The 72,089-nt window shown below is 38.0% G+C and overlaps 1 protein-coding gene across 1 annotated transcript; it reads left to right on the top strand.

Annotated features, from left to right (window-relative positions):
• Positions 1–22,494: 22,494 nt before the first annotated feature.
• Positions 22,495–59,072, top strand: TWN2 (valyl-tRNA synthetase / valine-tRNA ligase (VALRS)). The gene is made up of 21 exons (XM_088957020.1): positions 22,495–22,725; positions 22,848–22,898; positions 23,982–24,044; positions 24,235–24,404; positions 24,498–24,570; positions 35,774–35,839; positions 35,930–36,013; positions 38,786–38,863; positions 38,954–39,037; positions 39,175–39,254; positions 47,881–47,938; positions 48,009–48,311; positions 48,450–48,620; positions 49,258–49,457; positions 50,593–50,995; positions 52,046–52,297; positions 52,374–52,874; positions 53,647–53,753; positions 53,876–53,975; positions 56,702–56,847; positions 58,680–59,072. The coding sequence occupies exons 1-21, from the start codon at positions 22,723–22,725 to the stop codon at positions 58,861–58,863; spliced, it is 3,177 nt and encodes a 1,058-aa protein (XP_088813146.1). The 5' UTR covers positions 22,495–22,722; the 3' UTR covers positions 58,864–59,072.
• The last annotated feature ends 13,017 nt before the right edge of the window (positions 59,073–72,089 follow it).

Here is a 72,089-nt window from a genome sequence, read left to right as displayed (position 1 = left end):
ATTCCGTGGCGAGCTGTAATGTAGCAAGTTGTCTTGCGAGGATCTTAATGAGCTTCTTACTCAGTCGCAGTCAGGCTGCCATGTTGAGTTGTTGCTTATGTTGAATCACGTCCTAGTGTCACCTTCTTAGGAGGTCGGGTCAAATCACCCTCCATCAATTGCCCCCCCGCTCCTCGAGCTAAGGATTCTACTCTAGTGCGAGGAGTTCATGGAGTGTGACGGGTGGATTTGATCCAAAATTCAAACTTGATTGACTGATCGCATTAAATACACACACGGATGTCAGGCGATTTCTGGACTTTTCGAATGCCAAAAAATGTGCCAAAATGGCTCTCAGTTCCGGAAGACATGCAGCCTACATTACCTTAATCATGGAAGACGTGCAGCCAGTCACATTTCAGTTTCAGAAGACATCGATCAACTTGACTGCGAACCATCAGATTTACCTTAATCTGAGTCATCGATTTGTGAGCACAGTGGCTATAAATAGGAGGGCCCCAGGCCTCATTTCCTTTACGCCAACTTGCCTTGCTTCCGGATTCTGAGGTCGCGCTTTCATCTAGCTGCTCTAGCTCTTCTCCTGTTCACTCCATCTTTTCAGTTCAACTTTTCCCTGGTGAGTCTCATCACTTTGTCAGCATGTCTGGGTATCCGTACAACGTCTTTCCCTGAGGCGGTAACCAAGATGATGCTCCTTTGAGCTCAAAGTAAGCTTGGGGGCAGGCTCCGAAGGCTTGGGAAGCCTCCGGCGAGACAGCTTCCACCTCCCGGGGTAGGGAGCTGGACAGCTTTGGTCCTTCCTCCATGTCGATGGAGAGACTCAGGGCCTTGGTTCTTCAACTTAACCTCTCAAGAAATCTCATCTACAGTCTCCCATCAGGTGACTATCCTTGGGAACACAGTCCTGACGAGATCATGATCTTACAGGAACAGCTCATCACTGGCCTTCGTCTTCCTCTGCACCCTTTGATAGTGGAGGTTTTAAACCACTTTAACATTACTATAGAGCAGCTTCACCCCAACTCGATCCGAAATGTAGTTGGGACTATTTCTTTGTTTTATGAATATTGTCTTCCTCTTAACCTCGACATTTTCTCCACCATTCTTTCTATAAAAAATGCTTCCCCCGGAACAGCTCATCACTGGCCTTCGTCTTCCTCTGCACCCTTTGATAGTGGAGGTTTTAAACCACTTTAACGTTACTATAGACCAGCTTCACCCCAACTCGATCTGAAATGTAGTTGGGACTATTTCTTTGTTTTATGAATATTGTCTTCCTCTTAACCTCGACATTTTCTCCACCATTCTTTCTATAAAAAATGCTTCCCCCGGAGCGCCTCTGAAAAAGCGTTCCTACTACTTTTCTCCCTGTCCTGGCTTCAAGCTCTTACATGAGCTATCGAACCGGATCCCGGCTTGGAAGCGGGATTATTTTGTAGTTCGCAACCCCGAAGGGTGGCCCTTCCCAACCCATTGGAGGGCCGCCATCAAGGATTCGGGGGCTGACTTGGATCCAAAAGTTTAGGAAACGCTGCAATCCTGGGCAGCGGTTGGCTTCCATTGGTTGGAGTACTTGACCGAGGACAAGCTCGCACAGGCCGGCCTGAACCCCGGTAGGTTGCCTTTTAGGTCGCGCTATGCCTTGTGATTTGATTTTTTTTTAGCTAGACTAATGCGTTGTGATTTTGGCAGCCCTGGTCGAGGTTCCACTTCCAAGAGTGCTGAGTTCGAGGCTGCTGATCCAGCCTTCATTCCACCACCGCCTGAGGTCCCACCGGTCCCATTCGAGGGAGTAGTCACAGAAGGTGGTGCAAAAGAACGTGAGGTCCCGGCGCAAGGGTAGTACCTTCCGTCCGAGTAGTCCCACCCTTTCGCCTTCCCGCAGTTCCCTACCAGAGGGTGGGAAAGCGTCACCGACTTCACCGTGGCTTCGCGAAGGAGTAGGAAGGTGGTCACCCACGAGGAGGTCGCCAGCTGGGGAAGGGTGGACCCTAAACAGTTCGCCAGGCTGGCTTCTCCCACTACATGGTGGTAAGTGGTTGCTTTCTTCTTTTCCCTTCTTTTCCTTCTTTTTTCTTGTTTTGACCTCGGCCTTCTGTTGGCAGGTGAACTCCACCATCCACGCCATGGCCCTCTAGACCAACATTCACTCCGATGACGCTCTCGCTCAGAGGTCAACCGTGTAGAAGATCCAAGGCAAGCTCGACCGGGCCCGAGGTGATGTCCTTTAGGCTCGAAAGGGGAGCAAGGCCCAAGAACTGCTTGTCCAGGACCAGGAGGCACAGATCACCTGGCTGTCTGAGGAGAGCGCTTGCTAGCGGGAGGAGTCGTCAAGGGTGGTAGCGGAGAGGGAGCTTCTCTGCCAGCAGGTCCAAGACTTGGAGCCCACGCTTCAAGATCGAACTCAGAACTTCGACGCCATGGTGTAAGCTGAGCGAGCTAAGGCGGTGTGAGACTTCAAGGACTCCCAGGAGTACCACGACCTTTAGGTGGAGTACTGCTCGAGCTCCTACCGTTTTGGATTCAAACTCTACCACTGGCTGGTCCTGAAGAAGTTCTTCGGGCTCAACCTTGAGGGCATAACGATGAAGGACCTGGATCTAGAGACGACGGACTTGGTGGAGGAGGAGGAGCCTAACTCTCCAGAGGATGACGAAGACGTGGAGGCGGCGGATCCTTGAGGCCAGTTGCTACTCTTCTTTTTCTTTCTTCTGAATGAATTTTGGTTGTTCCCGAGTGTTTGAACCCAGTTTTAAATATTTCTCTCTTGTTTTTTGATGAACTTTCTCGGGCGGTTGGGCCCGGTTTTTTTCTTTTTTGAACTAGTAATGAAATGTTTTTTTCATTTCTGCTAAGTGTTATGTGCTCTTTACTTTCTACTGAAGCAATTTTATCACTCGAGCTGTTAGAGCTACGTACCCGAAGTAGGGCCTTTCGGTAGTTGTTACCCTGAACTGTTCCCTGGTACTTGGGGTAGTTTTATAGTATACCCCGAAGTGTTTATCATATATGCTCGAATTGTTCCTCCCTTATTGACCCTTAGGCTGAGGGAGTGACTTATAGTCTACTCTTAGAGTTCGCCCATGCCATGGAGGCGACTGGATCTTATTGCGCCGAGGTCTACATTAGCTTGACATTTTGGCCCTTAGGCTCTAGGAGTGACTCGTGGTCTACTCAGTTATTTATAGGTAATATTGCCTTAAGTTGACAATATTCCATGCCCGAGGTCCTTCCCAATTTGATCCAAGCTTACCAACACCGGGCTCAAGCACCATAACCTTACGAAGAACCAGGTCGCCGACGCAGAGATTCCGCTTCTTGACCCTAGCATTATAGTACCGAGCTACTCTTTGCTGGTAGGTCACGGTCCTAATATATGTGAGGTCTCATACTTCGTCAAGTAGGTCGAGGTTGGTACGCAGCTCATCTTCATTTGGCTTGTCATCATACGCTTCTAGTTGTAGTGAGGGAACCTTGATCTAGGTTGGGATGACTGCTTCAATGCCGTAGGTGAGGTGAAGGGGATCTCGCCTGTAGCAGTCTTCACTGTGGTCCGATAAGACCATAGAACACTGGGTAGCTCATCTGCCCATAGTCCTTTAGCTCGGTCTAGGTGTGCCTTCAGTCCACAGAGGATAGCTCTGTTCATGACTTCCGCTTGACCATTTGCTTGAGGGTGTGCTACTGATGTAAAGTTATGTCGAATTCCCATGGCTTGGCACCAATTCTGGAATTTAATGTCCTCGAACTGCTTATCATTGTCGGAGATTAGTACCTGAGGTAACCCGAAGTGCCATCTATACTTTTCCAAAAGAAGTTCTGCACGTTCCGAGCTGTGATTGTTACGAGAGGTTCAACTTCTACCCACTTAGTGAAATAATCAACTGCTACCACTAAGAACCTCCTCTGGCCTGTTGTTGGTGGAAACGGTCTGAGTATATCGATCCCCTAATGTGCAAAAGGCCACGGGCTGGTGAGATACTTCAGGTCAGCGGTAGGTTGATGGTGGATATTGGCATGCTTCTAACACTTGTCACACTTTCTGACGAGATCGATCGCATCTGCTTTCATTATTGGCTAGTAGTACCCCTGTCGTAGCGCTTTTTGGGCGAGGTCCCTGCCCCCCAAGTGTCCACCGCACAGGCCCTTATGAGTATTGTGGAGCACGAGCTCGGCTTCGGAAAGCCACAAGTAGCACAAGTAGGGGAGTGTGTAAGATCTTCGGTATAGTCGTTCATCTATCATGACGTATTTGGTTGCCTGACGCTCTACCCTTCTGGCGGCATTGTGGTCTGCAGGGAGGGTCCCGTGTAGCAGGATGCTCGCGAGCGGATCAATCTAGCTTGGCTCAGCTTGAACAACAGGAGCGACCTCCTCTGGCCCCCCAAGAATGCTAGGCCGAGGCAGGTTCTCTATGTACACGGTTCTCATGGTGTTTTCGCTGGTACTGGCTAACCGGGACAGGGCGTCGGCCTCAGCATTCTCTGACCTCAGGATTTGCTTGATGAAGTGTGACTGGAAGTTGAGTAAAGCCTCTCTTACTTTGGCTAAGTAGGCAATCATAGTTGGCTCGCGAGCTTCGTATTCACTTGTGACTTGGTTGACCACGAGCTGGGAATCACTACAGATGGCGATATGCTTGGCTTTTACTTCTTTGGCAAGAGCTAGCCCGGCTATTAATGCCTCGTACTCCGCTTCATTGTTGGATGCCGTGAATTTGAAGCATAGTGCGTACTTCAGTTTTGTGCTGCTTCAGCCATATAAAATGATTCCGGCTCCGCTGCCCGACTGGTTTGACGAGCCATCTACGTGAAAGATTCAGGGCTCCTTGTACCAGTTCACGCTTGGCCTAAGTAGGAGAGATGCTGCACTGGTTGCTACCTCACGATGCTCGATCTCAACTGGCTTGGGAGCTTCGGGCTCACCCGAGCTAGGGGCCTCGTGCTCGAATGGCCTGGGGACTTCGGAGCCGAATGTGCTTTCCTTGACGAAGTCTGCTAAGGCTTGGGCCTTGATAGTAGTTCGCGGCTTGTATTGGAGGTCATACTCGCTAAGCTCAACGGCCCACTTCGTCAGTCTATCGAAGACATCGGGCTTGAGCAGAACTTGCCTCAGAGGTTTGTTGGTGATGACGATGATAGTGTGAGCTTGGAAGTACAGACGAAGCTTTCGGGCTGCAATAACTAGTGCATAGGCCAACTTTTCTATCTTTGGATATCTCGTCTCTACTCCCTGCAACACTTTACTAGCATAGTAGATAGGTTGTTGGACCCGATCTACCTCTTTTATCAGTACCGAGCTGACCACCTCGTCACTTTCCGAGAGGTAAAGCTCTAAAACATCACCCTCCTTGGGCCGGGTTAAGACCGGTATACTAGCGAGGTACTTCTTGAGCTCGTCAAATGCGAGATGGCACTCTTTGGCCCATTCAAAACCTTTGCTTTTAATTGCTTTAACGAAAGGTAGCCAGCAGTCTGCCGACTTGGACATGAAGCGGCTGAGAGCAGCTATTCGGCCATCCAGCCTCTAAACCTCCTTTAGTTTTCAAGGTGGTTTCATGTCTAGGGTGGCCTTTATTTTATCTGGGTTGGCCACAATGTTGCGTCGGTTAATGATGTACCCCAGGAATTTACCTGAGGTGACACCAGAGGCACACTTATTCGAGTTCAATTTCATGTTAAATCTACACAAAATTTCAAAAACTGAATGCAGGTCTTGTATTAAATCATACAAAAATTGGGTTTTGACGACCATGTTGTCTACATAACATTCTATTTTTCTGTCAATCAGTGGCTCAAACAATTAATTTACAAGTCTTTGAAAGGTTTCCCCAGCATTCTTTAGCCCAAAGAGCATAACCTTGTAACAGTATAGGCCAAGCTCGGTTATGAATGTAGTCTTTTTCTTCATCAATTGGGTCCATCCTGATCTGGTTGTAACCCGAATAGGCATCTAAAAAACTCAGCAACTCGTGCCCTGAGGTAGCGTCCACTAGACGATCGATCCTAGGGAGTGGGAAGCAGTCCTTTGGGCAAGCTCGGTTCAGGTCGGTGTAGTCGATGCACATGCGCCATTTACCGTGGGAAACTTCATTGCCAAATAGTAAGTGGAGACCACAGCTTGTAGGGCATGGGTGATCGGCCGACCTACTATGGCATTGTACGGGGAGGGGGTTGCAACCACTAAAAAGTCGTGGTTGAGCCTCACTATGCTAGGCCAGGTGCCGACTTCCATAGGTACTATAATCCTTCCTAGGGGCCTGACTTCCTCTCCACTGAAGCCTACCAGGGAATATTCGCGGGCTTTAGGTCACTTTCTTGGAGCTGGAGCTGGTTGAGTGCCGCTTTGAAAAGGATATCCACCGAGATGCCCAAGTCGACGAGGGCATGCCTGACTTCAAAGTCATTAATCTTTATCTTTATGACGAGCGCATCATCATGGGGGTAGTGGACCCCGCGTGCATCGTCCTTTGTGAAGAAGATCAGGTCTTTCATCCTTGGCCGCTTCGAGGGATTCTGTTCTTCCCTGGTGGCCTCGCGAGTTGATGTTTGAGCTGCAGCTGAGGTGCAGCCTACCATAACCGAACCTTCGACAATCACGTGGATGGTCCCCCGAACTGGTCTCTCTTCAGGGGGTTGCCTCTATGGTTGTTCAGCCTACCTGCTGGATACGGGAACATCTCTACCCTGCTCCCCCTACCGACCTGCTTTATTATTATTATTATTATTTTGTACAAAATTTCTTAGGTATCCGTGACGGATGAGCTCCTCTATCTCGTCGCGGAGGTTTTTACAATTTTCGGTGCTATGACCGTGATCTTTATGGAAACTACAATACAAATTTTTATTTCTTACATTAGGATCTGCCTTTATCCGAGGTGGCCACTTCACATACAAGGCGTCCTTGATCGCCATGAGGATCTCAGCCCGCTTCGCGTTCAGGGGCGTGTAGTCCATTCTTTCGGTTGTTGGAGCTCAGAAAGGCTGATTCGGCCTTGCCCCCTGAGCTTGGTCCTTCTTCTTCTTCTTGCTATCACCCTAAGTTGAGGGCTCTATTTCCCTTTTTCTTTTCTCGAGGGCCTGTTCACCTTTCTGGTTGATCTCCTCCTTCGTCCCTATAAAATGATCCGCGAGCTTGAGGAACTCGGTCATAGTCTTGGGCTGATTGACAACCACGTGCCACTTGAATTATTTGTGGGTAATGCCTCGCTTGGCCGCGGTGAGACGAACAATGGGGTCCAGATCGGGTATTTGTAAACAAGCGTCATTGAACCGCTTGATGTAACTCCGAATGGACTCCCCTTCCTTCTGAACTATGCCAAGGAGGTTTTCCTGAGTTCTTGGGCATTTCTTGCTAGTGACAAAATGGGAAGTGAAGACTTGCACAAACTGCGCCCAGCTTCTTATCGACCCGGGCGTGAGATTCTGGTACCATGTGCGGGCCACTCCTTTGAAGGTGGTGGAGAAAGCCACACATATACAGGATTCACTGGCCCTTGCCAGGTGCATCTGGGACTGGAAGGCATCCACATGGTCATTTGGATCGAAGGATCCGTCATACTTATCCAGAGGAGGGAGTTTGAAGTCTTTTGTCATAGGAACAGCAAGAAGTTCTAGCGATAGAGGAGAAGGAACTAAAAGGAGAGGAGTAGCTTTTACTTCACCTGAGCTTACTTCCTCCTCACCCCTAAGCTTGGGAAGGATGTGGGTAGCAGTTCGGTGAGCTCATCGGCGCCTCCGCTTTTGCCTCATCAGCTCGTCGTTGGTGTTGCTTGCTTCAGTATTACCGAGCTCAATGGGCTCGGACTATTGATGATAGCTGTGAACCGAAGGGCCCTTCCTGTAGTCTACGACTAGGACCTCAAACTGGTTTTCTACGAGTGGGAGCTCGAACTGAGAGTGTTGGGGTGATGCGGGCTTGACCGGCTGGGATGCCCCTGACCTGCCTGCAAGTTGCAAGGCGGGGGTGGCCGGCCTCTCCTTCCTGCCGTGGGACAAGGCTTGGCTCTTAGAAGGATTCTGGGCTTGAGAGGCCTCTCCCCGATGAGGATGTTCGCTCTGACGAGAGGGCTTGGCCTGCTTCGTGGTTGGGTGTCAAGGAGGAAGCGGTTGCTGGGCCTGAGGCAGTGAAGGGAACTGCTATTGGTACTGGTACTGAGAAACTTGATGCAGCACTAGCTGCTGGTAGAGTTGAGACTACTGGAACTGTTGCATTTGAGCTTGCATAGCTCGCATGCATTGCACTAGGTCTTCCAACTGGTTTTGGTTGGCCACTGGGGAACAACGGAAGGCTCAATGAAGGTTGCTCCAACCGTGGAAGGGAGTGAAGCGTTCACAGGTGCCACTGTGTGAGGCATGTTCAAGCTGAGAACTCCATCCACAGAGAAGGGGACGGTGAACTGTCCAATGCAGACAGTGGGGAGCTAAGGTTGTTCCCCATAAGCATTTTGGTCGGCACCACATCTGGCATTGCTAGAGGAAGCCATGAATGTTGAGTTCTTAGAGAAACTTGTAGAGATTAGAGGAAGGCTTTTTGAAGCATTCCCACAGACGACGCCAAATGATGCAGCGTAATCTAGGCACTCCTAGTTGGCAGACATCTGGCTCCTAGTGGGTGACGGGTGGTACCTGAGAAGAGGAAGGTGAAGGATTCCCGGGGGACTTGCCCGATGGGAATACTCTAATGCTTAAGTTAGAACACTTGAGAGAGCTGTAAGGAATGCAGAGAGAGCTAAGAGTACAGGTCGCGCTAGATCAGTTAAAGTTCAAGATTAATTCAAAATCAATTCAAGATACCTTTGCCCCTTCGACACCGAGGCCTTTAAATACAGATATCCTTGTCAAATCGGGCATAACCACCAATGGCCTTCTGTCGCAGCCATTATTTGCTAGGGTTGTGCAGGTAACCATTGAAGAGTACTGCCCAATCAGACCCGGAAAGGACAGACACGCCACCACCTATCAAGAGACGTGGGTGCAGTCTGCTGGGCTGGCAGGGACTACACCGTCAGTCAGGAGACATGGTGCAATCTGATGGGTACGGTCTCGTCAGACAAGAAGCTTCCTGAAAACACCGCGTCGCTTAGTAGCGAGCTGCCTTATAGCGAGCTCCTGGAGGTACTCCGAGGTGATTCCGCCTGAGATTGCCTTTGGGACAGTCCTCTTGCCTAAGTATTGGAGCGAGTTAGTTATCCGAGCTCACGATCTGGAGTAGACTTGATTTGGAGTATTCCCTTTCAACATACCAGGGTTCTTGAGCTCACACTGTGGTGAGCTTGTTCCGTGGTGAGCTGTAATGTAGCGAGCTGTCTTGCAAGGATCTTAACGAGCTCGTTACTCAAAGGCTGTCATGCTGAGTTGTTGCTTATGTTGAGTCACATCCATGTGTCGCCTTCTTAGAAGGTCGGGTCAAATCACCCTCCATCACCTACTTCTTAAACAAACACAAGATAAGAAATTCAAATATAACTATAAATTTCAAGTTGTGCATGGTCATTAGCCCTTCAACAAATAACTACTGATAAAGACTTCATGCACTTTAATGATTTAACCTAACTATCTTGCTCAACTACAAACTTCTCAAGCTTTTTAACATGACCCTTTTGGGTTTCTTTATCATTCATATATGAAGTAAAGAACCCATTTAGGATAATTGCATGGTTTGACATTTGGATGGTTCCCCTATATACAAGAATATGAAATTCACAAGTAGCAACAATAACTATCATGACCAGTTAGAGCATCCCAAATTATTATAACATTTATAAATTTGGTAGGATAAATGTAAAATAGTTTTTGTGAATTGGACACTGTTCACACGTTGTTTGAGAACTCATTTCTACCATGATAACAAATACATTAGAAAAAAATGCATGATTCTTTTGTATAATTTCATAAATTTGTTCAAACACATTAATTTGCAAAAATTAGAAAAAAAAACAGAAACTTTGCTTTTATTAAGGAAAAACAAGGGTTGCAAAAATTAGCTATTTTAGGGGGGCACTGGATTGATTGTTGTGGTTTATAAATTTCTCCAAAAGATATCCACTTCTAATAACTATTATGTGCATGCATCCAACATATTATAGAGGAATAATATTATGCACCTGAGGCTTAGTTAGGAAAGAATACAAATACAAATATGTACAGTGCAAATACATACAAAATACAAGGCTTTACACTCTACATATTTGTATTTGCACTCCTTTCAAACTGAGCTTAATTAAAGAATTAGAACTTATAGACAATGGTACACAATCCAACAGATAGTCTTAGAAGAAAGATTTTGAGAGATGCCTAAGATTGTGGGTCCTAAATACAAGTGGATAATAGATAATATCCATATCTTTGTCTTAAGACCTTATTGAAAGCTATTTCGGTAGAGTGATCAACAACTCATTCATTTAGGTATTGAGATCTTAGAACTTTGATCCTATAATACATGAATTATTGTTGTTAAAAGAAATAGAAAATTAAGCCAATTTCACCATTAGACAAGACGAATCATGCTACCAAAATAGTGCAAATTAGACAAGACGAATCATGCTAATACATCTAGAAAAAGAACAAGATTTAGAAAAAAAGAAAAAAAAATAGTAAAATCCATTAAATCTATGCATAAATTGCTAAATAGAAGCTTATCCTTGTAAAATCTATGTACAAATTTACCATACAAACTATTTTGAACCTTAAGAATTAGTAATTGTGTTACCTACATGAATTCTAACACTTGTTCTAAAAACATATTAAACTCAACAATATCAGAGTGGATGACCAAAACAAAAGTGTTGTTGAAGGATACATCAAATTTAACTTCCATTCAAGTGTATGTTAAAGGAGATGTGCCTTGCTTGCTTAACTACAGACTTGTTCACAAGTTGGACTGTGTTGACTTTGGGTCGGGCTTTGTCTCTATATTAACAGAATACATTTAGGGATGAGCCTAATCCCAGCTTGACCATCAGATCTAAGTCTTGATCCCGAGCTTGGCCCTCATACAAAGCTTGAAACTCGAGCCTACACCTGAAGTCCGACTAGAAACTTGGGATATATATATATATATATATAATATATATATATATATATATATATATATATAATATAATTATTATCAAGTCAAGTTAGGCTTGAAAAAGCCTAAACATGACCCAAAATCGAGTCAGGCTTGGTGTTTTTGGCCCGAACACAAGCGTGTAGGCCCAAATTCATGTTTAAGACCAACTTAGAATGGGTTAATACCTTTACATCTTGCTGTAGTTCAATTATGAGAAAGAAGAAAGGGAAGATATTTATAAGGAAAGCTGGGCTTATCAAAATTGCAACTAATAGAGTAAAATCGTTCAAATAAACAAGAAAATGGTGATTGTAATTGGCCCCTTAGTAATGGAGGGGGTGTTTGTCTAAAAGTCGAAGTTCATGAGGGGTAATTGTCACTGACCCCATGGTAAGGGGGTCACTACTTGGAAAGTTAGAATAGATTTGGCCATAGATGCTAGGGCTGCTCATAAAAACTAAAAAACCAATATGAACTAAAGAAACTGATAAAAAAAATCCAGTTAACCAAATTGATTAGTTCAGTTTTAGTTTGGTTTTTTTGGAAAACTAAAGGATCGGTTTGGTTTTTTATTAACCTATCAAAAAACCGACAATTAATCAAACTTACAATGTTAAATATTCTAACTTTATTTCCCCTCTCAAATCCCAATCGATATTTCCTATTTTCCCTCCCCCATTTACCTTTTCCAGTTTTCTCAAACCCAAACCCAAAAAACCCTAGTTCGACTACTTGCTCGAGCTTGGTTAGTGGTTCCCCCTGAATCTCTCACATATCTCTCACTCTCTCAAACTCTCAATCAACAATAAGCACTCACCCTTTTAATCTCTAGTTTTCTTAATCGAAACTCGCCTTTGCATGCTTTAAAACTCTCATTTTCCAAATTGTTCCCCTAATCTCTCTCATCTCTCTATCTTTGAGATTCCTCCCCTAATCTCTTTGATCTCTTTCAGTCTTAATCTCCCATCTCTTCTCTCAAACTAACTAGGGATGGCAATTTTCCCCATTTTCCCAATTCTCGTGGGATCTGCCCCGAATGGGGCAGGGATGAGGATGATTTTCCCTCACAGGGACGGGGATGGGGAAATTTTCATCCCCGTTAGCGAGGACAGGGAGAGCACTCCCCGGCCCGTAGGGACCCCAACCTCGCCCCATAGGATCCCCACTAATATATATGTATATATGTATGCATGCGTTATATGTATATATATACACATACATCTATATATTAATATTTAAAAAATATGGTTGAAAATGTTTGAATATTTTCTAATAGGATTGTAAATTTTAATTATTTTATTTTTATTTTTTTAAATAAAATAAAAAAAGGGTTAACTTTATAAAAAATATCAGGGAATGGGGATCCTGTGGGGACGGGGATGGGGATAACTTTGTCCCTATTAGAGGGGATTGGGATGGGGATTTTCTACACCACCTATGCTTCCATATAAAATGCCACCTTACCTTGATTAAGAACATTATAATAGATTCTGGATTCTAATTTATATTTTTCGTTCTAAAATGGAAGCTTTTCACTTTATAAAGAAAAGACAATAGAAAAGAAAACAAAAATAAAATGAAGATTTGTTAATTTGCTCATTTACAATCATTGATTAAACATTATATAAAGCATCCCATAAGAGTAATCTATGGGATGGACCAAGGTTATGAAATAATCCATGGCATTATGGCAAAGTGGCTAGATTCCCCAAGTTTTGAAAAACAAAAATGAAAACTATACATATTCATATTTACACACCACACATGTGAAACTTATATTATTTTAAAATAGGCCTCAATATATTTTTAACATATAGCAATAGCAAATGTAAATGTATGTGTGTTTACCTTCGTATTTAGTTGTATGCATTGTTAGACAGTGTATGCCCTTAGTTCCAATCAGCATGATGTACATTATGACATTTATTGTAAATGAATAAAATACATATTTGATTAGTGTTATTATGGTGTATTTTTGTATAATACCCTTAAACTGAACACATATGAGACTCGTGTTAGTTTAGAATCTTCACAGTCGTTAGATAAATCTGTGGAGATTTATCCTACCAAGGCTGATACTGATGTACCGCCAAGTTGGTTGGGGTGGCTTGTCTCGGCTGCTAGGGTGAGACCTAAGGTGCATATAGTGTGGGTTTTCTTGAAACTCTAAACTAGACCAAAATTCCAGTATTGCCTTGGACCTTGGAGATAGATGGGCAAAACTGGTATGTTACATCTAACCCCTAAACTTGATTATGACACTGCACTAGATGTATGATTGGGTTGTCTTTGATATGCCAATCAGTGAGATCCTTAGAGGGGGTCAAAACCTGGGTATGTTGGGATAGTCCGAGAATTCATTTGAGTGGGTGATCATAGTGATAGGATCATCTTCTTTTTCGGACAAAGTGAATGATCAGAGATGCACTCTCTCTGATGGAAACCTAAATTGTCGGTAGTTGATTTCAACCATTGAAATTTGTTTTACAAAATATATTTATATAGACGCATACATACATACATACATACATACATACATATATATATTATGGTTTCAAAATATTTGCAAAAAGGTTTTAATTCCTAGGATTTATGTGAGTAGAGAGTGCAACACTACACCTTGTAGCCGAGGGAGAGGTCCTCTCTTGTCAGTTAGTGTTTGATCATTATGGGCTGAGAGGTCAAGTGTAAGACCATTGAGGGTTATACCTGATGGGCTAATCTTGCATCTGCCCATAGTCATTGGGCCTTCATAAGATGGCTGGACATAAGGACCATTTAGTGTAAATATTGGGCCCATTAAGAGCCCATAGTGTTGGACTCAGAGGTTCACTGTATTTAGCAATGAATTCGGTTAGGCCTTATAGCAGAGGCTAGGATGAACTCATGTGGCTGATGTGTAGATCAATGATAGGGTCCCACGCCATACAAAGAGAGTCAAGCTAGCCCGCATTAAAGTGGAAGTGAGCATGAAAGGTTAATTAGATTAATTAAATAGGGGCGGATCTGGGATTTGGATTAGCAGATAAGATACGGGATTATCCTTATCAACTTAAAGAGTCAAGATCAAAATAATGATTTGGACCAAAGGAACTCTTAATTTGATTAGGAAGGTTGATCTTTATCTACAAATAAGATAAGGGATTATCCTTATCACTTAAAGAGTCCATATCCAAATAAAAGATTTGGATCAGGAAACTCATAATGAGATTAGAAAATTTTCTCTTTAAGGCTATAAATAAGAGAGCAGGGCGAACCTCCAAAGACACATTCGCTGAATACAAAGAGAAGACAACACAGCTAAACTACTATTGCCTTCTGCTCTTTTTTCTTCCTACTCCTGCCACCCTACCCTGTTCAATCTCCAGTTATTGGATTGGATCAAGATTTGATCTTGATATTGTTTCTTGTTAGAAGAAACAATTTAGAAGTTGTGTTCACTATCCCATTCGATTCTTGGTGAAGAATCACAAATTCTTTGTGAAGAACTACCTATTGATCTTGCCTTATCCTATGTTGTGTCATCTTCAATGGAGGGAGGATTTTGTACACTCTTTGGGTGTGAACACCTATGTTGGGAGGAGTATTCTTGTGTGGATTCTGTATCAAGTATATTTTTCCCTTAATTTGGTTTCAAATTTGGTCAGGTTTGGTTACAAGAGCGAACCTTGAAAATGCAATTTTCTAAACTGGGAATTGGATTCCCGGATGGGAGTAAAGAAATTTTTGAAATTTCGCCCAACCTTCCTACCAAGTTTAGCCATCCATATGATGGATCTCCCATCCCTTCATGTATACCTATCTTCATATTTGAAACATGATCTATGAATAAACAATACTCTTTGGATTTCTCATGGATTTCTTCTTGAACATTTTGCAATCATTGGGGCTTGATTACTTCTATTAATCGGCATATGTGGGCTTACTATTTGACCCTTCTATTAACTTTTGATTTACATCTTGAAACACCATATTCACACATTTTCATGTTTGTAAATTTACACCAATCAAAGCCATAAATAATCAACCAAATTACATGTTATTGTTCATGGTGTTTGGACTTGATTTTGGACATTAAGTGTACTTTTCTTTTTGTTGAAGTAGGATTAGACTTGATTTTCCATCCAAATGTTGTATTGAGAATGAAGTCTTGTAACAATTATTTGTGTTTCTTAAATATTATTATATTTGCATTATATAGAGAATATAGTGTGTGATTGGTTGGTTCATAGATAACACTTTATTAAATTACTTTAATAAACATATAATTTTTTTATCAGATGTCAAGTATGGGTGATAACAACACAATAACATGGAGTCAATGTACCAATCCTCCACCTAGAAATAATAGCATAAACCCTCATATACCTCTAAGAAATGATGTTAATGCATCAAATCCACATATTCTAGATGTTGATTCAAAGGTTAGTGTTTCTTTTATTTCTAGGAAAAAAATCATGGGTGTGGGATCATTTCACTAAGATGAATTGTGAGGTTAAAAGTGATTAAAGAGCAGCTTGTAACTATTATGGTAATGACTTAGCTTATCCTAACGTAAGTGGTACTAGTTGCTTGATTAATCACTTATTTAGATGTAAGAAATATCCTCTTAATGCGAACAAGAAACAAGAAACCTTAGAGGCTTAATGTCAAAATGTAAAAGAGGGAACAACACACTATCACTTGTGTCTTACAATTTTGACCAAAATGATTGTAGAAAAGCACTTTCTAAGATGGTTATTGTAGTTCCTTCATGTTACACAGTAACTAGGGATTGTTATAAATTCTTTATAGATGAAAAGAGGAAGTTGAATAATTATTTTAAAATTTTCATCAAGGATCTTCCTCACTACAAGCATAAGGGCATCATGCCATTGAAATATGCTTGCTTGATTAATTAAGGCATTTAAAGGGCTTTCACTGTAATAGTAGACAATGCAAGATCAAATGATGTGGGGATTAAGTACTTGAAAAATATACTCAATAGTTAAAAGGGATGTGTCTTCAAAATTGAGTTCTTACACACGAAATGTGGTGCATATATTTTGAGTCTAATTGTGAAGGAGGGATTGCTTAAGTTTAATGATTATATTTTTAGGATTCGTTCTATAATGAAATATGAAAAGTCTTCTACATCATGATTCTAAAGGTTTAACGATTATGTGTAGAGAAAGAAAAGATAATGAAAAGTACTCTTGTTTGCTTAAATGTTGAAATTGGGTGGAATTCCACTTATTTGATGTTGGAATCTGTTTTAGAATTTTAGAAGACATTTGATTTGTTAGAGAGTATTGATAGTGAGTATACGCAAAAGATTACTAGTTCAAAAAATAAAAATTTGTCTAGTAATGATGATTGAGAATATGCTCATGATTTGTTGCATTTTTTTAAAGTTTATATAAAACTACATTGAAATTGTTTGAATTACTTTATATAATTGGAAATGAATATATGAAAGAAATTTATGATATTGGAATTGCCATTTCTAAGTATAGTAGTGATGATTTTAGTATTAGTTTGATAGCTTCTAAGATGGAAAAGAAATTTGAAAAGTATTTGATAAATGTGAAAAATTCAATATCATGTTGTTCATTATGGTCGTTTTTGACCCTTAATGTAAGCTAGGGTACATTATCAATGAATCATATGATGTTGATAATGCTCAAGTGTTGAAAGAGAAAGTGAAATAAGTTTTAGTTTCTATGTTTGAGTTTTATTGTTCAACTATGTCATCTCATAATATGTAATCAAGTAATCAAACTCAATATACAAACGAGATGGAAGTTGATAGTGTGGAGGATGTTATTGATTTTATGGATAGTCTATATAAAAAGCAAAAAGTGGGCCAATGAGGTGTAAATAACAAAATAGAATTGGATAGATATTTAGGAGAAGAATGTGAATATCTAAAAAATCATTTAAAATATTAACTTGGTGGAAAATTAATTCCTCTAGATATCAAGTGTTTTCTATGATGGCTCAAGATTTGTTAGCCATAACTGCATCTATAGTTGCATCTGAGTCTACTTTTAGCACTAGAAGTCGTGTGCTTGATTTTTTCATAGTTTCTAATCCAAGAATGGTGTGAGCTATCATTTGTGGACAAGATTGACTACAAAGATCACATGACTATCTTCATATAGAAGAAAATTTAGATGAACTTGAAAGTATGGAACCAGGTAAAGTTTTATGTTTTTTATTTTATTTTTTTCTTGTTCATGACCATCAAAATTTTGATGGCCCAGAAAGTATGGCTTTATTCATGGTTATCTTCATATAGAGGAAGATTTTGATGGCTCAGAAAGTATGGAATCACATGGCTACCAAGCCTAATTTGCACTTGTCTTAATCTTTTTTTGTAGAGTATTCATGTATCATTGAGGAACATCCTCTTGTTAATATTGATGATTGAGTGTTGGTGTAAAGAAACCAAAGTGATTCTTGCTGAATGTTTGATATTTAACTTGAATTTTTATGGTTGTAGACCTTGATTAGTTTATTGGTTAGTGGTTACCAACTTACCACTTTTATGATATAAGTTTATTGGCTAATACCTCTATGATACAAGTTGAATGAATGAATGGTTAATACTTCTATGATACAAACAGAATGGTTAATGCTTTTATGATATAGGTTGAATGGGTAATACTTTTATGATATAGGTTGAATAAGGGATGGAAATTGTACTCTACCCAGTGGGTATCTGCCCCTACCCTCCCAAACAGGTGGTTTTTTTTCTTTTTTGTTTGAATGGCGAGTTTTTGGATTCTACAACCTATATAAGTACATGTAGGGTATGGTATTAGGCTAAACCTGATCCTCTCTGACCCGCATATTGTTGAAAAGCATATAAACTTTATGTACTAGGTGCTGAATTTAATAATATTTTGAATCTTATGTGAAGGATAATTGATAGTTTGTGTTTTCCACATTTCTTAATCAAATAATTGGAAATTTTGTTGTATATTTGTGTTATTTTACTTACTTATTGCTTATATGTGACAAGAAATAATAGGAAATTAGATGTGGGTTCTAAACCCAACCCACCCCAATCCTTGAATGCGGGGAGGGTATAGTTGGGGAGGGCTTTGCATTTTCATGTGTGAGGAGGGTTTGGATTCTCAAAATCCAACCCACTATGGGTTTTGGGGCGGGTATGGGTTGGCAGTAGGGCTGTTCACACTAGTGTAAAAACTGAACAAACCGACCCAAACCAATCCAACTCAAACCGATGGTGGTCGGTTCTCAAATAAGTCAGTCAATTTCGATTTAGAAATAAGCATAACCTGATTGAAGGTTTGGTTGCAGTTTATAAATCTGTAAATCGAAATAAAACTGAACCAAACCGAGTACATGTAAATAATACATGTGACATTAACCATTCCCATGTTTCAATTCCCATTTCCCAATTCGTAAGAGGCAATCAATTCCCACTTCCCAATTTGTAAGAGGTAGTTAATTATTGATTGGTGTAAAGGTTTGATCCTTAGGCATTGTATAAGTGAGAAGTGACTTGACCCCTAGTCCCTGGGCATTATTGTTCTTCTTTCAAAAGTCAAACCTATTAGTTGTTCTCTCTCATATCTCATATTTATTCTTGATTTACTTTAAAAAATGATAATAATAATAATATATTGTTTTGAGAGAGAGATATTAATAATTAAATAATAATTAATTATAAATAAATAATATTAGGCTTTTTAGGGGTGTATAGGTTGTACTCTCTACCCATTGTCTAAACTATTAACAAAAAAGTAAAATATTTAGTTATTTACATGTTTGAAATCTGAAGAGATCAATTTCCTTTGGTTGTGGGCCCAAGTCAAATCAAGACTAAAGAAAGAGTAACTCGGTTTGGTATAAACTGATCAAACTGACGAACCGAGACATACTATTATACTTCGATTCTTGTTCTATTCCTATGGGTTTCGGTTGATGTAACAATCAACCCAAGATGTTTGGTTCGATTGGGAAATTTGTGTGCATCCAAACTGAACCAACCCATGTACGGCCCTAGTTGGGAGGTTTAGGAAGGCAAGTAGGGTCTAGAATTTACAAAACCCTCTCCGAACTCGTCGCGTTGCCATCCCTAGGTTGAATGTTTAATGCTTTTATGATACAAGTTTATTGGTTTTGGGTTATATTGGTTCAATGTTAATGTATCATGTTCAACAATACAAGTTAATACATGTACTGTTTGTTTTTTGTTAAATTGATTAATAGATCATGAGTGTACATGTTTTGTTTGTTGAGAGAATGGATGTGCAATTGTGCATGCTGATTGATTTTTTTGGGCAAATTTCTTAAATTACTCCTATTATTTAGCTAATTGAAAATTTGTACACTTATTGTTTCACTATTGTCTTAAACCACTCCTATTGTTTCTGACAATTGAGTAGCTCTACCCCTGTCATTAATGTTTGTTAATGTTTTGTCAAAATCAGTACACATGCGACACCTCTTAACTAGACCTGTTCATGGGCTGGGCTGGGCCGGGCTCGGGTCAGGCTTTTAGTGTTCATTAACAGAAAAATAATAGGCCCAAGCCCGAGCCCGAGCCCGAGCCCGGCCCAACCAACAGGCCTAGAACTTGGGCCCGAGCCCGGCCCTAATAAAAAGCCCGAAGCCCGAGCCTGAGCTCGAAGCATGACCTAATAAAAGAAAATCAAAAATTTCCCTATTCAAATAGACATTATCTATTTTAATTCAGATGTTCCTTCCCCTATTTAAATGAACAATGGGCCTACAAGTGAATCAACAACCTTCTCAAATCAAAAAATTTATTCAAATGGACATCACATAGGGTTTTTACTTAGGTTTAACTATAGGTCGGGCCAGGCCGGGCTCGGGCTGGGCTATTTTGGCAAAGCCCGAGCCCGGCTCGAATTTTATGCGAGCCGGGCTTTTTGGCCCGAGATTAAGCCTGCCAGCCAAAAAGCCTGTTCAAGCTCGTCCGGGGGTCGGGGCCGGCCCGACCCATGAATAGGTCTACTCTTGACATATAAATCTTTTTTGAAATCCAATAATACCCTTCATCTCTCAGCCCAACCAAAATCACGAGCTTGTCCAAAGCCCTTCTCTTTTCCCTCTTTCTCCCCTCCTTCTCTATCGTAGCAAGGTGCCGAATATTAACAAGATGTTCATAACTAAGAGCTCCATCTGTTGATATTTCTGATTTGACTTTCTCGCGAAGAGATGGAGCCACTGACTTTAGATATGTTTGAATATCTGCAGTTCAAACCAGGAAATGATAGTAAAATGAAACGAAAGATCTGAAGCCTTCACGGGGATCATGAATTGGTGGACTTCGCCATCATTCTTTATTTTTATTTGCACCATTTTATTTGTAACAGGAAGCGCGGTGAGCAGAGATGACGTTTTTGTAGAGGATGGATGGGAGGTTACGCTCCTCGGCCTCCACGGTGGCCGTCACCTTTTCCATGAACTTGACCATTTCTTCATATCGTTTTACTTGTTTGGTGAGTTTCACCATGTAAATGTTTTTCCTCACAGCGTGCCTGAAAAGCAACAGACGCGACAACCATTGATGAGATCTAATCTGTGTATTTCACTCGGTTTGGTTTGGTTTGGTTTGAGAGAATGCGAGGAGGTTTTGCAGAAAACGTAAAAGAGGAATGAGGTTAGAAGTAGAATGAGAGAATAGATAAATGGAGATGGGGTCCAAAATATAGGCGCCACCACCAGTGTCGAGTGCTGATGGTAGATGTAACTAACTCGCTAAGACGTTAACCACCCTGTGTTTGGTCTGTGATGAACCCAAATATTGAGAGAACAAGTTTAACCCAATTCAAAGTCGATTATGAGGGGAGATAGAAAATCAGTAATATTTGGATTTAAATTTTCAGATCTATTAGTCAGGAAATCGTCACCCAAACCAATGGTTGGTTGGGTGTTGGGTATTGCACCGGCAGTGGCTGAACAAGGGAAGTGAAAGAGGGAGGGGGGGGTTATGGTTTGGTTTTAATCATCTGGATTTTGGCTTGTATCTAAGGAAGAAGGAAGCTTTGGAATGAGTCATTTTGATGTCTAGGTGCTTGTTCATAATTGTATTCTGACTAAAAAAAAGGAAAAAAAAAAAAGCCAATCTTCTCATATGCGTATTTCTTATTTCATCAGAAGTCACTAATAAAAAGGTGGTCTATAGTCTAAACAACTACATGCATGCATCCAACAGTCCAAAATGAGCTAAGGTAAGCCTCACATTCACCATGTATTGTACACCAAGAATTTTGTAAGTTTGAACAATCGGATTTGTTGCTTCCCTTTTTGTCTTGAGCTCAACCCTAGTTCTACATCTCTGTCAACCCTAGTTCTCTCTTTCCCTTTTTCCTCTTTCATATTAAAAATTGAAGGATAATGGGTAAAGTAGTCTTTTTCGTCTCTCTGTAAACTGATGTTAATGGAAATGAGGTTTTTGACAATTCTCGAAAAATTTAGTATATGTTTAGCATCGATGCTGCAGATGCATTTGATGTGTGGTTGGAAGCACCGTTTTCTTTGCCTTTATTTTTGTTTGGAATGATTGTTGTCAGGTAGGACATTACTTGGAGAAACAACAATTTTTTCTGTTTGGTACCAATGCTTTAGGAAACGTTTTCAGCACTGGTACCTAGTATCCAGTGCCACATCAGTGCCATATCACTGCCCTATTGGCAGCAACGAGCTATAGTTCCAGGAAACGCCAAATTTGGCGTTGCTCCAAACCATTGCTTTCTGATTTCTAAGGCGTGGCTTGGAGCACCATTTTTTAAGGAGAAATGGTTCCAAACAAATGCCCGTTTCTTAGAGCACCGTTTTTTCCGATGTGGCACCGTTACTCCAGGAAATGACAATGATGCCAAACAGCCGCTTAGGGGATACTTTAAGACAAAATATAAATAGCAAAGGCAGAGAGTTAGTCGGTTAACTAAGCCATAAGGGTAGTTTAAGAAGTTTGCCCTTTTTTATGATATATATGATGATGTATCATGTACAACAATATATGTTTCAATGATAAATGTATCATTAGATTCATTAGATGTTAATGGATGCATAGGTTTTTCATTTTTGGTTTTGATTGGTCAATGGATGACCATGTATGTAGAGGTTTTTTTGAGAGAATGATGAGGTTGATTGATTTATTACGGAAAAATGTATCATATAAAGCAGGTTGATTTTTTCTGCTATTTTGGAATGAAAAAATTGATTTCAGGTGAATGGATTGGTTTATTTTAATAAAAATAAACCTGCTTGTTTCGGTTCGGTTTACTGTAAGAACCGGTGCATTCGAGAAAAAACAAAATTGTAAAACCGGTGCGGTTAATCGAACCGTATAACCGAACCGTGAGTACCCCACTAGGCCACTACTAGACGCAGGCAATTTTGTACGTAGACGCTAATAACTGTCTATAAACCAACGACAGCAGCCACCAAAGCTTTCTTAGGGTTTTAGCTAGATTAGAGTACTCAGACATAAAACCACAAAACTGAGTCGGACGTTAAAGCAGAAGATTTTTTTTTTTTTTTTTTTACGTTCTACTGTTGCTGTTCACTTGTTCTTTCCAAAACCTGATCGAGCCCCCTTTTGGTGTTTGTTTCCCGACTTCTTTCCATTTATTGCAGATTTTTATTGTTTCGACTCTGTGACTGGTTCTGGCTCGAGACGAGAACATGGTTAGTGACGTGATTGATTCTTGGCACAGAAAATCGAAACTCAGTTTCTAATTTTCTCAGTGCAAAACAGAAACTTAATCCTTTTTCCTCTAATTGTCAATCTGCAATTCTCTCAATTGTAGGTGGAACCAGGGGCCGAAGACCTTGAAAGAAAGAAAAAGAAGGAAGAGAAGGTCATCTACAATTCCCATGTTCATTTCTCGTACACTCACTATGTCATGTGCCTTTGTACACAAATTATATCTGCAATTGATTACTGACTACATAGCTGTTGGTGTTTATTGTTTTTTGTCCTGAACTTGTGGCTTTCTTATTGTTAATCAATAGTAAATTCAATAAAAGAAACTCATAAGCAATTTACCAGGATTATGCATCTATTATTTGTTATTCAAGATGTTTGAACACTAGCAATTTTTAGCACTAGATATTACATTTGCTATCCTTGTAAAATACCGTAGGTTTTTAGACCTACAAAAGTGAGCTGCTGAATTACGTTTGGATCAATTTTTATCTGAGTAGGCCCAGTGAAAAACCGATTCTGTGTTTTTTCTTGCCATGGGATCTGGGATTTGTATGGATTGCATATAGTAGGTGGACGCACTGTCACACATTATCATATTTCCAATGTTCCTAAAACAGAGTCAGCAAAAGCCCCAATCCCCATTGATGACTTTCACATTTAAATAACCACTTAGCGTCTTAGAACTGCAATGACAGTTCAGAGTGCCGTTAATTCTGATTGGACCCGTGGTTGCTCGTTTTGTGTATATTTTAAGTGTCTATATAATATATATTTCAATTGAAGCTATGTGATTGATGATGCGTCGCAATATTTTAACGAGGACAAAAATGGACAATATTTTGTGGATCAGATCTATCTGAGATGGATTTAGAATGTGCAATACCTCAAACAAATGTCCGCTAGGTGTGGCATGTTCTGGAATCAACTGATACACAAAAAATCTACATTAGCAACCACACTCTAAGTGGTCTAGCATTACTTGGCTGCTATTTTACTATGATGTTTGCATTTAAATTGGCACTTAGGTCTTAGTAGCCCATAAATGTAACCGGACAAATCAATCTTTTGGGTTGAACCTGTGGTTGGTAATTCTATGTGTTTGATAATCAACATATCTTTCAACTGTAGATCTCTGATTCATTATTTTTTCTTTTTAGTGCTCTGTAATTACTTGGCTGTTGTTTTACTATGATCATCCACTTCAAAGTGACTATGATGTTTATTTCCATGGCAGGCAAAAGAGAAAGAATTGAAAAAACTAAAGGCTGCACAGAAAGCAGAAGCAGCTAAACTTCAGGTAAAGATAACATGTTTTATGATGTTGCCTATTATGGAATAACTTATGGTTCTGTGGCTTTCTGGATGGACATACCTTTAATTTAGAGCCTTTGATGTGGAAGTCACTGCCTTTATTGATTATATAAAAGCAACTTGTGTATTTGGTATTTATAATGGAACATGGATTATCCTTCTGTGGTATTGACCAGGCACAAAAGTCATCCAGTGCCCCAAAAAAGAGCGAACGGAGAAATTCAAAGAGAGATACAGGGGAAGAGAATCCTGAGGATTATTTTGATCCAGAGACTCCCATTGGTGAGAAGAAGAGACTTTCTCGTCAAATGGCAAAACAATACAGTCCAGCTGCAGTAGAGAAATCGTAAGTATCAAGTTATTCTCTTCCTTTTGTATGTTATATCAGCTCATGTTTGTAATCTCTTTTATTCCTTGTGGCCCCCTTTCAATGATCTAGATGGTATGCATGGTGGGAAAAATCAAACTTCTTTGTAGCAGATGCAAGCAGCTCCAAACCTGCATTTGTGATTGTAAGTGCTAGTAAAACTTTTGGTTTGCATTATGATCTTAGATGGAATGCTGGACTTTTTGCATGCTCGACGGGGTTGTTGAAAAACAAATCTGTGGCTAGAATCAAAATTGAAGATATGAACTGCCTATAGTTTTGTGAAGATGACATGAACATATTTTTAATGGGAGGGTACAGAGTGCTGCCACTCACCTTGTACATAATATTCTTTTTATTGAATTCATAGATAATCTTAGTTAACATTAAAAAATATTTTTACTAGGAGGTGCCCATGGAGGGCTATCATGACTATTTTCCCTTCTTTTTCACCACATATCATGTAAGACCTCATCATGTGATGAGATTTGAGAATAGTTGTGGTGGGGAGATGAACCTTTGTACTAGGCCTACACACTAGAATTTATGCCCTATCCACAAACAGAAATAAAAACATTTGTTTGATGCTTTTCTTTGCCAAAAGAGGTCTTTTTTGGGATTTGGTCTTAGAAGAGATTTGAGGGACTCTGAACATGTATGTCATTAATTTGTATGATCTCATCATGGGGTTAATTGTGATATTTTTGGAAGACTTGTGGTGGGGAGATGAACCTCTATGCCAGTATGCCCTACTCACAAACAAAAACAAGCAAAACCATTTTTTTTTTTTTGACAATTGCAAAACCCTTTAGTTGATGGTTTCCTTTGCCAATGAAGTCTTTCTTGGTGTTTTGGTCTTAGAAGAGATTTGGGGGATTCTGGTTTCAAGTCATTAGTTTGGTGGATAGAACAAAATCAGTGTTGAGAAAACCAGACTGGTTAAATGTGAGGGCCCTGGCCGGTTCGTTCACACCCCAAGAACTGTAATAACTAAAAACCTGGTGAAAACCGGTTGACTGGCTGGTTTAACTGGAAAACTTGTAAACCAGTCCCGGTTTCATGAAATCGCTTGGGTCATTAAGTAGTTGAAATTTAAAATGTCTGTAACCAGTGATTTAAAAGGCGCGCCTAGGCACATAGGTGAGGCGCATTTTGGGGTATGCGCCTTGTCCAGGTCCTAGGTGCACCCCTTTCGAAAGGCGCACGCCTGGTGTGCCTAGGCGTGTTCCTGATGTGCCTTGCGCCTCAGCCCAGGTGTGCACGTTTTTAAAATTTTGCGCTTTTTGCTTTTTTTTTTGAGTCTAATGGCTGGGCCGGGGGCTCCGCTCCCGGTGACAAGTTTAAGGCTGCTCCTTGTTTAGATCATATTCAACAATAGGCTTCAGCCACAAGTATTAACAAACAAATAAAGAAGGGAAAATAGAAGAGGAAGCAAGAATTAATTCTACTATAGCTGCTGGCTATGGCAGAACCAGAAAATAAAAGAATTCTTTATTCAATTCAATGGAATAGATTGCTTTTTTCAAGATCTGCTGATACCCTTTTATAGACACAAAGTAGCACTTCCAACTCGTAATTGGATTCTAAATTCCAACTCTTAGACTCCAAGGTTCTAACTCCTATTTGTATTCAAACTTAAAACAAAAAGTAGAAAGCCTCCTTTTCAAACTAGGACACACTATAACTCCCTAATTCCACTAAGCATAAGAAACCCAAAATTACTAAAAATATTGTCATCTTTTACTATAAATAGTAATGGCGAAAGTTTCTATAAATATTGGTCAAGTTGTTGACTAAGACTTTGACCATGACTTTCATAACACAAAATCCAGCCAACTTGGTCTTTAGTTGGGGCACTTTCACATGTTAGATTGAGCTGAAATTCTACAGTATTGGAGTGTTAAAGTGTACTTTAATGCCACCCTTTGAACCAAATCAAACAATGTTTGACAGGTCAAATAGTCATTTCTTTTCCCGTTGATGATGTAGTCTACAAGGGTCTGTTTGATTGCTGAGAAAATTGGACTGAGAAAGGATGGGATGAGAGAAAGGTTGGGATGAGAAGAGGAAAATTTATTTTCTTAGTTAGTTATAATGTGTTTGTTTGCTGAGAAAATTTTTGTGAGAAAATTCACTTTCCAGTGTTTGTTTTGCAAGAAAATTTATAGGAGAAAAATCATGCTAAACTATAAAAATGCGTGTAATTTACCTTTATGACAACTTGCACCCCCCAAATGTATGACACATACGATTGAACTTGCCACGTGGCATGATAGTGTTATTAAACTTGCTCATTCAAAAATTTTACTTAAAAAGAGTAAGAAATGCTTCATTATTTGGACCTGCTCATTCATCATAGAATTTGTTCATAGGTCTACTCAATGTACTCATCCATAAAAAACCTGTGCATGCATTCATAAAAGAAACTACTAGGAACTAAAATTGCTCTATTATTTGGACCTGTTGGTACATCAAAGAAGTTGCATTCAATAACCTATTTCATTCAAAAAGTCATACATACATTAATAAATCATTTGAATTTGTCTTTAACCTGTAATTAGTTCATCAATGCCAATAGTTCAACCTATTCATTCCATGTAGTCATAATCATCCATATACCAATAAATCCATTATGGTAAAATATAACCATTCATTCCACCTAATACAAGTAGATTGACCATTGCAAAAAAAAGGGACAACAATCAAATTGCCAATGCATCCCCAAAAAATATACAAAATGGATGCAAAGGCTCAACCATCAAAACAAGCTTTTGTCATATATAATTAGTAACTAGTTTGTTAATAAATGTGAGTTATAATAGTTTAAGTTTTTTATCCATTCCTTCAATATGGAGGCCCTAATTTCATTTGAAACCGCGCCTTCCTCAAATGTGGTTCCACTCCGTAAAATGTCATAACTCGACTTTTATACTCGGTTAAGTCATATGCTTTCATAAAAAATGCCACTGAATATCCTTCTAGGCTCATAACATTGGTATACACCTTTTCCTTGCTAAATAAACCAAACCCTCTCTCAATTGCAGATGCAAGTTTCCCGAGATATGCAACAATGTCTTGCACTTGTTTAGCAATAATTGAAGCATATGACTTCCGTTTTCCTAAAATTCTTCATTCTGAAAAATTACTTGCCTCCACCGACCTTGCTTGAAGGTTAGGATCTCCAAAATTCTTAGCCTCATCAATGTCATCAAACACATGCTCAACATTCGGTGTTGCACTAGTGGCAGTTGCAGAAATTGCATCTTGCTTATTTAGCTCATTGGTTGTAAAGGTGCCATTTCCAGTCACTTGATCATTTCCACATACCAATGCCAATTGGTCATAGTTTGGAATGCTTTTTCGTTTAAACTGCTTTGCCTCTGGATGTGCCTGTTCATTTACCATGGGAGTTCCATAATAAGTCACATTTCGTACTAATAAGTCATCTTTCATATAATTTGTAAACCAAGTGTTTAAAGTAAGTGTTATTAATCTATTCTACCTCAATATATGTAGCCCAAACATCAGGTGTTGCATCTATTGTCTTGGTTGAATCATTCTACGCAAAACCACTTTGATTCAAAAGGTTTTTTAATATTGCAAAATTCCGCTTGATTGTTTTCAGCCTATTTCGTATGTGTCATTGAGTACATTCAACTGAAAACTTAGTGCTAATAGCATGTGCCGCTGCAGTGTAAGCCGATGATTTGAAACTTTTGTCAACCTTGTTTCCAAGGTTGACCTGCTCAGCAAATGTATCAATGAGTAAATTATCCATGTCCTGTGTCCAAATCATATTTGTTTTTCCATTCTTGTTTTCAGGATGAGAGCTAGAAGAGTCCATTTCTGTTTCATGCCAATCAAATGAATAATGCAAATCAACAATATATATCCATAACACTAATTAATGCAAGGTATTTTTGTATAAATAGCAATAGGCAATTAATAAAGTTGAACATCATAATTAGTTAAAGAAGTGAGTGCACACAGAAAAAAAGTTACACAACAAAAGTTATATTAGAAAGAAAGATTTAGACAACAGGAAGGATATAATGTCGAGCCATGGATCGATACAAGACGTAATCAGCCCACATTTGGGTAGCTATTTCTTCTCTGAGACTAATTCCTTCCCTTGATTATTCATTTTTACTAGCTCATTGAGATAGTTGGGAGATTTGTGTATTGTCTGCTCTATCATTATTTAAATCATCAATTCTTGCATCATCCTCAGTATCAACTACTTCTCGATCATACTGACGCATGATGAAATCATACGGATTCACACCCATGACATGGTTGTGTAAGATGTAGCATGTAGACACAATCTTCACTTATGACTTGAAAGGGTAATGTTGCTGAGATACCAAAATTGGAAAACGTTTCTTCAATACCCCAAAAATCCGTTCAACGGTTTTTCTAAGTGATCAGTGTCAAAGGTTGAACAGTTCTTTTGGGTTCTTAGGTTGATGTGCACCCCATTCCTTTAGATGGTATCGTGTTTTTCGATATGGTGTAATGAACCCAGTCTTTAATGAAAATCCTGCATCTACAAGATAATATTTACTTATTTAAAATATAAAAAGTCAGAAAACACGTACATACTTACCTATTAAATAAAAATGTCTCTTGTGAGAGTTTATTACTACCTTGAGGGATCTCTAATTTGTGCTCTCTCCTCAGAGCATTGTTAAGCATGTGAGAGTCCGATGCGGAACCCTCCCAACCAGGTAATACATATGTAAACCGCAGATTGAAAATGCATGCAACAAGGATGTTTTGTGTGGGATAAGATTTACGACCTCGAAACTTAGCAACATCAGTAGAAGGGACTTTCATAGGGAGGTGTGAGCCATCGATTGCCCCAATACAATCTTACCAGTAGATTTAAGTTTTTTATTATTCATTTTATGGGTGTATATGTCATAAAGAAGACTATATCACTTAATTACCTTGAAATATGGCCAAAAATCATGTCGGTTTCTAATTTCTAGAGATGTTTCAGTACCACTTGGTTGAATCAAGTATCTATCCTCCAAGCTCAACAAAGCATTCAATACATTGTTGAAATGACGGCTCACAATCTCACTAGACCGACTGAAATGAAAGCCCGTTGCTCTATTCCTAACGTTGTGTGCTAGTATGTATAGGAAGCATGCCACTTGTTCTTCTACCGCGCACCTCATTGTAGCATGTAGTCTTCTTGTCTCACGAATAATCTTGCATAGCCTTGCAAAGGCTGCTTTCCCCATTCTCAATTGGTTATAACAATCTATTTCTTTTTGTCCATATAATCTTATACAATAAATCATTTCGTTCAAAATCCCGGTTCACAGATGGTTCCCTATCAATATAATCCACATATTCTTGCAACATTGAAAATGTAACTGCAACCGTAGTAGTTGCAGCCCCAACAATTGCATAAAGCAAATTTTGCTCCATCTATTTATAGAAAATAAATAAACAAACAAACAAATAAATAAATAAATAAATTGGGGAATTCATTCTAGAATGCCTATATAATTTACATGTTGGAAAAGTAGTCAATGAAAAAAAAAAAGGAGCAACCATTAACCATGAATGAGTTTACTTCCTTCACTGTTACTAATCAAAGATGCATGAAAGCACACATTACACTTTTTTTCTTTTTTGATAGCTAAATCATCATAATGATGCATACGTACTCATATACATGATAAAGAATGAGTCTCATTTCAGAATTTTTGATAGCTAATCTCATTAAGAACTGATAATCAATGAATTCCACAAATGCGCTAGAATTTAGTTATATAAACTAATAACTAGTATTTATTAATAAATTCAGTCACCGAAAATACCAGGGATGTCCTTCATAGTCATTCAAAATTTACTAATATGATTGCTGTTGCTGAGGCAGTGAATGAAGGGTAATGGGTTTGGCCACTCCATTATATTGTATGGGCCCTTTCTTGATAAAAACAACAAACAATGAACCATTTATTGTGTGGATTCTTAGAGCCTAAACCTTAGAATGTTCAATCAGAGATATGGTTCTATTATTTTCTTCCCTTTCCCTTGGCTGGATCTCATTGAGTCATGTCCTTTCCCCTTTACTTTTCTTTACCCTTCTTTCCTTCATTACTGAATAACAAACAATAATTGCATTTTTTAAGTAGATTGATTGCTTTCAACCTAAGAAAGATTATATGAAAGTAAAGAACTAAGGATCCCTACCTACATTTGCATGTACAACAAGAAGTGGGGTGGGGTTCAATTATCTGCCATTCATGTGGCACTGTTTTAACTCAGTGGGTCAACTGGTGGTGGGCTCTTGCCCAATTGGAATAGTCTTGAATGAATGACTGCTGACAGTTGGAGTTGGACTTGGTAATTCATCTGAGTTACTCGTAGGACTCAGCCCTCCAGACCATTTTCCCAAATATTTTTATGCTCTTTGTTTTTCTTAGCTTCAAGCTTTATTCTTCCTTATTGGGTCATCACTGTTGCACACATGAATTTGTAACTAGTTAGGCATCGATCCAATCGAGTTAATACAACAGTCTATGCACACCACTACAGATTGAGTGGTCTTCAGGGATATGGGCCGGGTACTGTCCTAACCTTTGGCATTTTTTCGCACAAATTAGCCATCCTCAGACTCAAACCTATGTTCCTAGGCTTGCCCACCTGACCGACCACTGAAATCTAAAATCATCATACTCTTCCAAATTAACCAAATGCAATTAGTTTTCTTTATTACCTTGTAAACTTTTGTGGCACTGTTTGTTTCATTCCCTTATTAGCGGGTGAATTGTTTTTGTTTCATTTTGGGCGGGGGCTGTTTTTGTTTGCAGGGTCCAACAAACTGCCCTGTTTTTGTTTGCAGTGCCCAACAAACTGTAAAATAAATGTTTGCAAGATAATGAGTTTGTTTGTTTGTTTGAAAGATAATGAGTTAATGACATAAGAAATGCTCATTCCCATATATAAAACTCAGGTGTTCTCTCAGTCGAATGTAAAATAAATGTTTCAAGTCTCATATTTCAGAAATGTGACATTCACCGTATAAGTGCAGATACTAACTACATAAGAAGGAAATCATATATCTACTCTTACTATAATGAGTCCATTCATTTTCATTGAACTTCATTAGAAAACACCAAAAACCATATCATCCAACCTTGAACATTTTTTTACCCTTATAGAGAAAAAAGAAATAACTTCCATTTGATGATAACTAGATAAAGATGGAGAAAGTAGTTTAATCAGATTTATTATTCCTTTTTTGTACAACTTCACTGCCTCTATTACATTGAAGGGTTATGGACGAATTCATCCATTAGATAAGGGATACACGTTCACTTTCCTAGTCCACACAAGTCTTGTATCCTAGTCCACTGAAAATGCTTATTTTGAAAGCAGGGATTTTCTGATAAAATTGACCACATGAACAAGGGGAAGTAAGTTAAAAAACATTTGGCCATTTTGGAGACCCAACCAAATTTCTTTTTCATTTAAAGACTTTTTTAAATGACCAAATTAGCAAATGCAATGAGCAAATCATTACTTCCACTACAGTTGGATCCCCTTTTGTACCTATTTTTTGTTGTTAGTGTAAAATATTGAATTGTATTAACCAAAAGACACAGTTACAAAGACCCCTATATACCAAGGCACCAAATATTGGGAATGTACAATAGGATCTATACGGCAGTATGCATTCCTGTTTACACAAAGCACTTTACAAGATGAAAATTCTCGACCCTCTGAAACTTTTATGAATAGACAGCCATGACTACAGCCTTCTCACCAGTTTCCTTGCCAACATATCCTTTGAGATGCACTATGTTCAAAGATGTGACTGTTCCTTTTGACCAAGAGGGTCCAACAAACTGCCAAAGGAAACATGTTTTACGCTGGTCTGCTTTCTTACTTAACCCCTGCATATACCGACTTTCCAAAACTTCCCTATCTTTGTTTGCAGGAAAGGACTTTTTGTCTAGGCCCTGTAGACATTTAAACCATACTTAGCTAAGAAGTCAGCAACCTTATTGGCACACCTAGGTACAACCTGTATAACTTTATCATCCCCTTCAACATACTCAGAAGAAAGACCAAGCTTCCAACCAAACTGAAGAGAAACAACTTCTGTTTCTAGAAAAATTGAGCTTAACAAATCCACCCAGAGGTCTACTCCTGGAAAAATTAAAAGAAAAAACACCAAAAAAAATTTGTGTAGTACACATCGGTTTGATTTGCATTAATCAAATCCTTGTATCATGTAAACAACAAACATGTAAAGATCATGGAGAAAATGATTTACATTTGGGTTCATAGTCAATCATAGAGACCACTGTACCAAGATAAATCACTATAGTTCTGTACAAAAGCTACTGGTGCAAGTCTCTGAATACAAGCTGCTTCAGATCGGAAAATATTAATCATCCAAATATTTACATTTGGATGCCGATGATCAGAACAAGGGGACATAAGTCCATCAACAACCGCCAAGATAAAGTCAAAGAAACAATTAAAGGACTGAGCATCATGACTCATGATGCTTCCCAGAATAACCCCATGGTTAAGATGATTAATCATGACTCATGAACACTTTATTCAAGACAAAGCAAATGCAGCTCATGTTATCAAAACATTCAAATGGATTTATGAGTTTTGTTTTGCGAAAGAAATTTGAAGAGAGAAAAACTTCAATCATCAAAGTTTTCTTACTTCAGACAGAAATAGCGTTGTCCAGAGCTGGAGCGGAAGTGGAAGCTTCTTCACCTAGGAGGAAAACTGGCTCCTTCTGTATCCTAAACCGGATGAGAGGGAGAAACTTGGATTCTTCGTAAATCTCTCTTCAAGGTTGAAACTAAAAAAAAGAAAAAAGTAAATCAGTGAAACCAATTTCATTCTTCAGCACTTCACTTCTTACAAAAAATGAGAGAGAAAAAGAGTGAGTAACGACATAAAGAAAATCTATTGGATTCGAAGTTTCAGTGATCTACGCAAATGGGGTTAAAATGTTAGATCTGGACATGGATGCATGCTTGTGGAGAGTGTGATTTTATTTCGGCAAAACCTTTGTCGGAGACGATGAAGAAAATGGCTGAGCTTCCAGCCACCAAGGGGAAAAACATGGGGTTGGGGAAGAAAGAACCACGGGCCGAAAAACAACAAAAAAGGATAGAACAAGACCGCTAGAGAGAGATATTCATGGATCTTGTGTTACCTTTCAGAGAGATGGCCGAAGAAGCTACCAGCGATATGGCTATTGGATTACTACTTCGAAGGGAGAGGAGACTGTCGACTTCTTGCTCTGACAAAGCCCGAGCAATTTTCTTAGCTTTTTCTTTTCCCACTGGGGTCGCACTGTTTTGGTGCGATCCCGCTCACTTCAGTTTGGGATCCCGTGTCCCTCTTGTTTCTCATCCCAAAACACTATTTACCAACAAACAAACACAAGAAAGGGAGAATCATTCGGGAATATTCCCTTTTCTCATCCCTTTCTCAGTAAACAAACAGACCCCAAGTGTACTATTTGACTCTTTTTCTTCAATTTATTTTGTTGAGGTTTACTTAAAATCTTCTTATAAGCAGTTGCATCAACAGGTAAGAGAAAGATAACATGGTTGTCAAATAAAGTTCATTCATATCCCTACTTTGCCCTTCCAGAACCAGCCTATCTTGGCTTTTTTGTGGAGATAATCCATTCTAAGCGTTCTGACACTATTCAAAAATAAACTCCCTAAATTTCCCTACTTGTCTCAGTTTTTTTTCCCCTTCTGTTCTGCATATTTTCCAAGAGATAATGATAGAGATGAATGCAAACATTCATTTTTATTTTCAGCAAACCATTTTATAACTTTTTGTTGAAGATTTCTTTTTTTATTGGATATTTTCTCATCATTTATTTTTGTGAGTATGAAAAGTCGAACATTTCATTAATAAAATGAGGAAAAAAACCACTACATAAAGGAGTATAGGATGGGCATATAAACAAAATGAAGCAATTCCATCAAAATCTATTCAAACATTACAACATGTACAGAGGTTATATGGTAATGATGGCCCACTATAATCTGCCAGCATTTTGCTCTGATCCCTAGAGATCTATCTAAAAATATGGACAATTTCTAGGGATATTTTATTTTCAGCAAACCATTTTATAACTTTTTGTTGAAGATTTCTTTTTTTACTGGATATTTTCTCATCATTTATTTTTGTGAGTATGAAAAGTCGAACATTTCATTAATAAAATGAGGAAAAAAACCACTACATAAAGGAGTATAGGATGGGCATATAAACAAAATGAAGCAATTCCATCAAAATCTATTCAAACATTACAACATGTACAGAGGTTATATGGTAATGATGGCCCACTATAATCTGCCAGCATTTTGCTCTGATCCCTAGAGATCTATCTAAAAATATGGACAATTTCTAGGGATATTTAAAAGAAATGTGGTTTTGCAATTGGAAAAGAATTAATGATGGTAAAAAATCTATCAGGGTTTTGAAGAAGTCTAATGTGGTTTGAAGATTTCAATAGCCAGAAAATTCCTCGAACAATCCAAATTTGAAAGGTGTTTTCGAGATTGAAGGGGGTTTGTTTGGAATTGGACCTACTAAGAAGATTAGCAGAAGATTTTCCTATTTAAGCTTGTGGAAAATTGAGGCTTTTTCTTTTGGTCTTTGTAACTTAAGGCTGCATGTGTGCGTCGTTGTGGTGTTTTTTGTTTTTTTTTTTCTACAAGTCTGTGTATGGTGTGCTGGAATTGTAGGCCTTTTCTCTTCCTACCGGTCACCTTTCATTGTCCTTTCTTTTTCTTTTTTAATAAAATATTTCTTTTTTTATTACCGTAAAACAACAATTTCCAAGGATCTTTGAAAGGCCCATCTATGGGTGTTTGCAGAGTCTTTGTAGTTTCTAGTGACAGCCCTTCTAAGTCATTATCCCAACTTTCATGAAATCTACCTTCCATTGGGTGTCATTTTTTTTTGATGAATAAGGATAGTTTTATTACTTCAAAAGAAAAAGAAGATCTCATACAGCAGCCCGTGAAGAGGCGCGTGCTGCATCCTCTCTCAACTGATTACAAAGAAACTTAAAAGGAAAAGGAAAAGATGAACATTATAGCTGAGCCCAAAACAAAACTTCCCTATTTGTCCCAAGCCATCAGCCAAAACATTTGCTGATCTCCCCACCCATCGTGTACCATTAAGTATCCAGTTGGAGCATTCTTTTCTGTTAAATGCGTAATCATTTTGTTTTTCTTTCTTAGATTGTTGAATGAAAGTATTTATTTGTTTTTGCCCGAAGGGTCCAATCAATTGTCCTTGACTTTTAATTTCTTTGATTACTGTTGCAGGTTTTACCACCTCCTAATGTAACTGGGGCCCTACATATTGGTCATGCTCTTACTGCTGCAATACAGGTCAAATAATTATTCCATTATTATTTGTTTTGTTCTCTAGGGAAAGCTGTCTTAATACATATGTTCTTCTATTGTCTTTACTATATGCAGGATACAATTATCCGTTGGCGTAGAATGTCAGGTTACAATGCTTTGTGGGTGCCAGGAATGGATCATGCTGGGATAGCAACACAGGTTCTATTTTTTTATCAAGCTGAACTGGATTATATTTTGGGATGGGCATGATAGTTGTACTTTTTCTTTACTTAATAAGTGTATCTCTTTGTATTAATCTGCTCTCCCCCATGGGTTGGGAAGGGGGTGGGGGGTGGGGATGCCTTTACTTGTTTGGAAATTTGAATTAAATGATTTTGACCTCAGAACTTCTTGTAGTCCAAAAAATAAAAAGGATGATATCAGAAATGAAGGCGTTTGAAGGAACCTAGGAATTGCTTCAATAGGTGATAAAATGAGAAAAACTAGACCAAGATGGTTGCTAACATGCATAGAAGACCATCTACAGTACCTGTAAGAAGAACCGGTTTGATGTAAGTTGAAGGGGCTAGAAGGGTTAGGGTAGAGGGCAGAGCAAAAAGGGACATGGGTTGGAATAGCAAGAAATGATTCAAGTGCTCATATTTGTGTATTGACACTGAACAGAACAGAATAGCGAAACGGGGTTCATGTAGATGGTCCTATATAATTAGGACAAAGCTTAGATGATGAGCTGCTTCCTCTCTATTCCTGGAAATTTAAATTGCATTTTTGCATGTCTGGAATGTACTCTTGAGGATTATGTTATATAAACATATTATCTGTTTGTATGCATCTTTACAGATAAACTATGTTAGATATAGTATATTGTTTAATGATATAATGAGGGGCTGAGGGTTGCTAGGCAGAGGAGCAGGTGGTAATTGATGGAGAGTCAGAGCAAACTGAGCTTGGTTTGAGGGAGAAGATTGAGTCCACTGTTGCTGGACAGGTAGTAGGATTGGGGAGGGGATGGCTAGGGAGGAAGAAGTTAATAGTGAGAAGGACAATGGTGATACATCTCCAGGTGGTTTTGGATTGAGGGAAGTGCGCACAACAAATACTGAAAAAAGTTATTGTTACAGTGGAAGAGACAGAAAAGGTTGTAGGAGGAAGTTGTGACAAGGTCTATAGCAAGAAGAGAAGATACAGAACGAAACCTCTGAACAATGTTGTAGATAGTGACTCTAAAGCTGAGGCTGAAGGAAACCAAGAGGAGGAGGTCGTGATGGACGAAACACACATGGTAAGAAGCTCAGTAGACTTGGAAATAGAGAGAAAGAGAGAGGTAGAGGGAGGAGGGGAGTTGTGATTTTTTCTGACATTGAGGTTGTATTTTTTCTTTTTGTGGTGATATCTTATCGCCTATATGCTATGTTGTAATATCCTTCTACTCCTTTCTAATAAATTTGCTTTTTAATTTATCTTAAAAAAAGACTAAACCCTCTCTTCCATTCCTGAAACCTTCAATTTATCCTGTTGCAACTTCTCTATTCAACAGCTTGCTCAAAACTTCTGCAACCAACACAAATAACATTGGAGAAAGAGGAGGAGGTCATGATGGACGAAACACATGGTAAGAAGCTCAGTAGACTTGGAAATAGAGAGAAAGAGAGATGTAGAGGGAGGAGGGGAGTTGTGATTAAATATGGGGGGGATGTCTGACATTGAGGTTGTATTTTTTCTTTTTGTGGTGATATTTTATCACCTATATTGTAATATCCTTCTACTCCTTTCTAATAAATTTTCTTTTTAATTTATCTTAAAAAAAGACTAAACCCTCTCTTCCATTCCTGAAACCTTCAATTTATTCTGTTGCAACTTCTCTATTCAATTGCTTGCTCAAAACTTCTGCAACCAACACAAATAACATTGGAGAAATAGGATCCCGTTGCTCAAAATTTCTGTATTTTGATGGTAGCAGCCAAGGCAACCTTGGTCCTTCAGGAATTGGAGGGGTTATGAGAAACAAGGACGGACAAATTGTTGCTTTGTATTTGGAACCAATGGGAGTGGGAGAGTTAGTAAGGGCTGGGATGATGGTGGTCTTGCAAGGTGTCCAGATTGCACATCAGCACATGAACTAAATATGGAAAATTTGGTAGTTGAAGGTGATTCTAAGTTGGTATTAGGATGGCTAAAAGAGCCAGAATAGCACTCTGAGGTTATAGAAATGAAATGAAGGAACTTAAGTGGCTGACAAAAAATATGCCATTAAGAATACAATGAGTGAGAAGGTCAGGTAATGCTTGTGCTACACTAGCCAAACAAGGGGTAAATAGGGGCTGTTTGTATTGGACTCATGTTATTTTCTTGCTATAGAGTTTTGGGAGAGGCTGCAGCTTGCTCTTCTCCTTGGGATGCTTGTAATGCTTCAATTTTAAGATTAATGAAATTATCTTTTACTTATTGAGAAAAAAAGGATCCCATTGCCTCAACCCTTTTGATCATGCACTTGACAACCCATTGCCATTGAGCCATTTTGTATCGAATCTAGAGAATGAACTCCTTCCCCAAACAGATATACCATATCATCCCTACCTGTTCCATCCTCAGTGTATGACAAAGTAGGAAACTGATGTACCTGATTCACCCCTTAAACCTTACCTGAACCACTCAAGAATGGCAGATTCTTACCTGAAGGCAACCAGCCATTTACCAATTGATTGAATAACATTCTCTTTTGACTGATCAGTATCCCTATCATCATTTATCAGTGAAGGTGACAGGTTATGGGAGTTTACCTCTTAAATACTGAAACCATGCCTGAATTGCTCCCCCACATGAACACAAAACTCACACACATAATGCCCTCTATGTGCCCTGTGATATCTTATAGTCTATGTGTGTCCTTGTCTTCAGTCTGTTGAAGTAATTGGATAACTTTTCTATGCTATCCTTCGCTGCTTTTGATGCTTGCCTTCCATTCAACAGGTTGTCGTGGAGAAAAAGATAATGCGTGAGCGTAATTTAACAAGACATGATATTGGTCGGGAAATATTTGTATCCGAAGTGAGTCTACATACAGTGAGTTAGTTTCAGCTTCATGAGAAATTTCAGTGTTGCTAATCATGTCTGCCTCAACATTCTTGTGGTGACTAGGTCTGGAGATGGAAGGATGAATATGGGGGAACCATTTTAAATCAGGAACGTCGGTTGGGTGCCTCTCTTGATTGGTCTCGTGAGGTTAGTGCTCAAAACTGTTTTTGAATGGAAAAGAATGTTTTAATTATACCTTGGACAAAGTAACTATTCTTTGGTGAGTTGTTTACAGTTTTACTAGATGCATTCTTGTTTATTGTTCTTTGCTTGATTATTACTAGTGCTTCACAATGGATGAGAAAAGATCAAAGGCAGTTACAGAGGCTTTTGTTCGTCTTTATAGAGAAGCTCTTATCTACAGGTATGAGGCATCTCTTTGCTATTTCTTTTTTTGAACATGCATGCATTTCTTAGTTGTGGTTGACTTAATCCTTAACATGTATATGATGGATTGAGGTTAATTGACAAAAGTAAAAAAAAAAAAAAAAATCAAAAGATGGATTGTCTCAGTGCTTAATAATTACTTTTCAAAAAGAATCAATGCTTCATAATTACTGGAAAAGAAATAAAATGAAGGGACACTCCTCTTTTGTCATTATCTTCATTCTTCCTCATAGTTGTCAAGGCAATGCTTAGATGCTTTGGTCATACCCAGGTGACAAGGCACCCTTGGATGGTCAGCTTGCTTAAGCATCTAGCTATTTTCTATATGGAACTATAAAATATTTATATATTCTTTTGTTTTTTATATTGTATGAATATTATTAAACAATTACTCCTTTTGTGTGTTTATATTACTAATTTTTACTATTTTCTTATTTGATAGGGTTCAAACAACTCATATAATTGTTTATGCTAACTTGAATCCTTGGAAGACTTCAAAACCTGAATCAATAAGCAAAGAATGTAAAAATTTGTCAAATCAAGACATTCTTATCACCTGCCCCATTGTAATACTTTCTTTTTTTAATAATATTTTACTTTGCCATCTTTTGCGTGAATAAGGATAAAGCCCCTGGACTAGATGGTTTCTGGATGACTTTCTTCCCAGAGTAGGAAATAATAATAGTTTGACCTTATGGATGTTTTTGAGGATTTTTTTCGACAGAGAAGTTATCAACATCGGGGTGAACTCGCATCCTTACAAGAACAATCCATTGGCTGAAAACATTAGATATATTTTGATGATTTCTCCTTTGATGACTTGTGGAGGAATTGGTTAATAATAGCTAACACTTCAACAAAGAAGAATAGAATCTTGTCAGAATGGGTTCTGACTTTGGAAGGTGTCATCAAGTTGAATTTTGATGGAAATAGCCAAGGTAACCCCAGGCCTTCAGGTATAGGGGGTGTCCTGAGAAATAAGGACAGCAACATAATCTCCTTATTCTCAGGATGGTGGGAGTAGGGGACTCCACAAGGGCAGAAATCCTTGTTGCAGTACAAGGAATTCAGATTGCTAACCAGCTTGGGGTGGAGCATCTCCTAGTTGAAGGGGACTCTCAGGTGGTAACAGGATGGCTTCTAAACCCAGATACTACCATTTGGGGCTACAAAGATTTCATCAAAAAAGTAAAATGGTTAACCAGCAATATGAGAGAGGAGGTAAAATGGGTTAGCAGGTCTGCTAATTCTATGGCTGATTCTTTAGCCAAACAGGGGGTTTCCACGGAAGGCCTTTTTTGTGCTACTTTGTAAACTATTAGTAATCTGGAATTTGTACTTAACTAGCCCGGAGAGGTTGCAACTTGTGTCTCTACTCGGGGACTTTGTACTATTGTCTATTGCTCATTAATAAACTTATTTCAATTATCAAAAAAAACATCGGGGTGAACTCCATGTTTATTGCTGTTATCCACTTATCCCTACGAAATTTGGAGCCACCCATTCAGGCCCATTAGCTTGGTTAGCAGCCCCTATAAGATAACTGCTAAGGGCCTGTCCCTTAGGCTGTGCTTCGTTTGAAGGAAGAACTATATCTCTCAAGGTGGATCTACCAAACTACTAGTTTTCTTCCTCTTGGTCTTTAAGGTTCTAGTTTCAGTGGCAAAAGATATAGAGAAAATCATGTGGATTTCTTTTTTGCGATCCAGGAGACTCAAAAAAAAGTGCCATCTCATAAATTGGGAGATAGTGAGTAGAAGGGAACAGAATGAGGATTAGGGAGTAGGAAAGTTTATATGGAGGAATCTTTCTCTTCTGGTAAATGGCTATGGGAATTTCCTCTAGATGTGGACAAACTGCGGCACATTGTGATCAAGACTCAAGAATACCTATGGGTTGGACCCAAAGGGATGGGATGCAAGGTCTGTGTCTAGGAGCTCATTCGCTGCCCCATGTATATCTATTTCCAAGATCTTACCTGATTTCTTAGCTCAAATCTATTATAATGTGTTAGATGGGTAAAAACCAGATTTTTGAAGGACCTTTGGTGGGGCAAGTCATCCTTGAGGGATACTCTTTCCTTGGTTTAAAAGAAATCTGTCTTTCATTGCTTGACCACTTTATTACTGGGCCCATTTGGGATCTAGATTTAAGAAGGGATCTTAGGGAAAATGAAGTCTCTGAGGCCATTGACATATTTTAATCCCTTTCTGGACTATGTTTGGGCCCTGACACTCCTGATAGCAGAATTTGCTCCGATCTCCTTCTGGATTGTTCTCTGGTGCTTTCTCTTTTCAGGTTCTGCTTCTCCCTTACCCTACTACAAGGGTTTTTCCAATGAAGTCAATTTGGCTTGGCCTTACTCCACATAAAATAGGGCTTTCTGTTATGAGGTGTATCATCAAAAGATCAACACTTGCGAGGTTCTGGAGAGGAGTCCAAAGTGGTGCCGTTCACCTCATATCTGTTGCCTATGTTGGTCAAGTGGAGAGACTACTCTACGCTTGCTAATCTCCCACCCCTTTGTCTTTAGGATTTGGGGGCATTTTCTAAATCTTTTTGATATAGGTGGACTCCAAATGGTGGCTAGTCTCTTTGATCATAGTTTCTTTTATCCAAGTACTAAAAGGGTTAAGATACTGTGGGGATGCACAAGAGTGGCCAGGATCTTTAAAGATGAGAACCATACAACAGAAGCTTTCATTGGAAACGTTACTATTAAGGTGGCCTTTTAGATAAAAACAACAGCTCTCTTTGATCCTTTTCCTACGGGCAATATAATATGAGGCTCGAAACAGGTTGCATTATCCTCATTTGCCAAAATCCATAAGAACATGAATTTGGTTCCTTTCACCTCGAAATAGCATCGAACTAAACTTTGATGGGTGCAACCTGGGCAACCTTGGTGTTGCATGTATTGGAGGTGTTTTGAAGAATCATGAAGGTACAATTTGACGAACTACTTGTTTCCTATTGGCCAAGTTAATTCAGTTAAAGGTAGAATTGATAGCGTTTGTACTGTAGTAGTGCAAGGCTTGAGGCTTGGGAAAACATTATACTACAGTGATTTGGTAGTGGAAGTGACTACGCACGATCATTGGGTGGTTGAACAGAAACAACAAAGGTCCATGGTGCTATAGACACAGCATATGTGAAGCAATTGGGTTAGCAAGGGAGCTGGCACCGCATTCCATTAGATAAGCAGAACAACTTATGGGATGGTTGATGCATTTGGCAAAACAAGGTGTCAGCAAGGGTGACTACATCTGAGGAACAGGAAAATATTGTATATTTGTGTCCTAAATAAAAAGAAGGGTTATGGGGAGGGAGTGCAGCTCTCCCTTTGCAGTGCTTTTGGCACACACATCCGTGTACACATTTAATATTATTTTCTACAAAATCAATAAAGTTTTCAAGTTACCTATAAAAAAATTTCTTTACCATAAAAAGCATATAATAAGATGTATCCAAGGTTCAAAGAATTGATACATATCGGCCTGTAGATACCATGTCGATGGCTTACCGATATGCCCCTCCATGGGTTGTATTGGGTCAAACATTGGTTCAGAGGGTAGCCGGGCCTTAAACCGACCCCTCTGAACCGGTTTTAAAAAAATAAAACTTAAAAAAAAGTATCGATACATGCCGATACGCCCTACCGGCATATTGTCCTGTGTTAATACTTTGAACCTTGGATGTATCTTCTGACATACTTATAGTATGCATTCATGGTGATATTTTATTTTTGAGATGTGATAAAATTTCAATGAGTTTCCCACCTTGTAATTTTTGTTGCATGGGATGGTTCCCACCTTATAACTTGTTTTCCAATAGTTCATTTGCCCTTCCCAGTACAATTGCTAGCCAGTTGAGGCATCTCCTCCACTGATATCTGAGAGGATAAACCTCCAAATTGGCTTCGAAAGGATGGGAGCATCTTCTCCTTCAACTCTTCTTGACTGGTGATCCTCCTACCGTTCTCATACTTTTTACCACCCAGACCCACTCACTGTCGTCTTGGGTCCCCCTAATTTTTGTTTGGTTGGTCCTAAAGGGATTAAACCCTTTCTTCATCGAAGAGAAAGAACTATTTCCAAAAATAATTCCAGAAAAACACCTATTAATATTTATTTATTTATGATAAATTAATTGCATTTAGGCTAGGACTCCTTTTACCTTAGGTTGCCTTGTTTTCCTATGGGACACCTAGGTGGTGCTAAGAGGCCCCAGACAACTTTGATTTGTACTAGAGTCCCTAATGTGGTCAAAGCTTTTATATGGTTGATCTTTGTTGATAATGTGCTTACTATTGAGTATTTTAACAATAGGGGAATGAAAAGTCACAACTGTTTTTGTTTTTTTGATCTATAACAGAAACTTTTCATTGAAAAACTAAAGTTACAAACTAGGGAGAAGTAAATTGTCTTAACTCTCCCCAAGAAGGTCAATAGGCAACAATTTTAATATATGCCAAACAAGTAAGAGTGGGCCCACACCATTCAGATTTGAGAATATGTGGCTGTCTCACCCTGGTTTTGTTGAGCTGGTTAAGAATTGGTGGAATGGCACTAATCCTATAACCAATTGGGAGGGTATGAAATTTCATTGGAAGTTGAAGAAGCTAAAAGCAAAGAATAAGGAGTGGAATATCCTTTAGTTTGGTAGGATTGAGGAGAGGAAACAAGTTTTGATTAATCAAATTGAGGAGTTGGATGCTAAGGAAAAGTGGGGGTACCCTTGGAGAGAGGGACAAGCAAGAGAGATGGGAGCTTAGGAAGTAGTTAGAGGACATTTTGTACAAAGAAGTTAGATGGAAACAAAACTCCAAACCCAAGTGGGTGAAAGAGGGAGATAGTGAAACTAAATTTTTTCATGCAATGGCACTTTAAGTCAATTTATAGAAGGCCCTTAAATAAGAGAATTTGGTTAGAAGGTCTGGATTGGCCCAAACTATCTGAGGAGTCTAAGAAGTGGCTTGAAAGCAGATTTGAGGTGGAGGAAATAAGGGAAACAATTTTCTCAATGGAATGGTCCAAAGCACTAGGATCATATGAATTTACTATGGCTTTTTACCAGGATTGTTGGAAGATATTGAAGCGGGATATTTGAAAAGTATTCAATGAATTTTTTCAAGGGGGGGGGAATAAATTTGGGGATGAACTCAACTTTTATTGCATTGGTCCTAAAGAATGTTGGAGCAAATCATTGAAGAGATTATAGACCTATCAGTTTGGTTAAAAGCTTGTACAAAATTATTGTGAAGGTCTTGTCTTGAAGAATTAGAGAGGTGCTTCCAAGTTTAATCTCACAGAATCAAGGGACATTTGTGGGAAGTAGATAGATCGTGGATCAAATTTTAATTGCTAATGAATGTATGGAGGATCTGAGGAGAACAAGGAAGAAAGGGACAAGTTGGATCTAGAGAAAGCTTATGACATGGTAGATTGGTCCTTCTTAATGCAAGTGATGGGTTACTTTGGCTTTGGAGAGTAATGATGCAAATGGATCTTGGATATATTGAGACATGTCATCATTCAATCTTGGTGAATAGAACATTAGGGGATCACTTTTTGGCCATCAGGGGAATTAGACAAGGGGACCCTCTCTCTCCTTTTCACTTTACTTTGATTGCAGAAGTTTTGGGGAGACTAATAAAGAGGGCGGACTCAAGGAACTTAGTGAGGGGAGATGGAGGGTTGGAAAAGATACCTATCACCCATCTACAGTTTGTTGATACATTTTTTTTTTTTTTTTTTTTTTGTGAAGGGGAGGATATGAGGTAGGTTAGGAATTTGAAGTTGGTAGTTCAACTTCTTGGAAAAATTGTCAATTATGAAAGTGAATTTTGATAATAGTTGTGTGGTGGATTAATATGGAGGGGAGAGATATGATGGAAAGGGCTGAAATTATAGGATGTGTGGTGTCATAGTGGCCTATGAATCACTTGGGGATGCCTTTAGGGGCTTGGAAGAAGGTTAGCCTCTTGGAAGAAGAATTGTTTTATCTCTGGGTGGCAGAACCACTTTGATAAAGTCTACATTGTCTAGCTTGCTAGTGTATTATCTATCTGTTTTTAGGATCCTAGAAAGAATAAGTAGAGTGTTGGAAAAACTAATGAGAGATTTCTTGTGGGAGCTAGGGGAGGACGGGAAAGATCATTGGGTGAATTGGGAAATAACCACTAAGAGTAGAGCTGAAGGTGGCTTTGGATTATGTAATATTCGGAAGAAAAATGGAAAAATGAAGCTTTGTTGGGAAAATGGTTGTGGAGGTTTAAAGGGGATAGGATAAGTTGTGGACTTAAAGTAATTTTGAGTATTCATGGACAGGCTATTCTTGGAATCCATACATGCCATTGTTCCATCCTTTCTGCAGCACATCAGGAATGACCTTTGTTCTAGGAATCAAGTAAAATTTTGGGAACACCTTTGGGTAGGTGATGTACATTTGAAAGATCAGTTTCCCTCCTTATTTTCCCTCTCCCAGTATAAAGGGAAGTCTATGTCCGATTTTTTCTTTCCCTCCGAGGTTGTGGAGGTTTAAAGGGGATAGGATAAGTTGTGGACTTAAGGTAATTTTGAGTATTCATGGACAAACTATTCTTGGAAATTCATACATGCCATTATTCCATCCTTTCTACAGTACATTGGGTATGACCTTTGTTCTAGGAATCAAGTAAAATTTTGTGAACACCATTGGGTAGGTGATATACCTTTGAAAGATCAATTTCCCTCCTTATTTTCCCTCTCTTGGTATAAAGGGAAGTCTGTGTTTGATTTTTTCTTTCCCTCCGAGTCAAACTTTGGGTTTAATTGGGATTTGGGTTTTAGAAGAGGCCTTAGGGAGTCAGAATTTGGAAATGTTCTGGAACTAATTCAGTTTTTGAATGGGGTGGTATTGGATCCTTCAAAGAGGGATAGTAGAATTTGGACCTTATCCACCTCTGGGGCCTTCACCTGTGCTTCTTTCTTTGAGTCCCTGGTGCAACCTAACAACAACTTTGTACAAACTTTTCCAATACTGGAAGTCTGGGGGGAGTCGACCCATCCAAGGATTGGAGCTTATTTGTTGGGAAGCCTTCCTGGAAAGATGTAATACTCGTGACTTACTCTAGAGAAAAAAAGGCCTAATTGGTGCTTGTCTCCAAGTTGGTGCATCCTCGCTAATGGTGAAGGCTCCTACCACTTGTTAATCTCTTGCCCTTTCGTTTCTGATAAATGGGACTGGTTTCTTTTATTTGGTTGCAGGTGGATCCCTCCGCCAGATATGCAAAGCTTGTTTGCTACTTCTTTCCTTAGATGGCCAAAGAAAAGGGGTAGGATTATGTGGAGGTGTGTGAGGGCTGCCATATGCTGGACTTTATGGGAGGAAAGGAACTCAATGACCTTTTCTAATAAGGAAAGGAATAAAGAAAGTATCATTGAGGTAATAACAGTTAGGGTGGTGCACTGGTTAAAATCCTTGGACCTGTTTGTTGACGTCTCTAGGGATATGCTGCTGCAGTTGGTTGGAGGTGGCAAACTCTGCTCCTATTCCATCAATTGTCTGTCCTCTATGGTCACCACCAGCCCCTGGGTTTATAAAGTTAAATTTTGATAGTAGTAGTGAGGGCAATCTAGGGCCTTCAGGAACAGGAGGTGTGTTTAGAGATGGGAATGGGAAGGTGGTTGCATTGTATTGAGGCCCCATTGGGGTTGGTGACTCTTTCAGAGCTGAGGTATATGCCTTAATGAAAGGTCTAAGGAATATAAAGGAGCTGAATATCCAAAGGCTAGTTGTTGAAGGGGACTCAAAGTTGGTTTTAAGTTGGTTACAGAAGGACAATGGACTCTGGAAATATGCCAATGAGAGAAGGGAGGTTAAGTGGCTAACTAGGGGGTTGGAAGTTCAGATTCATTGGGTGTAGAGAACTGCAAATGCCTTTGCAGATACTTTGGCAAAGCAGGGGTTGGGAAGGTATCAAATGTTTTGGGCTATAGTGTAATTCATTTTCCTGTTCTATTGGGGAGAGTTAAGTCATTTTGTCTCTCCCCGGAGTGCTGTATTTATCTTTTTTCTTAATAAATTGAGTTTTTCTGTTATTGATAAAAAAATTATCCCAGACAGGTAAGGTTAGTTGAGAATCAGAGACTACCTAGGGATGATGGGATGCTTGGAAAAATCTCCTTCATATGGTATCCATTCTTCACTACTAATTATTAAAAGTGAACGGTTACCAATAAAAAAAGGTGGTATTGTACTTCTTTTAGGCGCTTACATCTACTTGTGCTTTGCTTTTGAAACACCATGTCTTCAAGTAGAGGATGGTATACCACAAAGAAGGCTATAGGTTCTTTACCAAATCTCTCTGCTTTCATTCTTGTCAATAAAACCTCTTTTGACTTGTGAATAAGCCATTCTACAGGACTTTTAAGTGTTAACAATGATGAATTTGAAAATTTTTATTTCTGCATTAACTGGTCTTTGCCTATTTTGTACACACTGAGATCCTCAATTTATTGCTAATGGCAATAATCTGATCTTTTTATGTTCTTAGTAACTTTCTTCTGGATCATATAATACATTTTCAAAATTTTATATTTATAATATCATCTATGTTGCAGGGATCATCGGCTAGTGAATTGGGATTGCATCTTGCGAACAGCCATATCTGATATTGAGGTATTCTAAGAAACTTATATGCTTTGTGTTAATATTTCCTGCAGTTCTAATGGCTATTTGGTGGTTGTAGGTGGACTATAGGGACATCAAAGAAAGAACTCTGTTAAAAGTTCCTGGGTATGAAGATCCAGTGGAATTTGGTGTTCTGACATCTTTTGCTTACCCTCTAGAGGGAGGGCTGGGTGATATTGTTGTTGCCACAACCAGAGTGGAAACAATGCTTGGTGATACTGCAATTGCTATACATCCTGAGGACAAGCGATACAGTCATTTACATGGGAAGTTTGCAATTCACCCATTTAATGGACGAAAGCTCCCTATAATTTGTGATGCCATACTTGTTGATCCAGAATTTGGTACTGGTGCTGTTAAGGTAAATGAAATCTGTTTTGGTCACTCACTACCATTATTGAGCCTTAAAGATAATTTTCTTCTGATTTCTTTTGGTTTTGATTTTGCATTGTCATTCACATACTTATTGCCTAAACATTCATGTCATGGGTTTTATCAGATCACCCCAGCACATGACCCAAATGATTTTGAGGTTGGAAAGCGACATAATCTTGAATTCATCAACATTTTCACTGATGATGGGAAAATAAATAGTAATGGTGGTTCGGGATTTGAAGGGATGCCACGGTTTAAAGCACGTACAGCTGTAATTGAAGCATTACAGAAAGAGGTATTAGTATTCTGATACACCAGAAGTTGCATATCATTACATTCAGAAGCAGTACTTATAATTTCAGGCATTACCTTTGGTTTAATGTTCTTCTATCTGTTTGCTTTGTTGACTAGCTGGGCAGGAGTGGAGGGGATTATCAATAGTTATAAATTAGCTGAAATCTGGATATGGTGTGCAGTGGGCTTTGCAAGTTTTAGTTAGACATACTAGAGTTTTGGGAATTAGTCTGAACTTCTTATTCAGGTGACTTCCCAGTTTTGCAAATAGTATGGTTGACTCTCTAGCTACGGTTGGAGTCTCCTGGGAAAACTTGTTTTGGGATGAGCCTGGATTGTAGGGATCCTTGTAAGGCAACTAGTTTAGAAGGCAGAGATGGAAGTGACCAGCTTTATGCTGTTTCTCTACTTTATATGACAATATCTTGTACAGTTCGTGGGTAGTTCTCATTGTTAACAAAATTATGAATTAATGTTTCACCTAATCAAACTGAATAATTTGCAACGCGTAACATTCCATTTTGTTTCATGGAGATCAATGTTTTGCTTATTGATGCATTGCATTTTGTTTTTGGTTTTTATTCACTCCTGTTAGCTTTGAAGTTTTCTAAAACTTTAAATCTTTGGTTTGTATATAGGGACTCTACAGGGGTGCTCAAAATAATGAGATGCGCCTGGGCCTTTGTTCGAGAAGCAATGATGTTGTAGAACCAATGATAAAACCACAGTGGTTTGTCAATTGTAACAGTATGGCAAAAGAGGCTCTTGATGCTGTTATGGATGATGAAAATAGAAAGGTGGAAATCATTCCAAAACAGTATGCTGCTGAATGGAGGAGGTGCGGTCACATACCATATTTCCATTGTTGGTGAAATTTTCTTCATTTTTCCATGGTGACAAATATTCCACTTTCTGAAAATTGTGTCAGAGTCCATGTCATATTCATGAATTATAGGTTGTGCAAAATGGAAGGGTGCATCCAGAGTCTTATGTGACAGGGAAACACTACTTAGGCTCAAAGGAAAATTTTATGCATTGGTTGCAAGGCCAGCAGTGTTGTGTGGAGCATTGTGTTGGGCTGTCAGGAAACAACATTCAGAAAATGAGAAGTAGAAATGCAAAACAAGATTCATGTAACTGACCCCATATAGTTCAGACAAAGCTTAGATAATGATGATGATGAGACCATGTCATTTTCAACTCTTAATCTCTTACTTATGTATCACATTATTGTTTTTACAGATTAATCTGTTCAAAGTACTTTATGATCATTCTTACATTGCAATATGAATATAAGTCATGACATATGAGAAGTGCTGATTTGGGCACATCGAATTTTTTGGTAATCTGGCACACCTCTTTAGAAAAGATGATAGATATCCCACTTTATAATGATTGAAAATTAGCACAAAACTAGTTGTTCTCATATACCTACCTAGAATAACTATAACTTATGGCTGGTTATACCTGCCACATTGATTTTCCACTAGTTTCTTTGTCAGACATCAGTAAGGGAAGTGAATACATGATTGTGTCCATGTTATCTAGATGCTACTGTTTAAAGATTAAGACACTTCCACGATTGTTCCTGAAAACTCCTATTCCTGAATTGTTTGGATTACTAATCTACAGTTATCAAGGCTCAGCTTGATAAGTTCATCCATGGGAGGGGACCGATGAAAGCACCAAGCTCTTAGCTGAGGAGGAACAGGGAACACTCTTCCAACATCTAATAATATATTCAGTAGAAAATGGACCAAACTCAGCCTTTGATTTAACCTAATCAATAAGTGCTTTGGGTTATGTTTTTTCTTCAATTATCCTTGCATTCTTCTCTCTTACATTGTCTACAGTATTGCAGCCCTTGTGCATCTCCACATGAGTCTTCAGTAAAATTGAAGAAAACTCATCCATGGATTTCTTCTTCAAACATTGTCTAGTAATTACTAACTTGTTGCTGCTAAATATAACAGATGGTTGGAGAACATTCGGGATTGGTGCATCTCAAGGCAACTTTGGTGGGGCCACCGCATTCCAGCTTGGTATGTTTTGCTTGATGATGACCAACTGAAGGAGTTTGGTGCTTACAATGATCACTGGGTTGTTGCAAGAAATGAGGAAGAAGCTCTGTTAGAGGCAAACAAAATATTTTCTGGCAAAAAGTTTCGGATGACTCAAGATCCAGATGTACTAGATACTTGGTTTTCTTCTGGTCTCTTTCCATTATCTGTGCTGGGCTGGCCAGATGAAACGGAAGATTTGAAGACATTTTATCCAACTTCAGTTCTTGAAACTGGACATGACATATTATTTTTTTGGGTTGCTCGGATGGTGATGCTGGGAATGAAACTTGGAGGTGATGTACCTTTTAGAAAGGTGAGAAGAATTTATCTTCCATATATGCAGAACTAAAAGCAATCAAAATCAAGAGAGAGCAATTCTTTACATTTACAGGCTGATATATAAAACTGGATCAAAAAGTTCTGGACGACACATAAGCCTATTTGTTATTAAAATGGACTTACAGAATTTAAATGAAAAGGTTCTTAGAAAAAAAATTATTAATTGATCTTATTCCCAGCTGAGTGCATACAGAAATCAGCACACCTGAAGTTCAACCCGTCAACCCAACTAAAGCACCCCTTGTACTTAAAGAGCCCACTCTCCAAATACAATTCATTTCTAGCTTCCCATCCCCATGTGAGCATGCATTGTGGAGAGAGGATCCATTAGTGTAGATTCAAAGAGACGGTTTTGTACATCATTGTACATATCATCTCATCTACACATTTTTTTGCCATATAATTCGGTTATATTTGCTTTTATTCTAAAAGAGATATGGCCTTTCAAAGTATATAATTACTTGTGGACTTGCATCAACAACCATGTTCTGCAGGTATGTTATTAAAATATTCCTGGTTTTAAATTGCCTCTTTGTCTTTTAAAAATTTGAAGTATATAATTAGTTGTGGATTTGCATCAACAACCATGTTCTGCAGGTATGTTACATGGTAATTAGCAGCCCAAAGGATGTGTACCTAATTTAGGAACATACAGAGGGAATGAATTCCTTTAAGGTTTATTGAACCTCTAGATGCAAGCTTTAAGTCATTAGAGAAATGACTTTAAGAGATGGTTTTATCTGTTCAATTTTCTGTATGGTTCTTTCTTGTCCATGCATGAAACATCACATAACTTTTTTACCAATAAAAAAAAAAAAAAAAAAACAAAACATCACAAAACTTTTTTTTTTGGCGACGGATCTGTAATGGAATTATAGTTTTTCATTTTCCATTGTACTTTACTCAATGACTAATATTTACTTTAGCATGCTTGTCTGCAAGAAAGATCACACATCGTAGTATATTGGTTGGTTTTCCATGATAATTAAAGCAGAAACAAGGATTCACTTAGAAGTATTTGCAGGTTTACTTGCACCCAATGATTCGTGATGCACATGGCCGTAAAATGTCAAAATCCCTGGGAAATGTTATTGATCCACTTGAAGTAATAAATGGAATATCACTGGAAGGCCTCTATAAGAGGCTGGAGGAGGGTAACCTTGATCCAAATGAGCTGGCTATTGCCAAAGAAGGGCAAGAGAAAGACTTTCCAGATGGTATTGCTGAGTGTGGTGCAGATGCTCTCCGCTTTGCTCTTGTCTCATATACTGCACAGGTTGTCTTTTAAATCTATTTCTCCTAGGTTTATTTTGAATTTCCAATCAATTAAAACTTCTTATGCTTTCTTGCAGTCTGACAAGATAAATTTGGATATCCAAAGAGTTGTTAGCTACCGCCAGTGGTGCAATAAGCTGTGGAATGCTATCCGTTTTGCCATGGGAAAACTTGGAGAGGATTATGTACCTCCCATTAGTATATCTCTTGAATCCATGCCATTCAGCTGCAAGTGGATACTTTCAGTTTTGAACAGTGCCATATCCAAAACTGTATCATCCCTTAATTCATATGAGTTCTCAGATGCAGCCACTGCCATATATTCATGGTGGCAGTACCAGTTATGTGATGTTTTTATTGAAACCATTAAACCCTATTTTTCTGGTGCTGATACAAAGTTCGACTCTGAAAGGATTGCTGCACGATATACTTTGTGGGTTTGCCTGGACAATGGTTTGCGTTTGCTCCACCCATTTATGCCCTTTGTTACAGAAGAACTGTGGCAACGCCTTCCTCAAGCAATGGGGGTTACCAAGAAAAAATCTATCATGATATCCGAGTATCCATCAGTTGTTAAGGTAGGACCAATTTCCACAATTGATAAGAGAAAATCTAAGAGTTACTTAAGGACAATTAAGATCTGAGTCCAATTAAAATTCATATATATATATATGCAATAAAATTATGTATATAATATTATGATATTATATATAATTATAGAAAGTTTATAATTAATAAAAGAGGTCTTTGCCCAATATTGGTTTCTGCAATGTAGAGTCTTGGTTCTCTTGGAATGGATAGACTAGGTATGGTCCTGTCCTCAGACATGAACCTGCTTTCTCATGCATGGCAGCCCAAGATTTTATAGAAGTTTATAATTAATAAATTGATTCTTTTATATGTATATAAATTTATAAGTTTAAAAAATAATAATTATTTTTTGAATCTTTTAAAATTTTTGTTATTCTAAATGAATTCAGATTAAGTCGAAATCTGATCTAAGTCCTATAAATCAGATTTCAGATTTAAAGCTTCATTAATTGGACTGGATCCAGATGTGCTGGATCTGATCTGATTCTTACCCAATAAAAGTCCCAACTGCACTGCATGTTCTTGGGTTTTTCCTCTAGGATCTCATAGGTCAGCTAAAGATGATCACGGTGACTGAATGCTGAAGGGTGCAGGCAAAACTTTGGCAACTATATCCATTATGTAACCGATCAGATAGTGGACCCTATCCTAGTTCATTTATATAGCATACACTATATGCTGTTACTAGGCCATCCTTGAGTATCTCTTGGTTCTTAACTTATTTCTGGCTTTTGATTCCCCTATTGTTTGCTTTAATAGGAATGGATAAATGAAAGAATAGAACAAGAGATGGATCTAATTGTGTCAATTGTGAAATCTCATAGATCACTCCGGTCGTCATTGCCTTCAAATCAAAGGCTTGGAAGGTATATACCCAAATTTCTTTTTTGCCTACCTTAAAAAACACTTAATTTATCTTGTTCTTCACTTTATTCTTTATTAACTTTATTGGTTCCAAAAATAACTCTAATATTCCTTTCATCTTCAGACAACCGGCATTAGTGCTTTGCTTGAAGGATGAAGTTAAGGAGATCATTGAAGCCTACAAGCAGGATATTATAACACTTGCGAATTTGTCATCTTTGAAGGTATGTTTTGCAGATCTCATCTTATGCTTTTCTTGGACTTGTATACTTTTTGATAAGTGTCCTTTTTATTAGTAGAAAATAGATTTCACTATCATATGCATATAGTGATTTAAAAGGCACACCTAGGCCCACAAGCAAGATGCATTTCAAGGTTTGTGCCTTGCCTAGGTCCAGGCGCAGCCCCTTTGAAATGGTACATGCCTAGTGTGCCTTGTGCCTCAGTTAAATTTTGCACTTTTTTGAAGCATGGTGTCTGGGTATGGCATTCACCCCCCTACCATGCCCCTTGATGCTAGCCCAACTGGAGTGGTGTAGAACCCCCTTATTGTTAATGTTCATTCATTCTTCTTAATACAACAATTTTTTTCAAATGTAATAAACTATAATTAGAACTATAAAACCCTTTTTTTTGTATGGATTAAGACCCTAACATGGACTTGTTTGGGCTTACCACAAGGAGCTTGGTACAAATGTGGTTCATGAAATTAGGAATGAATTTAACATCACAGTAGCTATTTGAAGTAATATATTGATAAAAAATGCTATTTGAAATAATATGATTGGGTAAGAAATAAAGAGATTGGAAACTTTGGCATCCTTGAATTGTTCTTGAATTATTACTGATAAAAAAAAATGTTGATTCTTGAATATATTTTATATGTTTGATTTTTTTTTTGCATTCTCTTTGAATTGTTATATATTTTAATTTGAGATAATACGCTTTTAAAACATTTTCTTTAAAATCATTGTTTGCATTTTTTAACTTGGGCACAAAAGGACCTTTGCGCATTGCTCTTTTAAAGCATTGATGCATAGGACTTATGGGAAAAATAACAGAGGTTAATGTGGAATTCATCTAGAGAAAAAATTTGTACTAAAAGACAAAGGTACTTATACACCCATGTCAAGGTTTCCTAGTCCAGTGAAAACTGTCCATTTGAAGATAATATATATCCATTAATGTTGTAAAGATCATAATCATATTGAGATGGTCGATTAAGTCAATTTGTGAACCATATTGCAAATCATAAAATTATTTCCTTGTTTCCCCTTTCCTCTTGCAAATCATAAAATTTTTTCTTTAGGGAAATTGTCAAAAACTCACCATGAGTTTTCAGTATTTCTCTTAAACTCACAACTTTTCAAAACGTCTAAAACTCACCATGTCACTAACTTGATGTTAAAGAGACTAATGGTTGTTAATATGTTACTATTTTAAACTTCATAGAAAAATATAAAATATATACATATATTTTAATATTTAGACATGAAAAAAAGGAAAAGTTCAAAAAATATTTTCAAATATTAAAACACAGAAATTACAAAAAATATAAAAAATTATAGAAATTACACACAAAATAAAACATTATTTTCAAATTATAGAAACTATAGAAATTGAAAGACAAAATCAGAAAATAAAAATTGTAGAAAAAACACAAAAAATTATAGAAAAACACGGAAATTTCAAATAAATAACAAAAATACAGGAATTTTGTAGATGGTAGAAGATAGAAAAATGTAAAAAATAGAAAAATATAAAAAACAGAAATTATAAAAAAACATTAGAAAATATAACAAAACACTAAAAATGTAAAAAAAAAATTGAAAAATAAAAAGACCCTTTTCCTCCAACTCGCCATTCAAGGGTGATTTGGTCATAAAAGTTGTTATTTATGCTGATGTGGACACCTCTGTTAATAAACATTAACGATGTACTAACGGAAGGTGAGTTTTGGAAGATAAAAACTTACTGACATGGTGAGTTTTAGATGTTTTGAAAAATTGTGGTGAGTTTAAGAGAAATGCTGAAAACACATGGTGAGTTTTAGACAATTTCCCTTTTCTTTATGATTTGCAATATTATCAACAAGACCTTCCCTTTCAACTAATGTTATGCATCTTTATTCTTCTTAATATAAAATATTTTTATTAAAAATAAAGAAAAAATGAGATCCCCCTTTCCTCTTTATCCTCCTCCTAATCCCCTCCTTTTAAGGAGGCTTATGCCTCTTGCGTTCTGAACTACTCCTCATGTCTCTAGATAGTGGAATGCCTCGCGTCATGCCTCTGTGTTTTAAAACATTGATATCAAGTGTAGTTCCTTTAGTGGTGTAGATATGGAGTCACTCAAACTAGTGTCATGGAATATAACTATACGAGGGGTCTAAATTCAGGTCATAGGAGGGTGGCTGACAATGCGTTTTTGAAAAAATGAATAAAATTGTTTTGGGTATTGGGATGTAATGAGCAGAGAATTATATATATCCTCTGTTCAGTTTCCCATTGTACGGAGGTCTCATTGTATTTTGTCTTTTGATTTTTAATGAATACTTTACCTTACAGTCTAAAAAAATTGTGTGTTTAAACAGTTATGATATCCTTGTCTATCTCTGGAGTTGGGATATGCATGTTTCAAAAATTCTTTTCACTGTTCCTGATTCCCCAAAACAATGCAAAATAACCATCTCTTGTGAACTTATTTTTTCATAACTTAATGTAGAAGGCCACGGCAACATTTTCATGAGTTGCCACTTCTTGTCTCTTGTTGCTCATGATCTGCTTTTGGGCAATGTTTTTGTTTTATTTGTATTCTAAACTAGACTTCTTATCAAGTTAAATTGTGGGGGTTTTATAAAATGTTACATTCTTTTCTTGTTAGCCCTGCTTCTCTCTAGTATATTTCTATTTGCTATAGATTCTTTATGACTGCAAAATACTTCTTGCAGGTTCTAAGAGAGCATGATGCCATGCTGGATGAATGTGCAGTTTCCATTGTAAATGAAAACCTTTCTGTCCACCTCCCATTACAAGGAACTCTTAATGCAGAAGTCAAACATGAAAAGCTAAAGAAAAAGAGAGAAGAGTTACTAAAGTGAGTCCTCTATGGTTTACAGCTGTCTGAAATTTTGTTTTAGTATATTCTTAACTTTTCTGAAGTGAAACTAGGGGTGCAACTCGGGTTGGCCCAAGTCAGCATTTTACACTGCTTTGGGCTCGAGCTTTGGGCCAGACCCGTTGAAATTTTGACAAAAGCCTAACCTGAGCCTGCCCAAGTTGCACCTCCACTTCTGTGTGAAATTGATGACTTTTCCTTAGGCTCAGTTTGGAAAGAGAGTACAAATGCAAATATGTACAGCATAAATACATACAAAATAATACAAAATATACGGTTTTGCACTCTACATATTTGCATTTGTACTCCTTCCAAACTCAGCCTCGGCAACAAAATAGATGGTGGAAACTCTTACACATTAAGTGGAAAGTGTGCTTTGTTTACCAGTGGTAGAGTTGCATTATTTTGCGGTAGATATTTCAATTGAAGATCAGTCGTGTTAGATGACATAGCCATTGTGATATGACCTAAAACCAGATACACTGTTGTCATATGCAAAGATTTTCTTAACTGATTCATTTGGGTTCGGCATTTCTTCTCCTAATTCAGTACCATTCAAATCTGTATAAATTTTCTTGAGTGTTAGAGTATTTCTCTATGGTTTATAGCTATTTGAAATTTTGTGTAGAGAGAATAAAAGAATCTTGTAGATGCAATGTGATAGATATTAAAGAGTGGGTATTCTGCCGCATCTTGGGCATCGATTCAAAAAGAACTTCATGTCATTAAGCATTGGGACATTTTTAAAAACGTCCTACAAGTTCTTTATCAGAAAAGTAGAAAAAAAAAATCCTACAAGCTTTAGAATCTTCTCTGTTCTCAAAAACTCCTATAACTAAAATCAACTCCTTGGGCGAATTGTACCCCTTCGGAAACAGGGATTTATTGGAAGATAGAGATGGCAATATCATTTGGACTTTCAGGGAGCCAGTTGGTAATTACCCTCGAAGCTAATTGAGATATAATTGTAATTGGCATCTTATAATCATGTGATGAGATGGATCTCTAGGAATTTAAATGAAATTGCTGGTTTGACAAAAAAAAAAAAAAAGAAATTGCTGATAGGCTAGCTAGGTCAGGGGTTAACAATGTACAGAGGGTTCACATTTCGATTGTCTTGTGGCTGTTCGTTTGATATTCATCCTAGACGCTATGATTAGGAGCCTAAAGAATTAGTATTCTTCTAGAAACAAAAAATTATGGCATGTGTTTGGGGATATTCAATTATTTTGTTGGGTATTCATGAATGTGAATTTTCCTTGCACTATTGCGTTCAACTATATAAAATGTTTATTTATATGTATATATATTTATGTATACTATTCATTTTCACCATGATTAGAAGCCTGTGTTGATTTCTGAAGGACTCGGTTGTAGATCACCTTGTGCTACTGTGGCCAAAAGTAAATTCAATTGGATGTTAGGTCCTAATTACTTGATAGTTGGGTATCTTCTATGTGAACTTGCATACTCTGCACCACCAATCAATATCAATCTGGCACACCAATGGTGTGACATCATCTAGAAAAAAGACTTTAAGTTTTGAAATGGGGAAGGACAATCTAGTTGTGGCAGATTTCTATTGGTTTAGTGCAGAGGACGTAATTCTTCCTTCCATGCAACTCTTCAACATATGCATTGTCTTTGAGAAGAAAAATGCAGGTGTTATTCACATATACTGAATGACTGATAAAGATAATATTGGACAACATTATTAGGATCGAAGCATAGCATGTGAAATTTTTACTTGTATGGTTTATCTATCTTCTATATTAATAACACTACATCGTCATTCAAATTTGTATTGGCAGGCAGCAGGAAAATTTAATGCAGATGATGAATAGTTCTGGTTACAAGGAGAAGGTACCAGTCCACATTCAAGAAGACAATGTGGCAAAGCTTAAAAAGCTGATGGAAGAACTTGACATAGTTGAAAAAGCAGATCGTAGGTCGGGTCGTGAAAATGCAAATGGCATTGAAGAAAAACAAGGATAGTCTTTTCGCCAGCTGATAAATAGAAAATAGCACCAGAAAAGGATGTTTTTAAGAATACTGTGGCAGGCTGACAAATTGTGTGTTTTTTTTTCATGAACTTGTGTAATTTATTCAAGAGCTGGACTCTGGTGGTATTATTGTAGAAAAGAATCTCTGTAATTTTTTTTCTCAAAGAAAAAGGTCTCTGGGCATTTATTTCTAAATAAAAATGTTTGTGCATCCCTGTGCCGTGGGTGGGGTTGGGCAGTGGTAACTGGTAAGTCTAAATCAATGTTATCAAACTCGGACCAGAACCATTTTAGGCTTTTAGCGACTGGGTGATGGGTCAAATGGGAGATCGGCTTCTATCAGGGCAAACTTGTACGGTTGGATTTGTTTAAATAGAAAAAAGGCTAATTTATTATGATTCTAGGGTACCTTTAAAGTAGAACCTGGTTCTGTTCACCCCAGTTGTCTGCTACAGATGGCATCATTGTTTTGGTCTGTTTTTGGTCATAGGTTGAAGTATTTTGAAGCTCCAGGATGTATTGACCTGCATGAGAAGTTGGTAGATGCCAATCTAAGAAGAGGGTGGTTTTCCCTCTTGTGAACGCAGATACCATTGAAGTAATACGACTGTTAAACTTGCACAAGACTTGTGGGCCATTGGCCCTATTTCTATTATTTCTTTTGTGAACATTGGGTCTCATGACAGACCCCAACTTCTCTTGATTGAGTCCACTCCCTCGTAGTTGAGACAAGTGTCTCTAGGGTTTTTGATTCCTACTAAGAGCCTTGCCACCAACCGTTGTTTCTATCTAAGTCAAGCGTTATGATAACTTGGCCAGAGTCTAACAATCTTGATTCCCCATGCAATTTGAGTCAACATGTACATATAAATAGAAAATAATTTTATTTGGAATAAGAAAATAATAACATATTTTGTGTTGTGTGTGTACATGGAGAAAACCCATCCGACGATGTAAGCTATATATATTGGCCAAATGACTTGCACAGTTGCACTCGAGGGCCAATGGCCACTCATCCCACCATCTCCCACTTGGCCATTAAGGCCCGAAAGTTTTAAGGTGCTGACAGCCCCATTGAAGATATGTGCCCTCTAGGCTCTAAATTCCTTCAACTATATACTTTGACACCACTATTTCTTTTAATCTTTTCGCTGATAGACATCCAACAAATATCTGTAATGTAACTCAACGTGCTTCCCTTTGGGTCCTATTCACCATTCTTGATGGTCTGAACTGCTGCATGGTTCTCATTGAATAGTGTGATCGATCCTTGTGGAAAAGGTTCACTGTCGAAACATTGATGCAGGTTATCTAAAAAATACGAGAAAAGTGGAAAAGGTTCATTGCAAGTAAAGGTGGATTCAAGCCGAGCGAGCCAAGCCGAATGGCTAGTTATTCAAGCTCGGCTCACCAAGGCAGTGCGGGGCTCGATCTCGAATTTGGTTCGAGCTAGAACCTTGAACTCGAGCTCGGCTCGATTAATAAACAGGCCTGTAAATTGGGCTCAAGCTCGATTGAAATCGAGTCAAGCCGAACTCGAATAGCTCGTGAAGAGCTTGGCTCGTGGCCACTCCTAACTGCAAGCTATGAATATAGTGATTTGATAGAGGTTGCACATGATACCATCAAATGAACTTAGAATAATCAAAACAAAAGCAAAAAAGAATCATCAGCGTGGTATTCTTGGGAACTCTTCCAACTAGTAAATAGTTTCCCATGGTGGCTAGTATGAGGCACACTCCCCTTTAGGCTTTAGCTACTTGTCTTCCACCACAAGACGATCATAAATAGCCTTGGCGCGATCTTTCGAATGAGACTAGACATTAGACAAATAAATCACGGGGGCTTGACCGATATCATGGAGGCTAGTGAGAGTTCAGACATCCTCCAAAGTTATAGAAAACTTTCCCCAATTGGTGACAAAAGTGTGGCTAGAAAACTTATGTCATATCATTCACATGGTTTTCAAAACCGGACTGGATGGTCGGACCAGAAAAATGGGAACTGGTCAGGTGACTGGTTCTGTTTTCCCCTAAACCGGATTTTTGTCAAAAAACATTGATTTGATCAGCAAACCATTGATCCGGGCGATTGAACCATTCAACGGCTTTGACCATTTTTTGTTTTTCTATTTTTTTGTTAGAACGGGCCGACTGTTAGGTTCGAACTGCCAGACCGTTCGATCCAGGAACCGGACCCCTGACCAGCTTGTTGTCCAGGTCGGTTTTAAAAACCTTGATCACTCATTCAACTCTCATATGTGTGCTAAGTGATAGGAATAGGGTCTAGCCTTGGTGAAAGTTGTGAAACACTTGGTGTCTTGAGATTAAGGAAATTGGCAATCAACTTTGGAGGAATTAAATTGAAAGGGAGCTTGCCAGTAGGGCCAACAGTGATATATAGAGGAAGATAGTGAATAAGAGAGTTTAGAAGATTAGAATTTTCACCAGACCAGCCTCGTCCAAGTTTTCAACAATAATAACAGGGTCTAGCAAGAAAGTTCTAGATCCCAAAACATCATTAACAATGAAAAAGCTTGGAATGCGCCATGGTTGCAAATGTAAAGAACAAGTAGACAAACAAAGAAAACGAATGTACAGAATTTTGGGGTCTAAGGCCCTTTCAAAAACTCTTGAGATATTTGGGAGCTAATTTTTTGAAAATCTCTTCAGAATTGGCCAATTTGGGGAAAGGGCTAATCTTTCAAAAACTTCTTTAGAGGTTAGGCCTAAGCGGGATAGATTGGGGGTAACCCAGGCCAAGGTTGGATCACACCTGGGCTATCCAAGCCCATCCGGAACTTAGATCAGTACTGAATTTTCTGGCGTAGGCCCAATCCTCAGCCCAAAAACTTAAGCCCAATCCATGGAAAACCTTAATTTGGACCCACCCAAGTTGAAGCTGCAGCTAGAATCCCTCACTCGTTTATTCTTAGATAATGTTATAAACATTTCAATCTTTATAGAATCTCAATGAGCCACACCCGTCACATTTTCTAAAACAAATCGGTTATATTGCTCCATTGCCTTCAATAACTTCCCCATGAACATTACCTGAATTATCTCTTCTTCTTCTCTCATTCTTTCCATTTTATATGAATTTTCAAAATATTAATTTAATCATCCACCATCTCCCGCTAGTAAAACATCAATCAAGATCATCATTCTTTACCAAAATAACAAAGACCACCAAATTTTTTTTGTGATTCTAATTCCTTTTTTTAAGCTAATAAAAAATGAGATGATATTAAATGAAAAACTACATAAAAGAGAAATAAATAAATAAAGTAAGAGGATACATGTAGGACACCTCACATGGGTTTTCCTGCCCAAATGATCATCAGATCACTAATGTGTTTCTGTGAAGATGATGAGTTCAAGAGGATGATTGCGTTTCATTCGTAGTTCTTCTAGTGGTCCCGTTTGTAGGAAGGTGGATTGTTGTGGTGGTTCAAATAATTTATTGATCTTCTAAGGGTGATAAGAATCTGGATTAGACCTGTTGATGGGTCGGGTTTGGGTTGAAAATTTTCCAAAATTTAAATACGCCCGGCCTAAAATCCGAGCCCAAGGCAGTGTAAAGCCAAACTCAATGGGCTTCCCACGAACAGGTCTAGTCTGGATCTGTTACCCACAACACTACTCACAAGTGACTACAATTGCATATTGGAAATATTGTTAGACAGTTTTGTATGCCCTTAGCTTTAATCTGATTTGATGTACTTTTGTTATTTAGTGGAAATAAATAAAGTGCATGTTTGATTCATGTTGTTTGGTTTAATTCTGTGTAAAACCCTAAAACTGGACATTTATAGAGACTCATGTTAGTTTTAAATGTTCACAGCCGTTGGATAAGTCTGGGGAGATTCATCCTGCCAAGGCTGATACTGGTGTGCCACCAAGTGTTGGGATGGCCTATCTCAGCCATCAGGGTAAGACCCGAGGCACATGCAGTATGGGATTACTTGAATCCTTGAACCGGACCAGATTTCCAGTATTGCCCTGGACCTTGGAGATAGATGGGCAAAACTGGAAAGTTACACCTGACCCCTAGACTCGATTATGACATTTCACTAGGTGTTGGATCAGGCTACCTTTGATATGCCATTCAGTGAGATCCTTAGCGGGGATCAAAACCTGGGTATGTTGGGGCAGTTTGAGAATTCATCTGAGTGGGTGATCATAGTGACAGAATCAGCCACTTTGTCGGACAAAGGGTAATGATCGGGAATGCACTCTCTCTGATGGAAACCAAACTGCCGGCAGTTGATTTCAATCGTTGGAATTTTGTTTTGCAAAATTAATATATTTATATATATATGTACGGTTTCGAATTGTTTGCAAATGGTTTTAATTCCCGGGATCCATGTGAGAGGAGAGTGCGGCACTGTTCCTTGCAGCCGAGGGAGAGGTCCTCTCTTGTCGGGCAGTGCTTGATCATTAAGGGCTGAGAGGTTAAGTGTAAGACCATTGAGGATAATACCTGATGGGCTAATCTTGCACCTGCCCACAGTCCCTGGGTTTTTATAAGATGGCTTGGCCCAGGGACCACTTAATGTAAGTGTTGGGCCCATAGGGTCCATATGATGGACTCAAGGGGTTCATTGAGTTTTTCAGTGAATTCGGCTGGGCCTTGTTTTAGAGGCTAGGCCGAACCCATGTGGCTGGTGTGTAGATCAATGCTTGGGTCCCACGCCATACAAAGAAGCCCAACTGGGCAGCAGATTGGAAAGTAATTAGACACTGAACACTTAATGGGCCAAAAGCCCATTTCGAGGTGGGCTGATATGATCACCCATCCATGGGGCGAATTTGAGATTAAAGTTAGTAAAAGGATTGGGCCTTTAGCCTTATCCACTCTTAGAGACCAAATTCAAATTAGATTTGAATCTGGTAACCTCCTGATAAGATCAGGAGTAAGCTAACTCTATCTGCAGAAAGGATTAAGATTATCCCCTATCCAAATACTGATTTGGATTGGGATAACTCCTAAAAAGGAGGTTTCTTAATCAAGAAGAAAGGAGGAGATTTCGAACCACCTTGAAGAGGTATAGGATATCTCCTGCGAATTGAGATCAGATCTCACTCATACTCTCCAGAAAAAGAGAAAAAAGCAGTTCAGCCTTTTTCGTTTTGGAGATCTCCTCCTGCCGCCGCCATCTGCCATTGCAAGATTAGATCTTTGCAGAAAAGAAAGTCAAGAAATCTGTTCTTGACATGAGTCTTGCAAGAAAGACTGAAAAAGATTCAGTGTTTAGTACTTCCAGAGGATTCTTGTGAAGGATCCAGTGTGTAGGACGCACCTTGCTGGTTCTGTTCCATTCACAGCTGTGTCATCTTCAGCAGGAACGGATCTTGGAGTATTCTTTGCGCGTGAACACCAACTTTGGAAGATACTGTTTCTCCGGATCAGGTATATTCCTCCCTTTTATCTTATGGTACAGATCCGGTTTGATTATGGTTCAAGTAGGATCATTGAATATTGTATTCTAAATTTAGGGAATATGATTCCCAGTTGAGAAAAGGTAGAAAATTTTTGAAATTCGCCCACCCATTTCCGCAACCTTTATGGCGTCCATTAGATGGATCCTACCATTCTTTCAAATATCTCAGTTGTCATCATTCATGGGAAGTTCACAATACATGGCTGTAGTGTCTTGTGGGTACATGTGTGTAAGTCCCGATATACCACCCACAAGATGCTTCCCATGCCCTACCCACAGGGACTATAGCCATATGCATCCAGAATATCTCCTTTATTTGTATGTTGTCATTCATAGCGTCTTGTGGGTATATGTGGGTAAGTCCCGATATGTCACTCACAAGATGTTTCCCATGCCCTACCCATAGGGACTATAGCCACGCATCCAGAATGTCTCCTTTACTTGAATGTTGCCATTCATGAAACATATTCTCAATGTGGGGCTGTAGCGTCTTGTGGGTAGTAGATCCAAGCTCGAAATTGATTGATTGATATGTAAGAAGTTACATTATTGTTATTGTTAATGTAATAAAAAATTGGGCATTATTGATGATTATTAAAAAAAATGAACAAGATCGATGAAGTTGACCATTTGATAATATGAAGATAGACACCGAATTTGATGGCTTGGAATACTAAAAAAGAAAGATAAGATGGCTCCTCTAATGCATTTTCTTTGCTTAGCCTTAGGTAGATATATATGGATTTTTGGAAGCTCATTCAATAGATAAGAATGAGCTTCCCAAAATGAGAAGATAAAGAGTGGGTTTTCTGTTTTTCTTTTCTTGATAAAAAAGTAATGTGGGTCTGGAATGTATGTCAATTTATGTAGATGAGTGGCTGAATTAGTATTTAGAAATAGTTAACCAAACATGATATGGTGATTTGGAATTCCACAATGAGAACTCATAAGGAATCATCCAAACAGCATTCTAAATTTTACAATCCAATTTCCCAAGATATAATTCTGAAAATGCTTAGAGCTAGCCTTTGTATCCCTCCTAGAATAGTAAGACTATAATGGATTGGATGGAATTCAGATAGTGGCATATACAAATCTGATTTGATAAGAACATTGGAAATCCGAATTTGATTCGATATATGAAGGAGGTGTCAAATGCAGATTTGGAATCAGTTTATTTAGGGAGTGTTCGATAATATGGTTGATTTTGTCTTTGAAAATAAAATACAACTGATGGCGATTGTTTTTGTTTTCAAAAATAAAACCAACCATGTTATCAAACACCCCCTTATTGGAAGTTTCAAAAAAATCAAAACCATATGGTTTGAAAACAATTTGGTTCTTAAAACAAATACACAGAAAATGTGTTATTCATCATATATTTGGTACCAAAAACAAATACACAGAAAATGTGTTATTCATCATATGTTTTTTTTTAAACATATAAATTAATTTATTTTTGTTTTTGTTTGTTTTAAAAAGCATCACTTGTTAACATGAATTACTTTTTTAAAAACAATAAAAAAAAAACTTGTTTTTGTTTTTCAAAACAAAATTACAGTTGAATAACTTGTTTCTGTTTGAGATTTTGCATTACTGGTGTGGCAATTTTCAAAGTAAAAAACTAAAAAAAAAAATGTTCATGTTGTAGAGAATCACCTCATGAATTTAAGGGTGGATGTCAGTGTTTTAAGGGTTCATGCAGAATTTTGTGGGGAGGAAATCAGGGCTCCATTTATCCCACTATCCCAAACTCAACAAATCCATAGAATTAGCGGAAAGGCTGTCAATGGGTTGGTTCTGCCTGACTGCCCAAACCAAACCGAACTGATTATATTGGTCTGGTTTTATGTCATTTCTGGTTCTTGCTTGTCTTAAACCGATTATCTTATTAAATTATATTGTTTTCCTGATTTTATTATCATATTTCATGTCTGAAATGATAAATTTGGTAGATAGTATTCATTAAAAATGTTTAATTTATTAACATATAAACAATTTAGTATTTTACTATTATTAAGATTATATTATCAAAATTTATGTTTTAAGTGATTATTTAAATAAATAAAGTTTTCAGAATAATCGGATCTATCAGGTAAGACCCAATAGGACCCGGCTATTAATGTGAACAGTTTTAGGTCCATTTCTTTGTCCTGATTAATAATTGGTTTGGAACTGGTTGTATCTAGACCCTACCCAGACCCGATCCACTGACAACCCTAATTAAGGGGGTGTTCAACAACATGGTTGGATTTGTTTTTGAATGAGGCGGTGTGGCTCCTGAAAGGGCTTTGAGGGTCTTAAAAAAATCACACAAATAAAAAGCACACTAGCTACCAAACACTCCCTTAATCATTCTGACCTGAACCCACGCTGCTTGTTCTAGGGGTTTCAATCAGTTTGTTGGACACTTTGACTCAAATCCAAACAAACTAGTGGATTTGAATTCCACGTCCTTTGAGTGGAAATTGGAAAAACTGCCTACAGAAAGGAATGTGTTTGGCTGAAGATTCCATGGCTGGAACGCCAGTCAGCCATGAGCGAGTCTTCTTTGTTCCTATCTCATTCAATCCCTTTCTTTCTCTTGTCTTCTTTCCGGATTCCAATTCAAACTCTTGAGAAATGCCTCGTGTCAACAAGCGAAGAATATTGGAGTTATTTAAGAAACGTGTGGAGATGAGTGGAACGTCAGATTTTTAAAATCTTGGTGAGAATGAAGCATGTCATGATTCATGAACTGAACTGAAAGATCCACCCACTTTAACGTGTCGCTTTGTTGGTGATAGGCTTGATTTGTGATTAGAGATCAATTAATGTGTGATTCAGATCACGGGCTCAAATATTTTCACCTACCAGATCATGGCAATTGATATCGGAAGGTTTGGCCGATGATCCGTGCATATGCTCAATTGGTGAAATTGAAACCTCCTACTTTTTAATAAAAATTATACTGCATTTTATTTTAGAATTTTAAATTCCATTCCAGATCTATAACAATTTTAAATTTTAAATATATTCATCAGTATTCGTTCGTATATTAGTATTAATTTTGATTTAATATCTACTTCAATTGTACGCTGAAGCTAAGATTTATTGGGATGGACTGAACAATAAAAAAACCCCTACTTTTAATACGTGGTTAATGAGCCTCACATGCATCTGATTATATATATGGCTTCAATTACGGAAAATCCATGCCCACACCATTCTAACACCCTTTCCCAACCTTACATTGGGAATATCTCCCCATGAAATAAAGCATATAAATAGGAAGATATTCTCAATACAAGACAGTAAAGGTTGTCCAAACAGAGTTTGTCCTGACTGAAGCCAAAATCTAAGTATGGGAGATGTTCTCCATGCACGCTGAGATATGTATGTAGGGCATTTTTGGGACGTGTTCTGTGGAGAGCAGATGTGAACTCCAAATCGAGTATCCATCTTAGACCCCTACTTGTGGGTAGTAGATCCAAACTGCCCTTGTTGGCAGCTGAATAACCACATGGATGTATGTATATAGGAAATCCACATCTGCTGTGAACAAATGCTAATAGCCAACACTATTCTGCCTATCGGCATTGGACAGATGTCCACTAAATATTGGGATGAATTACCCAATTTTGAACCAGTCCAAACAGCTGTCCAATGCTGATAGTTAACATGACATTCATATAATTGGGTTTCATTTATAAAAATCCAATTATCAGAAAAAAAGTTGGGTTCTATTTATAAATATCCAATTATCAGAAAAAAAATGTTGGGTTTCATTTTATAAACAAACACAACTACCAGAAAAAAAAAATATATATTTCATTTTTGTTCTCTATTTTCTTATTTTAGTGGAAGAGGGGGACTATCAAATCTAGAGAAGGAAGCAACAGCGGGTGACTATTTGGAGGTGTGGGGCAATAGGACTAATGGAGTGGTTAATTTAAGACCTCTAAACTCAGTTTCCTCTAATATTCAAAGGATTGGGACCCAACAAATTAAATGCTTCCATCCAAAAACAAGATAGAATATTGCAGTTCTATATTAAGGATTGGGGCCCAATAAAAGTTGGCATCATTAAATTGTAAACAAAACGAGAAGAGTTTTTGCTTTCTAAAAACTTGGGTGGTGTTTGGCAATACCAATGGTTTTGTTTTCTAAAAAAAATCTGCCATCTATGTAGAGGTGTAAAGTGGGCCGTGCTGGGTTGGCACGATACAGTCCGTGAGTGGTCCGTGTAAAATGCAGGTCGTGCCGCGTTGGCCCACAGACCATTACGGGTCATGCCGCCCTTCTTGGTGAAAAATTTGGGGGTCAACTCGATACGACCCACGGCCTAGGCCCGTGTCGTGCCATACTATGGGGCGAGCTGGCCCGTGGGACGAGCCTTGGGCCAAGTCGAACTGTGCATCGGGCCAAAGTTATTTATTTAAAAAAATTGATAAAAAACTTAAAATTTTAATTTTATATGAATTTTGTATATACAATTGCTTATATATAAAATAATTAAATAAATGAGTATAATAAAATTAAAAAAATATTTATTTTATTAATATATTATATACTATATATTATTATATAATTATAATTTATATAATATTATATAAATATATATTAAATAAATGTATATACACTGGCCCCATGAATGGAGAAACCCTATTGTCTTCTCCATTCGTGCAGGATCCTATTGCAGCGATAGGTTGAGACAAGGGGATGACCGACGACCGGAGAAACGTTTTTTGTGTGTGTGTTCCCCTTCCATTTATAGTCGGATTTGGACTATTTTTTTGTGAGATTTTTATGCCTGAAATTAGATCTCCAACGTTTTTGCGCAAATTTAGCTTTTGAACCAAAAACTACTTGGATTCTTGTTGGCGACGACAGGTACAAATATCCTAGACCCCTTATTTCGATTGTTTAGCATTTTTTGAATTTTTTTTTTTGCATATTCCAATGAAAAAACCCATTATTCGAATATTGTCTGAATTATTTGAAATATCACTCAAATAATAATAATATTCATGTATTATTATTTTAATGTTAGCATTTTTTTATAATTTATTATAATTGTTGTTATTATTATTATTGTTGTTGCTGTTGTTATTGTTATTGTAATATTGTCACATGGGTCCAAGTTTAGTTCCATATACATTACATGATTTGTGTCTCGAAGGAATAGTATAGTAATTTTCTTGAAAGTAAAAAAGGAAAATTAAATACTTATGGGAGAAATGGCTGGCCAAACATAATTCGGAAATAAATAAGAAAAATTAAATATTACTGGCATATCGAGTATATTGATATTTTGAACCTTAATTTCGATATTACATAAACATAACTTTGGATAAAAACACTTGTTTATCAATATATAAACATTTCACTGTTTTACTGTAATTTTTATTAAGGTTCTATTATAAAAAATGAAGCTCAGTCATATAGATTTCCAGTATAACTGGATTTAAACCAACCGGTCAGACTGTACTAGCATGATTAATAATTTGTTCAGTTCTGGATCTATCTTATAAAATCAATTCATGATAAGTTCAGGACTGGCACACCTGTCCCAAACCAGACCCAAGCCATTGACACTGTAAAGTCATTATCTTAATTGAGATGAATGAAATTTGCCTTAAAGTCCTCTATGAAGAAAAACTAAGCATACTTCAAGAAACCAGTGCTCAACCATTAATTAAATCAATATGCCAACTACACTAAAACCTTAATTTCTTACTAATCCGATTTTTTTTTTTTTTTTTTTTGTGAGAAAAAATGATCTGTTTGATGCATAAAGTCATAAAATCAAGCTTTAGCTTTTACTGTGTCTTTGTGCTCGGTGGATCTTCTGTAAGGAGTCTACTTTTTCCATCTTTTCTGGTAATCTTTCTATGGTTTAGCTTAAAAATGTTTTTTTTTTCCTTTTTTTAATTATTTCCACCCATTGTTTCAAGAAAACTAAGTGCACTCAAGGGCTAATGAATGTTTCTCCACTAAATCATATGGAACTATTCATCTAAATTAATGAGCCATGAAGAGAAACAATATTATTTTGTTCCACATACTTCCTCCTCTCTTTGCATAAACAATACTTTAATAAAAAAAAAAGCGGTAGTAGGGTTTACTTCCTTTAAGTTTCTTATTTTTCTTAATTCTATACTAAGATGTTCTATCTTATTTTTTCTACCAAAAAAAAAAGTTTTAAAGTAAACAATCTCAAATGCTGATCAATGTATGATCCATATTTGGGCTGCAGTGAGCATTATAAGCCAACTAGCACTGCCTCAATGAAAAGTGGTGGATGTGACACATTGTTCATTAATATTATGGGAGAACTTTTTGATGTTAGATTGAAATCCAGACACCCTTTTCCCTATCTTGTATTGTCAATGTCCATTCTGCAGCCAAGTTGTGTTTTGAGAGAGGCTTCTCATTAACTCACCACCCTTTTTCTTTTAACCTCAGCTAGCAGACAAACCAGTAATGTTCTATGGCTGAAATGGTTTTAATAAAGCTGAATCTAAGGCAATCTCAAATGTTGGGTGCTGGCTTATTTAATATCCATTTGATCTACATATGAGAATATGACTAATAGGAGGAAGATTTTTTCTTTCTTTTTCTTTTTTATCAAGACATATGGACTTATTTTTTTCTCACAGTTAGATTTTTGCACTGGCAATACAAACTGCCTCATATTCTAAATACACATGTCACAATATAATAATGCATAGGAGGATGAATGGCTCCATTTTTTTTCTTCATAGAAGAGGCATAGAATTTTTCATTCTGAAATATTTCAACTATATATATTGTGAGGCAGGAGTAGGAGAAAGAAATTAGAGGAAAATTGTGATTTTTCAAACAGATTAGGACCCATGGTGTAACATACCAAAAGAAAAATAAATAAATAAATAATAGAAAAGAGTCTTAATTAGAACACATCCCACCAAACCAAACGGATTATATCAGTTTTGGTTCTATGATTTTGTTCTGATTAATAATTGGATCGCTTCTGATTCTTACTTAATAGAAATCGATTCAAATCCAAATTGATTATTTTTTAATAATATATAAAAATTCCTAATTTTCTTATATTTTGTCTAAAATTATAAATTCGACAAACAATATATAAGATAATTTTAGTTAATCAGTTTATTCAGACCTGACCCATTGATAGACCTAGGGAACATACCTTAGTGCATAGGCCAAAAAAGTGATGCATTGAAAAGACAGGTAAACCCATGAACCCTGTTACCTTACTGGGGGGTAATATTGTCTTTCCACGAGGGATGTACCCCATCCATCAAAAACTGAGGGTGTGCCCTGATCAGGCAAGAGCAAAAGCCAAAAGGAGCTGAGCAAGACATTTTGACAAACACATGGATGAAAGGGGGTGTTTTAATAGAAACGTGCACACTTTTGTATCCACTTCATTGTGGGTTTGTTTGGCTATTACATCCAAGCAGCTGCATTCATGATTAGTGGCCGTATGGTATCTACGTAAATGGGAGACAATATCATCACTGCTTCTGATCTGGGGATGACGATTAGTCATGGAGTGGTGCCCCTTTTGTCCACTCCATTCTTCATTTCGTGAAGGAAGCAACCAAAAGACCAGAGCTCCAGCTTGGGTTGTTTCTGTCCAAAAGAGTCCAAACCAGACAAGGGATTTTTTTTTTTTTTTTTTCTTCTGGGCGTGGACAATCGAGTGGCCTTACAATTGGATGATGAGAATTGATGGGCACGTCCGGATTCAACCCATTAAAATGAATTTGGTGGGGGTGGGTGTCCTA

This window comes from Nelumbo lutea, chromosome 8 (assembly GCF_056320005.1).
Source record: "Nelumbo lutea isolate HS-2025 chromosome 8, American lotus-T2T, whole genome shotgun sequence".
Lineage (NCBI taxonomy): Eukaryota > Viridiplantae > Streptophyta > Magnoliopsida > Proteales > Nelumbonaceae > Nelumbo > Nelumbo lutea.
This window is presented reverse-complemented; position numbering and strand designations above follow the sequence as displayed.

Bases quoted from the DNA above. Each gene is read 5' to 3' on its own strand.
- TWN2 (XM_088957020.1), top strand. The intron at 36,014-38,785 runs GTTCTATTTTTT...TCCATTCAACAG, and splicing joins ATGCTGGGATAGCAACACAG to GTTGTCGTGGAGAAAAAGAT. The intron at 38,864-38,953 runs GTGAGTCTACAT...TGTGGTGACTAG, and splicing joins GGGAAATATTTGTATCCGAA to GTCTGGAGATGGAAGGATGA.